This window comes from Fonsecaea monophora (genome assembly GCF_001642475.1).
Source record: "Fonsecaea monophora strain CBS 269.37 chromosome Unknown Scaff162, whole genome shotgun sequence".
NCBI lineage: Eukaryota > Fungi > Ascomycota > Eurotiomycetes > Chaetothyriales > Herpotrichiellaceae > Fonsecaea > Fonsecaea monophora.
In genome coordinates, this window is record NW_019174093.1 from 1 (window position 1) to 50,699 (window position 50,699).

General features: G+C 50.1%; 17 protein-coding genes and 1 non-coding gene across 18 annotated transcripts; 10 read left to right on the forward strand and 8 right to left on the reverse strand.

Moving 5' to 3' along the window:
• Positions 1–187: 187 nt before the first annotated feature.
• AYO21_11474 (hypothetical protein) lies at positions 188–1,363 on the reverse strand (the record flags this gene model as incomplete). The annotated part of the gene is made up of 1 exon (XM_022661366.1): positions 188–1,363. The coding sequence occupies one exon, from the start codon at positions 1,361–1,363 to the stop codon at positions 188–190; it is 1,176 nt and encodes a 391-aa protein (XP_022506308.1).
• A 1,062-nt stretch (positions 1,364–2,425) lies between these two features.
• AYO21_11475 (hypothetical protein) lies at positions 2,426–3,991 on the reverse strand (the record flags this gene model as incomplete). The annotated part of the gene is made up of 4 exons (XM_022661367.1): positions 2,426–2,515; positions 2,571–2,792; positions 2,844–3,013; positions 3,070–3,991. 4 exons carry the CDS (start codon positions 3,989–3,991, stop codon positions 2,426–2,428), a joined length of 1,404 nt encoding a protein of 467 aa, XP_022506309.1.
• A 393-nt stretch (positions 3,992–4,384) lies between these two features.
• Positions 4,385–5,523, forward strand: AYO21_11476 (hypothetical protein; the record flags this gene model as incomplete). The annotated part of the gene is made up of 3 exons (XM_022661368.1): positions 4,385–4,606; positions 4,682–5,183; positions 5,231–5,523. The coding sequence occupies 3 exons, from the start codon at positions 4,385–4,387 to the stop codon at positions 5,521–5,523; spliced, it is 1,017 nt and encodes a 338-aa protein (XP_022506310.1).
• A 268-nt stretch (positions 5,524–5,791) lies between these two features.
• On the forward strand, positions 5,792–6,268 carry AYO21_11477 (hypothetical protein; the record flags this gene model as incomplete). The annotated part of the gene is made up of 1 exon (XM_022661369.1): positions 5,792–6,268. The coding sequence occupies one exon, from the start codon at positions 5,792–5,794 to the stop codon at positions 6,266–6,268; it is 477 nt and encodes a 158-aa protein (XP_022506311.1).
• A 1,432-nt stretch (positions 6,269–7,700) lies between these two features.
• AYO21_11478 (hypothetical protein) lies at positions 7,701–10,716 on the forward strand (the record flags this gene model as incomplete). Its single annotated transcript, XM_022661370.1, has 4 exons — positions 7,701–7,781; positions 9,065–9,673; positions 9,724–9,870; positions 9,922–10,716. The coding sequence occupies 4 exons, from the start codon at positions 7,701–7,703 to the stop codon at positions 10,714–10,716; spliced, it is 1,632 nt and encodes a 543-aa protein (XP_022506312.1).
• Positions 10,717–10,930: 214 nt separating this feature from the next.
• AYO21_11479 (hypothetical protein) lies at positions 10,931–13,902 on the reverse strand (the record flags this gene model as incomplete). Its single annotated transcript, XM_022661371.1, has 4 exons — positions 10,931–11,871; positions 11,917–12,271; positions 12,322–12,447; positions 12,541–13,902. The coding sequence occupies 4 exons, from the start codon at positions 13,900–13,902 to the stop codon at positions 10,931–10,933; spliced, it is 2,784 nt and encodes a 927-aa protein (XP_022506313.1).
• A 542-nt stretch (positions 13,903–14,444) lies between these two features.
• On the forward strand, positions 14,445–17,141 carry AYO21_11480 (hypothetical protein; the record flags this gene model as incomplete). Its single annotated transcript, XM_022661372.1, has 2 exons — positions 14,445–14,691; positions 14,746–17,141. The coding sequence occupies 2 exons, from the start codon at positions 14,445–14,447 to the stop codon at positions 17,139–17,141; spliced, it is 2,643 nt and encodes an 880-aa protein (XP_022506314.1).
• Positions 17,142–19,239: 2,098 nt separating this feature from the next.
• On the forward strand, positions 19,240–21,491 carry AYO21_11481 (hypothetical protein; the record flags this gene model as incomplete). Its single annotated transcript, XM_022661373.1, has 3 exons — positions 19,240–19,342; positions 19,392–20,015; positions 20,089–21,491. The coding sequence occupies 3 exons, from the start codon at positions 19,240–19,242 to the stop codon at positions 21,489–21,491; spliced, it is 2,130 nt and encodes a 709-aa protein (XP_022506315.1).
• Positions 21,492–23,617: 2,126 nt separating this feature from the next.
• On the forward strand, positions 23,618–27,091 carry AYO21_11482 (hypothetical protein; the record flags this gene model as incomplete). Its single annotated transcript, XM_022661374.1, has 1 exon — positions 23,618–27,091. One exon carries the CDS (start codon positions 23,618–23,620, stop codon positions 27,089–27,091), a length of 3,474 nt encoding a protein of 1,157 aa, XP_022506316.1.
• Positions 27,092–28,163: 1,072 nt separating this feature from the next.
• Positions 28,164–29,135, reverse strand: AYO21_11483 (hypothetical protein; the record flags this gene model as incomplete). The annotated part of the gene is made up of 1 exon (XM_022661375.1): positions 28,164–29,135. The coding sequence occupies one exon, from the start codon at positions 29,133–29,135 to the stop codon at positions 28,164–28,166; it is 972 nt and encodes a 323-aa protein (XP_022506317.1).
• A 383-nt stretch (positions 29,136–29,518) lies between these two features.
• AYO21_11484 (hypothetical protein) lies at positions 29,519–30,995 on the reverse strand (the record flags this gene model as incomplete). The annotated part of the gene is made up of 2 exons (XM_022661376.1): positions 29,519–30,712; positions 30,777–30,995. 2 exons carry the CDS (start codon positions 30,993–30,995, stop codon positions 29,519–29,521), a joined length of 1,413 nt encoding a protein of 470 aa, XP_022506318.1.
• Positions 30,996–32,017: 1,022 nt separating this feature from the next.
• Positions 32,018–32,103, forward strand: AYO21_11485. Its single transcript has one exon. It is a non-coding gene; the product is annotated as a tRNA-Asp (tRNA).
• A 1,417-nt stretch (positions 32,104–33,520) lies between these two features.
• On the forward strand, positions 33,521–35,254 carry AYO21_11486 (hypothetical protein; the record flags this gene model as incomplete). The annotated part of the gene is made up of 3 exons (XM_022661377.1): positions 33,521–34,525; positions 34,583–34,918; positions 34,967–35,254. The coding sequence occupies 3 exons, from the start codon at positions 33,521–33,523 to the stop codon at positions 35,252–35,254; spliced, it is 1,629 nt and encodes a 542-aa protein (XP_022506319.1).
• A 114-nt stretch (positions 35,255–35,368) lies between these two features.
• On the reverse strand, positions 35,369–36,367 carry AYO21_11487 (hypothetical protein; the record flags this gene model as incomplete). The annotated part of the gene is made up of 3 exons (XM_022661378.1): positions 35,369–35,904; positions 35,963–36,144; positions 36,195–36,367. The coding sequence occupies 3 exons, from the start codon at positions 36,365–36,367 to the stop codon at positions 35,369–35,371; spliced, it is 891 nt and encodes a 296-aa protein (XP_022506320.1).
• A 416-nt stretch (positions 36,368–36,783) lies between these two features.
• AYO21_11488 (hypothetical protein) lies at positions 36,784–39,862 on the reverse strand (the record flags this gene model as incomplete). The annotated part of the gene is made up of 2 exons (XM_022661379.1): positions 36,784–39,611; positions 39,667–39,862. The coding sequence occupies 2 exons, from the start codon at positions 39,860–39,862 to the stop codon at positions 36,784–36,786; spliced, it is 3,024 nt and encodes a 1,007-aa protein (XP_022506321.1).
• A 590-nt stretch (positions 39,863–40,452) lies between these two features.
• On the forward strand, positions 40,453–41,208 carry AYO21_11489 (hypothetical protein; the record flags this gene model as incomplete). The annotated part of the gene is made up of 1 exon (XM_022661380.1): positions 40,453–41,208. The coding sequence occupies one exon, from the start codon at positions 40,453–40,455 to the stop codon at positions 41,206–41,208; it is 756 nt and encodes a 251-aa protein (XP_022506322.1).
• Positions 41,209–43,240: 2,032 nt separating this feature from the next.
• Positions 43,241–45,525, reverse strand: AYO21_11490 (hypothetical protein; the record flags this gene model as incomplete). Its single annotated transcript, XM_022661381.1, has 4 exons — positions 43,241–44,724; positions 44,793–44,841; positions 44,943–45,371; positions 45,418–45,525. 4 exons carry the CDS (start codon positions 45,523–45,525, stop codon positions 43,241–43,243), a joined length of 2,070 nt encoding a protein of 689 aa, XP_022506323.1.
• A 1,267-nt stretch (positions 45,526–46,792) lies between these two features.
• On the forward strand, positions 46,793–48,297 carry AYO21_11491 (hypothetical protein; the record flags this gene model as incomplete). Its single annotated transcript, XM_022661382.1, has 2 exons — positions 46,793–46,941; positions 46,989–48,297. The coding sequence occupies 2 exons, from the start codon at positions 46,793–46,795 to the stop codon at positions 48,295–48,297; spliced, it is 1,458 nt and encodes a 485-aa protein (XP_022506324.1).
• Positions 48,298–50,699: the final 2,402 nt, after the last annotated feature.

Genomic DNA, 50,699 nt, shown 5'->3' on the forward strand with positions numbered 1-50,699 from the left:
CCCCCCCCCCCCCCGAAACCGGGGCAAATATACGCTCCAAATAACCTTATCAGCTCGCTTGGGTTTTATGGATGCATGACCACGCCTTGGACAGATATTACCACCCTCCCCAGGCCAGCATATGACCTTAAATCTTGTCTTTTCCATTTGCCTCCCACGTCTATTAAAAAAGAGAACCCTTGTGGACCTAGTTGGTCATTGAATCGCTTGGTCCTGGTTGAACCGCCGGCGGATCATTCGAATCATCATGAGCTGAAACCGCTGACTTCAGAAGTTCATCGCGATACTTCTCTAATCCAGCTTCCTCGGCATAATATTGAATTGGTCGCTGCAAGTTCCACGAGTTCCAAACAGGATCACGGGCGTCTACGATCACCTGGGGTCTAGGGCTGTCCTTCTCGTCTCCGCCGACCTCTGGATTGACCTTACTGATGTATCCACCAGAATAAGAGCGGCTTTGTGCGATGCGTTGTACATCCGAGAATGGCATGCGCCAAACCGCGACCGGTTGGTCGGCTTCAGTCCATTTCCACAAGTAAGTGCCACGGTATGTCCTCCTTATCGGCTGTTGCTCTTCCACAGAGTCGTATCGTTGTAAAAAATCAGGCAAATACCCGAAGCTTTGGAAGACTATCCAAAAACTCTTGTCGGCAGGATGAAGCAAGACGTCCAATGGTACTTCTCGAGCCCTGCGTTCGTCGGTATCGTCGACATCATCGTCCAACGAGGCTGCTATTTTTCCAATCGCCAGGCCATAACGTAAGGTTGAACTGTATTCTGTGTCTTCTGAACTTCGGAGATGGGGCGGGATTATGATTGGAGGGTCATACTCGACCCAGCGTGATTCCATTGAAGCAATCACTTTCTGCTTTCGTATGTTCCTAGGGACGAGAGTGCACCCAGGGGAGATATATGGATGCGCGTTGATATAAAAATACATTCGTCCATACTTGAATAGCAGGAATGGGATCCATGGACGACCGTACAGGCCCAGGCGCCTGTGGTAACACCCCCAGTCGGTTTTCGTTCTCAAGTCACTAACCTGCTTCGGGTCCCAGATATCAAGGGACTTGATTAATTCGCAAAAGTCAGTTGGGGTCAGCCTTGAAGCCTCGAACTGGGCACTGATCTTAATTCTCAGGAATGCCGTGCTGTGTGGCTCGTCAGGATTCCAATTCCAGTCTATGAACAGGTGGTATTTGGATTTTGGCCAAGAATTCTCCGCAATCGTCAATGGGCTTTTCTCTCTGCCGGTGTGCTTCTTGTCCAAGAAAGCCCATTCGTCTTCCATGAGTTTTCGAAACTCGTGTCGTAATTCATCTGTCAACTCCAACTTTGGGTCTTCGCTAGATGGCTCAGTCATGATGTCTGCGCTGGGAACGAGGCTGCTGTCGACAAGGGCAACAATGTGCTTGGGATGAGAGGATAGTAATGGAGAAGTGGTCGGGTGGAACTTGAGAAACCAGGTCAGGACTCGGTCTTAGTAGCTAGCTCGAGAGGGAGTGTGTTTGTCTGCAAACGGACAAGAAAAAGTTCGGAATGCCTCCTCCTTCACCAAAGCGAGGATCCAAGGAATGTGGGGTGATGGAGTCGAGTAAACAACCAAGGTCCCTCTTTCTTTTTGGTTGCGTGTCACTCCGCTTGCTTGAGCCTGTCGTGAGTTCTTTAGGTGTGGACTCGGTCCAAGCGCCAAAGTGACGGTTTTGTCACTTTTCACCTTCCCTAGTGCGAGAAGAGTGAGACCGCAAACGTTCGAGCTGAAATAGAGGAATGATGTATCGAATGCCACGATGGATTTGTGGGTTTCGAGTATCGAGCTCCGGGTCGCCCAGAGATACCCGGAATGCAATTTATCCAACAAGTACTTCCTCACTCTCGGTCCGTCTCAAACTCAGAGACATGATTGCGCTAGGGTCAGGCAACCGAGTCGAGTCTGGCGAATAATCTGTCGAGAACCTCTGCCCTGGCCCGGACTGGGTACGGATTCATGGCTACCTACGTCAGGAAATCTTGAAAAGACGAACACAAAAGGGTTCAACAAGAGCTTGAGACGAGAGCTGACTGCAAACGGGACATACAAAGGAAAATAGAGCCCTCTTGCACTGTTGTCTGGCTTCCGCGAACGACCTGATCGCTGGCACTCCGCTGACCCGTGCTGCTCAATAGCAACCGGAATCGAATCGCTATTTGACTCGAGAACAGATGTAGACAAAACATTGACGCAACGAGGTGGGATGGGGGATGTGTGCGTTGTCAGGGCCCCGGGAAAGGCCTCACTGCGGCATGGTCTTATACTTTTGAACAAGATCTTCCATCAATCCAGTGATGGATGAGGGTTGATCTAGGCTACTCTCTATGCAGTAAAACACCTGGGCACAGCGTCAAAATTACAAGTCAAGAGTTGCATAATATCGTCAGAGGAGGATTACTCCTCGATAAATGGTCCGCCCAGCTTGTTATTTGGATCATACTTCTTCTTGATTTCCACCAGTTTACTCCAGTTGGCTCCAAAGACCTAGTGGTGGTGGGCGTCAGTACGTGTTGACGGCTTCAACGATAAATCTCCATACCTTCGTCGGGTCAACAAAATCTTCTAGGAAGTTAGGGAAATAGTCGGCCTCCGTATGACCTGGACGTATCTCAAATGGTGCTTCTGCTAACGCTTTGTGTGCCAAAGCGTCGCTTTCGGGTGAGCCTGGAATGACACCCGTGCCTAATTGAAGATTGTGTTGGTTTGCTGTATGAGGCCAGGCGGAGACGAGGCTGGGGAAGCCAACGGATTGATAGACAGCCTTGGGAGTTAACGAACGCATCTTGGAAGAAACCCTTGGAGTAATTCTTACCTTTTGCATGACTTCCGTGAGTACATAAGTGCCCATAACCAGTCTTGGATCAGCCTCCAAGAGTGACAAATACCAATTCCAAGCTCGGAGTATCAAACCCTCATCGACAGAGGGAACAGTGACGCCGGCCGCCCAGGTATTAATCTTCCCGAATGGGGCTTTCGACGCATCTACCCCAGGTTAGCTAGGAGACTTGTCGACTCTCACGAGTTTCGGTTGTCCCTACCAAATTGTTGGTTCACTCCTCGGAAGTTGAGGGTCTTGGTGAGGTCGACGGCTCCCGGGATGTCCAAGGCCCATTTGAAACCCGCTCCACTTCTACCATGCTCGGGTCCGTTGGCGTCGTATGCAAAAATTGCCAGTCCAGGGTTTGCCTCCCGCCCCGCATACGTGCCTGCTGTTATGTCAAGGCAATACAAATGTAGAGCCATCTTTACATCATCACATCGTGAAGCAAAAGCAGCAGTTTCGCGCGCCACATCCTTCAGAGCCGCCGGTGGATAGATGATCTGTCCACAGAAGATTGAAGATGGATACTTGTAAACTCGCATCTTGAAGGCGATGGCGACTCCAAATCCTCCGCCGCCGCCGCGAAGAGCCCAAAGAAGGTCTGGTTCCCCACTTGCCCAGAGGATGCTGCCATCCACTTTGATGACCTGAACGTCAAGCAGATTTTGAGGATCGCAAGCGAGGCCGTACTCTGAACTCAGCCAGCTCTGTCCGCCGTGGAGAATTGATCCACCAACGCCAACATAGGTACACCGAGCACTGACGGCTGCGTATCCCGGAGCAGTTTCTTCGAGCTTCGCGTCAATCTCGCCCCAGCAGTGACCTGCACCAAAAGTAATGGTTTCTTTGTCAGAGTCGAATGAGAACGCCTTGAAGGCTGATAGTGAAATTAACACGTCTTTGCTCGTCGCGTTCCCGATTCCAGTGCAGCGGATGCCAATGTCGAGGTCCGTGGTATTTGCATATGCAATCATCCTGCTCAATGCTTCCACCGTCCTAGGAGAGACAACAGCTAGAGGGTGCTTGTTGGCCTGCACAGCCCATGTTTTTGACTGCTCTTCATAAAGAGACGATTCGGGCGTCACGATATCAGAAGGGGACACGAAGGCCAGTAGACTGGCAAGCTTTGGATCGGCCATGTCTATCTTTCTTTAGCCCTGACAGAAGAGACTCATTGAGGTGGGCAGGCCTGGGTATAAAGAAGGGACATTGATTATCGATCATAGCAACTGTCCATGTCATATTGTCAATCCTCAGGCATCACTGGGCTGGTCGCCTGAAAACCGCAGCTTGCGAATACATCCAAGTGTGTCTCACCACTTGGCGGGACGCCTCTCAGATCCGTCTTGTCTACCAATCGTAGCAGTCTATCTTTGATCGGCGAGACTGTGGTCGGCCCATGCCAAGCAGCTTCGCCAGATTCGTGTAGTTCGTGTTGTTGCCACTTGGCGTAACAGTCTCTCGGAAGCTGCATCGTTATTTCTGATGGTTCCTTGCTTTGTCGCAGCTGTCTCTCAAGTCGATTGGTGATCATGGCTTCACTCGTCGAAATCGACTCGCTTGAAATCTTAGTCATCGTCGACAACGAAGTCGATCCAATATCCTCATACAAGCACCCAGAATTGAAGGTCTCGGGACAACTGTCAGATGTTGCTTTGAGAGCCCCGATTCAGGATGGAACTAGGGGAGGTTCAAATTTCGAGATCCGCATGGACAATATCTGCTGCGGGGCCCATGGCTTGTCATTAATGATTGTAAGCAGACTGGGTGTGACTACCAGAGGTTCCTACTAGCTGCTGATCAAAATTCGGTACTGACGCGTGGTCTAGACTGCCGTCAAAGGGCACAAGCGGCATACGGTCCTGTTTGATACAGCCCCAGAAGAGCACATCTGGGAACTCAATGCGAAGAGGTTGAGAGCAAATCTCCGTTCGGTCGATAGGATACATTTGTCTCACTGGCACCGTGACCACTCCGGAGGCATTTTGAAAGCAATTTCCATGATAAATGATGCAAAAGGCAGCCGCGGCATTCCGGTGGACCTCCATCCAGATCGACCAACATATCGAGGCTTCTTGGGCCCGGCTGGTCCAGTCTCGCTGGAGAGGGATCCCACGTTCGAAGAAATCGAGTCTGCTGGAGCTACGATCGAACAGAATAATCAATCGCACACGATCCTCGAAGATATGTTTCTTGTCTCCGGGGAGATTCCTCGAGTGACCTCGTATGAAAAAGGCTTTCAGCGTGGCATGAGGTTCAATTCAGAGAGCTCTCGTTGGGAAAGCGACGAGCTGATTTTGGATGAAAGGTTCCTGATGTGTAATGTGAAAGGTAACGAGTCCTCCTGCTCTTCCGGGTCGACGCTGACACAACCCTAGGAAAGGGAATTGTGGTTTTCACTGGATGTAGCCACGCAGGAGTGGTGAATGTTGCCAAAAATGCTGTGCAGCTGGCTGGCGGTGCCCTTCCACTATTTGCCGTCGTTGGTGGATATCATCTTGTCGGACCAAACGAAGCATACATCAAGGACACAGTTGCAGACTTGAAGGCTTTGAACCCTAGCGTCCTGATGCCGGGACACTGCTCCGGGTGGAGAGTCAAGTATGAAATAGAAAGGGTAATGCCTGGGAGGCTAGCCCCGTCGACCGTCGGCACGCAGTTCGTGTTGTAGCAGCACAATTCTTTGCTTGTTCCATTATCCCATACAGCAGTTAGAGGCATGCTGAATCGTAAAGTCCCAAACACTATATATCTTCCCTCCTCTGCCGCAGGATTTTGTTCTCTCCATATCGCAGTAGCAACACGTGCAAAGTGAAAGGCCGGAGTTAGGTCGGAAGCGGAGTTAGGGAACTCCTCATATATACACCCAGCACTTCCTTGTAAACCCGATGTCCAGAGGATCTGTGCCGTAGACTTTGACAGTCATCATCTGAGTCAATATGACTTCCATTCAACGCAGCATTGCCATTGCATTCTTGGACACGTTCAAGGACCTCGACCTCGAGGCAAATCTTGCTCTCAGAACGGCAGATTGCGTCCATACCATCGCTCCTGCAACATTAGGGGTCCGTCCGAACATGTCAAACCATGACTTCGGAGCACACCTCTTGTCTCTGAAGGAATTCATTTTAGCAATTCCTGTCACCCCCAAGAAGATTTATGAAGGAGGTAACCTCGTCACCGTTTGGGCAACAAGTGAAACAACGTTCCGCGAGCAAGCAAAGGATAAAGACTCGACGGTTGACTGGAGCTATGAGGGAGAATATATTTTTGTCTTCACCTTCAATCAGACGGGCGACAGAATCCAGCACATACTCGAATTTGTCGACAGCAAAAAGGTTGAGAACGCCCGAGTACTGTTCCAGAGAGCTGCCCGGAACAGAGCGGGGGAAAACAGCACGAATACGGCTCGCTAGGATTAGCTTTAAAGCACAATATCCAGAAAGAAATCCCGCATGGTTGAAGAAGCAGAGGGGCAAATACCCAGTACAAATCTGTCCATGTTGAATCAGATTGCTGCCTGGATAGAGGATCTCCAATACGGAAGCTGACGATGGCCAAACATGCTTCAGAAGAGAGGTCGTTAGATGCCAATGAAGATATCAATGCCGTGACGACCCGGAGGAGCCCTGTCTATCGAGGGTGAAGTGCCGTGCTCGCGGTATGGGTTTTTATACGTTGTCAGAGACACAAGCAGCTGGTCAAATATTTGTGCGTCTTTCTACCTCTCATTTCATTTCATAACGGCAGAAAATGTGGGGAATCCAGCTCTGAGGCGACCCAGGGCTCAAAAGTCACTTACTTGGACGTTACATTCTTTGTTTTCCACTCGCTGTGAATAGACACCGGTCGCCGCTCGAATAGACTTTTCCTATGAGCATTTCATCTTGGTCCTTCTTCAAACACAACATGTCTTTGGACGTGAGAAATAGTGCTCGATTTTGAGCGTAGGCAAGGCCGTAGCGTGGCGGGGTAAGATTAACCCATACATAGATGTAATAGGTTTTGCGTCCGTTCGGCTGCTGTCTTTTGACCCGGTGGCCATCGAAAGTAATAGCATCTGTAAGGTTCAAATTCAAAGTGGCGAGGACGAAGAGACTCCAACAGAGCCACAAACCTAAGTTCTTGTGATTCGAATGCCGTTGACACGGATTGACGTAGAAGCGGTCACTCGATCGAGTCCAGCTGTGGCAATGCTTTCCACCGTTTTTTTGAGTGGAATGACGAAAATGAGACATCAAGAACCAAGGGTGACTCCAGGTCGAATTGATCTGTGGGATTGGCGCTGGACCTAAATTCGGCGCTGGTAGCGGCCATTCAAAGTGACAACTGATGTCTTGACTGAGTGAGCCTCTCTCCTCTCTAATAGCCTCTTTCGCAATTGAGCCTGGACTATCCTAATTAGTCGGTCTCACATTCTCAGCAGCATCACGGCGGACAATGGTTCGTCAATGACTCAGTCAATGCAAAAGTTCTTCGTGTTGAGGCTGACGAGTTGTGGCGCAGATTCTTTAGACGGCGTGGAGGAAGCATACGGTAGGTAGGGCATTCCACCGAATATGCGTTGCTTCAACTCCGGTAATCTGTCATTCTCAAGCACCTTCAATTTAACCGGTCGGGTCGATAAGAGAAGATGCCACTCTGATGCATGAATCTCTGTAGTAACATCAAGGCTGTGTCAGGACGCATGGGAAAGCTTCCTCGGGAAAGTTGAAACCACAGGTCGTTATTCGACCAACGCTTTAGCTGGGCTGAAACAGAAATTTTTTCTTTCTCTTCCTCCTCCATACACATCATAGAAATTGCAACATCAGGTCTGTGATGGAGAGGAAACACCATCATGCCACCATGTCCGAGAAGAGAAAATTTTGGAGAGTCGGCTGCGGTTCAGCTGAGCCGAAACCCATGGGGATCCATGTGACAAAGCTGGTAAGGATACGCGGGACCAGAGGGCCAAAAACAGAAACAACAAGGTGGCGATCCAGTAGAAGAGCGACACCAGGCGGTGCGTCATGAGTAACCAACTTGACCAAGCTTCTCCGGATATTTGGGCTAAATTGCGGGGCGATCGCAAGACGGGACAGAGAGGAGAGAGGAGGGAGAGGGAGAGGTGTGCGAGAGCACTGACTCGATCTGCATGGGACACGCGAGAGGGGGAGAGAGAGAGAGACTCGGTAACCAGAGAGAGACCCCCAAATGAGCTACTGTGGTGGTACCCTCAACAGAAAGAGGCAGTTCGAGGGAGACGAAAGGGGCTAAGCACTGACCATGCCGGTGCCAATTCTGGGCAAACAATTGAAGCGAGAAAATCCAGCAGAGACTGTGACAGGTTCGCTTGCCGTTACCCTTGTTGTTGCATCATTTCATCAGCTGGTGCTGCTACCATCCTTCGACCATGGCATCCATGGACAGAGTAAGCTTTTTCTCTCACCATCACAACCACTGGCATGCCCTCGCTTCAAGCAGGGTCCAAAATAACATCCCTCGCCCACACGTGGCAGTCGAGCGCCAGTCGAGCGCTTCTCAGGGACCTCACCACAGGTATTGGCCGTTCTCCAGTTTTTGCTAATCCAGCTCCGGCTAGCCATGCGACGTGCATACGGCCGTTATCACTGCTGAAGCGGCATGCGACGAGGCTCTCCAATATCCTAGAGAAAACTCTCCATCCTCATGTTCGAAGCGCCCAAGGCTCAGGCACTGCATTGTGGTTACAACAGCCCTGACAAAGTCGCCTGCTTGCGCCCCCATCTCACAGCCTGGCCCACGGAGAAAGATGCGACGCAACATTCCAGACAGCTGTTCCCCTGACTGAGAACAAGTTTGGCACGGTCAAGACTTATCTAAGTGCACGGGATTTCGAGTCAATGACCCAACCCACCCAAGCGCGATCAAGTTAAATATCCAAAGGACACCGCTGAACAAGCAGTCAATTCGAAACAATCAGAACAATCAGTGGCCTCCTCGACTCTGTGATAGCAAGCACCAACCTGGTAGTGGAACATGCATCTCGCATCGTAAAACCAACCTCGCAGCCCACATTCCCCAAATCATCCTCTCATTCACGGGTTCTCCCTCCCGCCATTCCGGATGGGCAACATTGGTCGTCCAAGCACAGGGTGTTTTCTGTGTCGCAAACGGAGGGTCAAGGTCGGCCACGCCGCGTCCCGGGTTTCTGGAAAAACATTCCTTGTGCTGACTGATGATCGTTCTAGTGCGACGAAGGACGCCCCGGATGCCGCAACTGTGCCCGGCTTAAGAAACCCTGTCCCGGATATCGAGAACCAGGCTATGGCTTTATTCGAACCGCTGTCTTTGTATCCTCCAAACCAGGAGACAGCCCAAGCCCGAAATCGTCGTCATCCGAGAACCTCACACAAATAGCGCTTTATCGTGCCAGCTCCACTTCGACCGAGGGCGACGACAGCGATTCTGCGAACAGCGACTCGATCATCCACTCATTTTCTCGCGCAACTCAGAGACTACGCCCCGTGAACAGTCTGTCCGGCGATGTGACTGAACAGGCAGTTTGTTACTCCCTCACACAACTTGATGCCAACTCTCGGGTGCTATATGGGAACCATGCATTCACGTTCCTGCCCAAAATACTCTCCAGCTCAGGGCGAGATTCTTATCTATATGCGGCCATGCGATCAGTTGCTGCAACCAATCTGGCTAACCGATCACCGACTGTCGACATGCACTCTATCATCGAAGCCGAGTATGCGCGGGCAGTATCTAGCGTGACTGCTGCCCTAGCAGATCCTGAACAATGTTTAAAGGACGAGACTCTGGTCGCAGTTTGGTTGCTCGGCATCAGAGAGGTAGGGTTGCTCAGCCCATCCCCCTTGTCGATCTTTCTAACATTGAGCAGCTTCTGGCTAGTGTCAATGGACCACACGGAGGCTCGGCCCATCAAACGCACGTCGACGGGACTCTAATGCTTCTGCGTTTACGCGGTGATGAACAGTTTAGCCGCCCCGAGGGTCGTCACCTATATCACACTCTTCTTTCGGCCATGGTATGGGCGCCTGGAAAGAGCTTGGGGATGCTGAGCGCTGACTTGTTTCAGCATTGGAAGCCTCTGTTCGCCAGCGAGGAGCCGTCACCAGAATATCTGATGCTGGAATCACAATTACCCAAGGCCACTTCCACGATTCCAACGGCATCCTTGAGACTGAGGAGCTTTTTCCACGGTGTCTCCAAACTGCGAGCCCGTATCAAGAATTTCCTGCTGATGCCACAGAATGCGTCTGTCAATAAATTCCAGACTGTGAGCTCCTACTTGAGAGCTGCAGCCAGACTCGAGGACAAGGTCAGCGGATGGTGCGACATTTTCGACTGGCTTCCTCGAAAGGTGTTGATCGACACACCGCATCGATACCTTCCTCGCACACCGTGGACAACGGGAACTCTCTTCAGGCTGCACTGCTTCGGGTCATGGGAGGCTTTCTTCCATTGGAACCGGTATTTTGTCGCAAAGATCTGTCTGCACGCAGCTCTACTCAACGCCATCGGTAGTCTTGGGAGCAACCATCCACGTTACGACGATGGAAATTTGGCGGAAGACATCTCTGAATTGGTCACCACCCACACCAAGGTGATACAGGAGACAGTCGGCGACTTTCTTGGCACCCTGGCTTTTGCCTTTGGAGACGTGGACAGAAACGGCCTGGCCCGTAATACCCCGACTGCAGTGGTCAGTGACGGGGCGTCTACTGAGCAGCGCGGCATTGACATCCCCAGCGCGTTACAAGTGCAAGCACCTTTGTCTTATCTGATCACTTTGAGATGCCTTGGGCCAGGGCAGAGAGAGGCCATGTTTTTAGCTCTGCAGCGCGTTCGGGCGGAGTTTAGTGTATACTGAAAAATGGATCTTCTCAGCCTTGAACTGGGAATAAAAGTCGATGCTCAAACATGCTGGACTGTGTAGAACGGTTCAATACAAATTTTCTTCCCACATTTGCTCCTTGCGCCAAGCCCGTGGCCAATTGCATCTTGAAGAGATCAGATGTCTCCACATTTCAGCCGTAACAGCAAGATAGAAACTCAAGTTTCACATGTCTGCAGCTGAGGGTCATTCAGAACATGTCCAAATCCAAGTCATTGAGATCCATATCATTTCCCTGAAGGTCATAGAGAGCATCAAAGCTCATGTCTGCATCGTTGGAGTCTAGGTTTCCCATCGCGGCGACTTCATCCAGCACCTGATCAATTCCGTCAGCTTGGCCCTGATCTGTCTGCAGGTCCATTCCGCCCGACACCGCAGTAGCAGCGTCGAGATTGGGGTCGGCCGTATCCATATTTGTAAGTTGCTGGGAAAAGTTGAACGAGTCTAAGCCCATGTCCGGCACAGCAAGAAGATTCGTGTATGTTTCAACTTGCCGATATAGACGGACCACCCCTTCAGCAGCGAGAGTTTCCCCGCTCTTCAAGAGACTCCCCAGGTCGTGGTATTGTAAGCGCAAGGCGTCGTGAAGCCCGTTTCCAGCCATACAAACTGCGGTTGTGAGTGCATCAAGAGCATAAAGGAATACGTGACTGTCGCTCAGTTGTAGAAGCACCCCAACGATTGCCCGCAGGGTCGTCTGGGGTCCATGAACTTCCACGGCTCGGCTCACGAGGGCAGAAATGTCCTCAAAAGGAGGCGCCTCCCCAATGTCCAGAGCAGTTGTGGAAGTAATTAGATTTGCCAGGCAATGTTGTATAATGTTGAGGGTCCCTGGATTCGGTGTCTCTCGTTCTCGCTCCGAGACGAACGAAAAGTCCGGACACTGGTCCAGGGTCTTGAGAATGGAGTCGACGTCGCTGTCTTGTGCTCCAATAGTCTTCAGGCGCAACTTCAGCCTCGGCGCACACAATGTCAATATAGTGTTGTGGATATCCCGAGACTCCAACGACCCTGGTGGTTTTATTAGAGCTTCCAACACCTTTCCAGCAACCATGCGCTCATGCTGGAAAACCTCTGCGACCCAATCCATCGCCGATATCAGGGAAGGGAGCAAGAAAGGCTCAAGGAGATCTGGATTTTGTGAGCTGGGTCGCCCTGACACTGGTAGGTACTTACAATCCAAGCCGGCTTGTAAAGAGTCATGAGTTAGCTTTCCCTGCTGGTGAGCCGTCATCGATTGTCGGAGGAGAGTGGGAATCAAGAGGTAGAAGTCGTGGGGACTGCAGTTTGTGAACAGTTCATCGCTGAGGCCTTCAGCCAAGTAAAGAGCGTTGATCCAGTTTCCCAAATGCAGTTTCCTTTCTTCAGAGAGGTTCTCTAGGCTCTCTTCGTTATGCTCATGCTCTAGATATCGAGCTAGGAATCCATCCTTCTTTCGTATACCCAAGCTTGAGTTTGACAACCCTAGTCGCTCTCTGCTTACCAAAATCAGCAGAAAGATGGCCCCAAAATCATCGTACACCGGTTGTGCCTCTCCTTTCTTCAGTTAGCGGGCAACTATCTCGGGGGTTTGTTACTTACCATGTATTTCATCCCATCGCCACTCGTCCAAGAGCCCACAAAGTGGTCCGAGAAAATAGTCAGGACGAACGAATAGAGCAATGCAATTGATCGTAGTAGGTCTCCGAAGTATAGCATTGGCGAGATCTTTGAGACATTGTGTTTCCTTGTTTTGACAGTAATTATGCACGATCTAGGAGTTGTTAGGGGAGCTTCTCCTCAATAAGACGGCTTACAGACCTCAACAACCGCTTGACTAATGAAGCCTGCACTTCCATCGCTGCGGGTCAATTCCTCAACAAGTTTGGGTCCTCTCGTAGGATTTGCGTGGACTTGTGCCACGAGGTCATCCTTAGCATACAAGCCCTTGCTCAGTCCTTTCAAAGTATCCTCGTTTCCAACGAGCTGTACTGCGATTTGTGCCGGGAGCAAGTGATGCAAAGTACAGACGTGCAGCAGCCTAGCGCCCGTCAAAAGAAGGTCTTGTGACGAAAGTAAAGACACCACCTGATGCCATGAGTCGGTCATGGCTCGTTCGGTATTGAAACTGTTGAATGAAGAGGCCGATATCATTGACAGAAGTGCTGGAAGTTTGTTCTGAATGAAAATCTGACACTGCTGCATGCATAAAGTTCTGCCAGGAGTAATGGTCTGGGTTTTGAGAATGGAAAAGGAGGACGTAAAGACGTCGATGAACATTGACTGGTAATCATTCTGATGGCGCGCTGAAAGCCAATGCACTGTCCCTCCATCGTCGATAGTTGAGCCTGCAAAGAGAAGACTTTCTAGGTAAAGTATTGTGCCAGCTTTGGAAGCCACCAACTGGCTATCTGCGATAGAGACTTGAAATTGAAGCGCTTGAATCTCGGAAGCAGGGGCAGGGGCATTGCCAGGCTGCGCCGAGCCATCATCCAGGAGGTTAATATGTTTCAAGACTGTGTTTATCCGCTCCATGAGCTGAGAAGAGAGCGTAGAATATAATGGCAAGCAGAGCTCAAAGGCCTGTTTCACTAGAGTGCGTAAGTTGTCGACAGCCACGTATTTCTCCTTTTGCTCCAGGCTCTTGGCAATGGATAAAGATTCGAGTCCAGCGTCAGTTGCGGTCATAGATGCCATGAGGAAGGCGAGCAATTCGATGGTGCTGCTAAGCTCCATTCCTGGTGGCTCAGAATCTCCTCGTGATGCTTGTCGTGCCAAAGTAGAAAGCCATCTTGACGAGATCTGTAGAGCTAGGCGTGCTTCAGCTGCCCCGGTCTTGAACTTTGGGGAGACAATCACCATGGTCAAATCTTGCAGGGTGTCATTGTAGCATGCAAGTGCACCTTGTGTGGCTGGGGACCTTGTTCCATTCCAACGTTTTGTGAGGATAACCAGTGCGTCGGATATGACGATAACTCCAGCGGTTGCAATGTAGTCGATATAAAGTGAGATGAGAGGATCTCCTGGCTGGCAGAAAGATTCCCGACATTCAACCAGGGCCCCAAATAATCGCTTGCCATCGATTTCACCGTCATGGTTCCGCAGCAAGTTGCCGAAGTCTTGCACAGAGATTCGACGAAGCAGGCATTGACGAGTCAGAGTGAGCCACTTCGAGACCGTCATGTTATTGTGGGAGCCTTGTGTTCTAGAATCTTGGGCTGGGATTTTTGCTCTGGGCCACTTTTCTTCCTTTGGTAAGGGTGAATATTCTCGTTGATATCCTGGTTTTAGGGTTACACATAGCCCTAAAACCCTGGTAGACTCAGCTACTATACTCTGTGGCCCTGTAGTTGAGAACACGTAAAAGGAATATGGGGTGAATGCTACTGGCTTGTGGTGGTTAGATCCATTTTGGTGCACTAATTGCTGAATTCTGCAAATTCGGCATACAGTGCAAACATTGCAAACATTCCGAAGCCTGCGCAGTCTCACATCGTGGACCGGCAATGTGATGACGACCACCACCATTGACCTTTCTCAACCGATGGAGTCTGCACTGTTTGTGACGCTCCTCAGCTAGAAGTGCAGGCGCTCTGGAGGAGATGTTGCTCCCAGTGACCCATTTTTTCCGCTTGTACCTCGCGCAGTGGCAACCTCCATGAAGTCCAGCTTTTCATGTGTCGCACCACCAGGCACTCCGATCTTTCCACCACCAGCTACCAGTAATGGCTGAAGGTTGCCCACGAATCAATCTTCTCCCTGCTGATATTTCTACAAAGGTCTCATCATCTTCCGATATCACATCCTCCGAGCATGTCATCGAGGGGCTGTTCAGAAATGCTTTGGACGCCGATGCCTCGTCGGTGGTGATTGAAGTGGAATTCTCGAAAGGCTACATTTGGATATATGATAACGGGATCGGGATTCAAGAGGTGGAATTTTCAGAGCAAGGCCAGTTGGCCAGACTTCACTGTATGTGATAGCTCAATATCCATCCCGATCAAGAATCTGACTGTGGTGCTTTAGGTTCTTCAAAACTGGATTATTCGCCTCCGACATACGGTTGTTATGGCCGCTTCTTGTCAAACCTGTCGCACCTGTCTCTGTTATCGATAGCCTCCGAGCATCGATCGGAAGTCTTTGCGAATCGGTTGATCTTGTATCGTGGGAATGCTGTATGTCGCCAGTTACGGCTCGACAAACAAGATGTTGGTATGATGCGGAAAGGCACGGCCATTACTGTCCACGATCTTTTCAGCGATATGCCTGCCCGCGCCAAACACCTGTCACAGCTCTATGCTTCCTCGACCGAGACAGAAAAAGCATTCAACCGGGTGAAGGAAATGCTCGCTGGATACCTGCTTGCACAGTCTCGTGCGATCGAAGTGCGATTCTCCGCCAAAGGCACAAGACAACATAGTGTTCATTTCCGTTCACCGGACTTGAGGGAAGGGCAATTCTCACTAGAGTCGACAGTATCAATACTATTTCAGGCCAGGCTGGTGAATTCTGTCGACATCACAAAATGGCGCTCAGCATCCGCTCGCACGAAGCATTTCCGTATTCGTGCTGCCATCTCCGTCGAACGATCGCCAAATAAGTCAGCTCAGTACATTTCCATTGGAAAGTCCCCAATTCAAAGAGAGGGCGGAATCAAATGTGTATTTGATGGTATTGATCGGCTTTATCAGGAGTCGACCTTCGGCTCCCAGGACTTTCACCACAATGCGAAGGGCATGGCAATCGAAGACCAAGATTCCGTTGACAGATCTGGTGAAACCAACAAGCTGCCAAAGCCCGTGGATAAATGGCCTATGTTCTACATTCAAATTGAGCCGAGAACTCGGGAATTGTCGACCAACCTCGCTTTGGGCCAGCCTATGTCGAATACGCTCCCCGTCCTTGATCATTTGACAAGAGCGATTGAATCGTTAATCTCTAATTTTCTAAACATGCATGGATTTTCAGCCTGTGCCGAACGCAATGCATCGAAAAGGGTGCGTCGTCGACATAACCGTGGAATTGGCCCTTGCCAACAACTGGTTGGAGAACCCTCGAAACTTGCAACTGAGGCTAGGTATCTAAGTCACTGGCGTCGCGTCAAGAGTGCTCGTCCCTCACCAGAGGATTTCCGCTATGGCTTGGGCTTGAGAAATTTATATGATCACTCTTGTTCATCTCTGGAGGTCACCAAAGAAGGTCGCTTATCTATCGACCCTAGTCGCAAAGAGTCGCACCCCGAGGACGCAACCCGCGAGACCCAAAGTGATTTCAAAGGTTTTGACGAAACTTTCGATGGTGTTCCTTGGATCAGCTGGCGCGGTGGTCAGGTCACTTATGTCCACCCTCGGACAGGTGCTGCAATACCTCCGGCAGATGGAGACACAGCACTTTCATATCGAAACCGTGGGGGTTTAACGCGAATACAAGGCCCAGAACTCCCTCGTACCAATGACAGCGCGAAGCCTCTCGTCAATTTACGGCACTATCTGCCGGCAGGCTATCGTCACCAATCTGACGCTCCGATTGCCTGCATCATATCCGAACAGGGTCCGGGGTTGTCTAGAAAAGTGATCGTTACCAGAGGACAGGACAATACTGTTCTAGACTCACGGATCGTCACGAAAGGTTCTTTGTCAAGCGCCAGTATTGTTCAGCAGGTTGATCGAAAGTTTATCCTTGCCATTCTCGCTGTTCGAGATACCGGCGACCCATATTTTGCCGGGAGGAAACAGCGGAGACTCCTCGTTCTTATTGACCAGCATGCGGCTGACGAAAGAATTAAATTTGAAAAGCTTTGTGAAGACTTGTCCAAGCGCATCTCCACAAGTCTTGCTAAGCCATTGGTCTTCGAGGTTGACGAAACGGAAGCGCGACTTTTGGAAGATCACAAGGGATATTTTCGGCGATGGAGTGTGATATATCACATTGCTGAAAGCACGAGGTCTCATACGGCACGACATCCGCCCAGCCATCGTTCCTGGACAGTGGAGGTGACTGTTCTGCCGACCCTCATTATTGAGCGTTGTCGCGCCGACCCGAAGCTTTTGGCTGACATCATGAGAAGCGAGATCTGGTTAGGCCGTGCGCGGCGTTGTAGTCCGCTGCCCCGTCCTCCACAATCCGACGAGCCTTGTTGGTGGTCCAACCTTGCGGACTGCCCGAAAGGCATGATCGAGATACTCAAGTCTCGATCCTGCCGCACTGCGGTCATGTTCAACGATCATTTGGACAAGAGGCAATGCCACGAACTTGTGCAGAGACTATCTCAGTGCACCTTACCTTTCCAATGTGCTCACGGCCGGCCCACGTTAACAATCCTGGCAGAACTTGGTGGAGATTTTTGTGGCTTCGGCATGGATGCAGATCCTAGCACCGTCGCGCTTGGATTTGGCGATGCCTGGAGAGGTTGGGTCAAGTAGGCGTCTTGGACGGTAGAAATCATTACGTACAGAATATGAGCATGTTCGCATCTGTAATTGGCCGTCTGCAGCCAGCTGTCTTACCTACCCACTTGTCTTTTGTGTCAGAGGCAGTATTTTTCTCCACTCCGTCGCAACTGGCGGCCCAAGTGACGAGCGGCTGAGTCGGCTAGGCCAAACGCAAGCGCGGAGTGACTTTGGAAACAATCCCGCCAGAAACGCAAATGCAAGGAGGTCAAGACGCATGCACGATCCGTCGTCACACTGCCGTGGCCAATAGGAGAACAATGCAGGCGGGATCCAAGGTGACTGTGTACATGTAGGGGGGGCCCCGGAGGATGTTGGTTGAGGCGGCATTTTTGACGAGCGGCTTTGCTGGCGGGCGTCACTCGAGCTCAGATTTGAGATCAAGCGTCCAATCGTTGCCCTCGACGGACCTCCATCACATGCATCCAAGTTCAAAGCTCCAGGCCCGTTTTGGCCCTTGATGATTCAAGGTCAGCCCTTGCTTCGCATTTGGAACCATGCAGCTGTGACGAGCGGGCAGCCTTCGGACCAGGGAGGCAAAATGTCGTGCTAGCCCCGTTCTTGAAACGGCACAAAGGACTGTCAATCACGAGGACTGCGCTGGGGTCGATACGAGAAAGAGCGGGGGACGGAGACAGAGGGTGAGGAAAAGGGCACCGGAGAGGACGGCCAATAATGCACTCGAAGCACACGGCTGCATACTTGGTCAGCCAGGTGACTCGTGTCCACACTCACTTGAAGGAGGGTGGAGGGGAAGGGGAAATAAAGCTCACCAGAGTGCTTTGCTTCAGAGGGCGGTCATTTGGGGGTGGTGATTCATGATGAAGATTGGACACGATTGTTTGCTGACGGGGAATAAAAATGAACTCTGCTCAGTGCTCACCCTGTCTCAACACACCGCACGAAGATCCTTTCTCAGACAACTGCCGCCTGCTTTTCCGGTGGCCCGCGGCCCCTTGGAAACGCTAAAGGCGACAGCAATTCTCTGGGTGGCCAGTCAGCGTGCAGAAGGGCAGCTGCAAGAACGGTGCGGTAGCTAGGTGAGCTGGGTGGCAGCCGGCAAGCGCCTTTTCCAAGCGCCCGGTGGATTTCGAAGCCCCTTGTCTAGCGTTGTGGAAGTCTCCCCGACCAAACACGCTGCTGCCTCGCCCACCTTCGTCCTCCTGCGTCCTGTGTCTCTCGTTCCTCACGCAGCTGTCAAGCATCAGTTGCAAAAAGTGGGAAGGATGTGCTTAGGCCTCTTCGCCCTCTTCCCCTTCTTCTCCTCCTTGCAGACAGCTTTAAGTTGGGGCTTTGGGGACACTTTTCAGTGCTTTTTGCACGATTGACTGCCTCCGTCCTCTTCTGCTCTGCCGCAGGACCTCCAAATCTTGCTACTACGACGAAGGGCGGCTCCCTCCGCTTACTACGCACAGCCAAAGCTATCCCGCAGCCAAATCATCGTGTTTTGTCACTGTTCCCGGCTCCACGTGCGCTTCTCGCGGCTGCCGCTTACCTGCAAATCGACAAACTCCCAAGCAAACATTTCAATACCAACATTATTCTATACAGGGAGCTTCCTCAGAGCTGGCTGTTCTCACTCGACCTTCCTCCTTTTCGACCCGAGGATCTCTCATGTCGCTTCTCTTTTCACAATTCTCGCCTTTGCAATATTCAGAACTACGATTAAGCGCGTGATTCTCCTGGTGTCCGGTTTGTGAGCGTCCTGGGCGCTTACCTTCCCTCAGGTTGTGACAGATCATAAGCGCCCACACTCCGTTCAGGTCTCTTCTCGCCGCGCGTCTCGCTGCTATCTCGCTCATTTCAGGAGTGTCAAAATTCCTGCTGGCGAATCCGCGCTTTCGAAAAGTCATTCTCCTTATCATACCAGAAAGGGGGTCCTCCCAGGGCAAGCGCCCACGTTCCCTGGATTCATACATCCCTTTTTGAGGCTCTTGTCTCGACTGTGTTCAGGAGTCGGCACGCAAAAGGAGACTAAAGTCCTTCCAGGAAAACTTATAGACCACGGTAACGCTGGGACCGGTCGACTCGCCTTTCTGAAGACATCAAGCCCAGTGTTTGACTCGTGACGATGGCTCCTCCTGCGAGCCAGAATGCTTCCGAGAATGACGTGGCGTCAAGCCCAGATGCCAGTTCACGGGGGTTTGTGGCAGTCAATCGCGCCTCGAGCAACGGTCTGTCATCATGCCCTTTAAGCATCTGTCCATATTGACCGTAACCCAGAAAGCGATGCCTCGCTAGATAGTCGACACTCATCTCCACCAGACCACCTTCTCAGGGACGAGCCTGTACCCAGAAGTTCGAGCGGCACGTATCCACCCCCGCATAGCCAGGAACGCGCGGGCCATAGGCGAAAGCGGTCCGGGTCTGGTGACGACGAGCCTTATCTTGAACGGCGGCGGTATGAGTATAGCCCCCGGGAGGGCCCTGAACCACAACACATGGCCAACCGGGCATTGCGTGTCCTAGGAAGTGCTGATCACAATACCACATCTGCGTACTTTCAGAATGATGCAAACCAGAATGGTCATACGTGGCATGCAGAGAAGCGTGCACAACCTGCCAGCTCCATCAATGGCCGTCGGCCCAGCACCTCCGAGTCGCATCACGGGGAAACGTTACAGCAAGAAGCCAATGGAACGGAGGCACAGCCCTCACATTGGGGCTCGGACTATCAACCTCGACCCAACGGCCAGCTTAATCACGACCAGTATGGTCATCCCGAGTCAGCAACGGGCGCATCAACGGTCGCGCCAAAAAGGAAACGTAATTTCTCCAACAGAACAAAGACCGGATGCATGACGTGCCGACAACGGAAGAAGAAATGTGATGAAGGCCAGCCATATTGTGAGCCTAGTCATTTCTTGAACGTGAAATTTCATTTTTCTCTCCGCCCGCTAACACTTTGTCCTTTTTCCAGGTAACAACTGTCTTCGAGGTGGTTTCAGCTGTAAAGGCTACAACCTGAACAGGCGGGCGAATCCGCCCAAGCCCACACTCAATAGAGGCCCGATTCCATTACAGTCCAGGGATGGTCCTGGTGACGTGTCTGAAGCATCGCCTTATCAGGGACCTCACATGGAAACTCCCGGCACGAGCAATCCTCTCAAACGTCAGGACAGTGTTCAGTCGCGACCAAGTACGGTCGGTGGTAGTGAAGGACAACACCCCGCGACGTATGAGCTGAGTCCACAACGCAATGAGCCAGCGACCCGACCACTTCGTCCCAACCAGCATAACCCCTGGCCGCCCGCGCAAGGTCAAAGTTCTTATACCTCAGAGCATCTCCCTCCACTGTCGGACTTGAGTCGATCAGAATTACATCCAAATGCAAACCCGCGAGAAATGTCGCGCGTGCCACCTCAAAGTGCCGGATACCCTCCATCACATGCCCCTCCCGCACCGCCGCCACCGCCGCCGCCCGCGCCTTCGAACCAAGCTCCGCTGGGACCACACCATCAACAGCACTTTCCTCCTCAACATGCAGCGCCCCAGCCTGTAGGTCCTAGCGTCGCTCATCAACCGCCAGCGGGCCCGCCTCAACAGCAGTTACAGTGGCACCAGCCACAACAGCCAGCGTCCTATGGGCATACATATGGCCCTCCTCCACCGGGCCCTCCACCAGCTCATGCTAGCGTTCCGAGTCATACTCGAATGACATCCTCCAGCACCAGCTTCAAGGTATCCGGTCAAGAAGACGTGGAGAAATCCAAGATGTTGAGGTCGGTCAACTATATCCACATGGACCCGACATTGGTCTATGAGCGTCAACGTTGTGAGCGGGCCCTGCAGCGCTATAACGCGGCGTGCCAACTAGATAGCGGGATAGGGGAGCAGGAGGTCCGCAATCTGTTGATGAAGGTGCTCGATCCTAGCCAGGATACGACGCATCGATTTCCTTCACAGTTTCACGGCAAAGGCTATCTTGGGATAGGGGTTAAGATCGAGACGCCATTCACTTGCACCTATGGCTATAACCTGCGAATCCACGACGATGTCTACGTTGGCAAGGGTTGTAACTTTGACGATGCTGGTGCGATTGAGATCGGGCCTCGCACCATCATCGGGCCCGGCGTCACCATCTTGACCAGCGACCACAACAAGGATCTCGTCAATCGCAAGGGCACCAAGGGTCTCTGGATCGCAAACGATGTGCTCATTGCAGCCGGGGTCATTATCGGCGCCAAAGCCATCATCTATCCAGGCGTCAAGATCGATGAAGGTGCCACGGTCGAACCGGGAGTGCTGGTTCGCGAGTCATTGAGAACAAATCAGATACTTCGGGCGCCGCCGGCTCAGGTCATCGATCCACTTCCACACTAGATGATGGTTTGGTAGGTTGCAGTTGGTGCGGAAGTGGCGCGCTCCTTTTTCCCACAGCGCGAGATGGGGGTTTTCGTTTGGGAAGGGGTTTACTGGCAGTATGGGGATGAGGTATGAGGTACGAGTACCGAGTACATGAACCCAGGACTCGAGGCAGCGGATCGGAAGGCGTTATGTAATACCATTCGCAGGCACAAATATCGGCCTTCGGTTGGGTTTACCCGCAGCTTTTAGTAGCCAGTCACTGCCACTCTGTTATGCAGTCAGGGATCCCAAGTACACATACACAAGCGGACTGCGCAAACAAGCACGTTTGGGGTTTATCTTCTGGTGCTGATGTCTTGAGAGCGACTGCGATCCGATCTCTCGAGAAAAAGCCTTTTGTCGACTTTGAGCTGCGGCAGACCAAATTGGATGACCCATAAGACTCCCCGTGTTGAGTCGCTTGACAAGCACCATGGCCAGCAAGATTTTGGCTTTATTGAACGATTAAGGCGTGCGGGCGTGTCACAAGCGTCTGGCGTCCCGCCCAAACAGAACCTTGACGAGTGCCAAAACAAACCGGTTAGGGGATCCGTCGCTTGGGTAGTACCCCTCAACGGACCGTAAAACAACGAGAATTGTTTGCTCATGCTGAGAAGGCGGGGCACGGCTCACCAGGCCGATAGGTGAAGCGCTACAGTGAGAGGATGCAACGAACCCCCATTTTCACCGTCCTTATTCCATGTTAGCGCTGCTTGCATTTCCCCAACCTAGGATTTATCCCATCACAGACGCAATCAGTCGAGTCGAAGTTCTACGATAGACAGAAAAGGACTATGGTGAAGAGATCACTCGAGCCTTCAAACCCTCTACCCGGCTTACGGAGCAACCGTCGTTTGGCAACTACCTCGTAATTTCTAACTTCCTGTTATTCAGAATGCCGCTGGCAAGTCTGTAACCCAGCGAGTTTGATGTTATTCTGGGTTCTGAAAGTCTTTTTCCGAGCGTCTATCCCAGCCGTCGTGGCAGCGTACTCGGTATAGCTCTGACACATTTCCCAGGTAGAGAGCCAGCCAGAGAAGATCGTCGACCCGCCAGCTTTCACGAATTTTGGTAGGATAAAAACCTCTAGCCCCTTCGGCCCACGGCGCAATCGCTCAAAGGTTCTGCTCGATTGGCGCTGCTGGTGGCTGGAGGGCTTGGGGGGAATTGAGGGGGCCCAAGTCACTCAGATTGGCTTCTGAGATTGGTTATGGAAGCGCACAGGCAAGATTACGTGGGGCCGAAGATCTGAGTATTTTGCGTTTTTGTGACCTTGAAAAGATACGAGGACGAGTAGGTAAGGCCTCGGTTTTGATAGCAGAGTCATGCTGATGCCATGCAACGAGTTATAAATTATACGTAAACAAGGGTCGAAGCACTCCAGAGGCCTAGAATGCAGTTGGCCTGAATGATAAAGGTGGGACCCTAGAATAAAAAGTCTGGGAGGTTTTTCACAGTGGTTTGGTGGCGTGCCGGCGTACTTGGAGTGGTTTTTTTTTTCCTGCGTCTTTTAGCGGCCCGTTAGGTGGATGTCGACTCGGTACAAGTACGATTACCTAGGCTTGAAGGGAAGGGGAAGCACGGAGTACGGGGCACCTATCAGGCATGTGCAGATACCCAGTTCGTCTGCCTTGCTCCAGTGACTTCCTTCCAGCATCAACAAACCCTTTCAGCGTCGGTCAGTCCTCCACAGAGTTTATCGATTTGGTGCTCCATAACGAGTACATCCAGTTCATTCTTTACCCAATCTCTCTTTGTTGTTGTCCACCACGAAGCTGATCCATTGCCTCGTCGTTTGATTTCTAGCACCCCTGCTGTGTACAAGTACTTGTTGTGACGCACAGCTGCCACCTCCTGGCCCTTGCAGACGAATTGGAACCCCCCCTCGTCTCGTCTTGACGCCTTCTACTCGTTCACCCCTTTGCCTCCCCTTGGACACATCATTCGAACCTGTTATCTCTTTGCCTCCTCGGCCGTCTCCTCATCCTGTTGGTTCCCTGGTCCGCCTACTGCTGATTGTGAGAGAAATGGCCTTTTGTGAGGCGCAGGTGCTTCGATACCGGACCATGTGATCCGCGACCTTTGACAGACCTTGCAACAAAATGCGCGAGCCTCAACCTTCTGCTATCTATGTCGCGCCGCTACGGATTCGCAAGAATAGTGACGACGATGACGATGACGACGACGAAGAAGGAAACCGTGGCCCCTCCCGAAAAATGGAAGACACGGGGCTGGTCACCACGAATCCCCGACCGAGCTCTATAGAATCCCTCGACGATATGACGTCCCGTGCGAGATTCCACAACTACTTACGAGCTCTTTATCCTTTCCAGCCGTCCTCTCCCCACTCCTCCACCACTGTTACACTACCGCTCAGTGCTGGGGATATCATTCTAGTACACTCGGTGCATATCAATGGCTGGGCGGATGGTACACTGCTGGAGACAGGAGCCCGCGGGTGGCTACCGACAAACTATTGTGAGGGGTACGACTATGCGGCGATGCGACCTCTTCTCAAGGCTTTGACCGAATTCTGGGATCTTGTGCGCTGCGCGAGCGATTCAAACCTAAGTCTTTTCCGCAACCAAGACTATATGAGAGGTCTTGTCGCGGGCGTTCGCGCCTTGCTGGAACGCTCCAGTTGTCTAACCCGAGACTGTTCCCTGGTCAAAAAGCACGATGCCATCCGCCGGACGCGTAAAAACCTTCTCTCTGATCTCGCTCTGCTTGTGCGTGCCGCAAAGGAACTGCAGCAAGTAGTCGTGGGCCACGCTGCCAGCAAGGATACCCTCGATATCCGGCTGGATGACATGCTCTTAAAAGCGTTCCGAATTGTCACTCGTGCGGTCTTGTTTTACGACGTCTGGACCGAGCAAGCCGATGCGTCACCAGGGGCTGCCACAAGCCCACCCGACTCTTCCTCGGAATCTGTCGCAGTTATGCAATCCCAGCACTCGACCAAATCACAAGTTCCTGTCCGACGTCAAGCCTCATCATCTGCCAAAACGAAACCTTCAGGCACACCTGTATTGTCAAAGCATAGCAGCCGCAGTTCCACAGGTAATCATCCCACCCATATGCGCCGACACTCATCCATCACACATCGCATGTCTTACACTCGTGGCACGAGCCAAAAGAATTCCAACCTCATATCCGAATTTCTCAATCGCTCCTATGACGAATTCTTGACTGTTCTGGCCTCGTTTCTGGGCTCTCACATGCAATCCCGGTCATCCTCTGAGCTGTTGCTAACCACTCAAAACGCTGTTCGAGCCTGTCGACAGTTGTTTGCGGTTGTCGAGACGGTCATTGACCGCGACTACAGTACCTCTCGACCTCTAGTTCAAGCTAAAGATTCCATGTACGACGCGATCACGGAACTGGTCCATGCTGCTCGTCAAGTTTTCAAGCCCATTCGTTCAATGGACGACGATCTGATTTATTCGCCTGACGAGGCACACAGTCTGGTACAGGCGGCCACAGCCTGCGTCAGTGCGGCCGGCCGATGTGTCACCAGAACCAAAGCGACGCTGGAAGAAATAGGAGATTTTGAGATCGAGAATTTGAGTTACCTCTTGGGACGAAATTCGGGTGGCTCCAGCACACCAGAGCCAGCAACCTTCGAACCCCAACCCTCGAACCGTCTAACAACTTCTTCTGCGGTGACATCGGCCACAGCCAAAGCCGCAGATAGATTAGAGGAGCGCCCTCGCATCGTCATCAATCAAGGCCTCTTAACTCCTCCTCTCTCCCAGGCTACGGCTGAATCTCCTTCCTCCGCCTCCGGTAGCGTTCCTCCTACACCGAAAGACGATGTGGTGGCAGAGATCATTCGTTCCTCACCACTGCCGTCCTCCTCTTTGACTCATCAGAAGACCTCTGCAAGCTCCCCAGTCTCCAACCGGTCCACAGATGTCAGACACCATCGCAAATCCGGCCTCGGCGCAGTTGGAGGAAGTACAAGCAGTGACAGTAGCTTCGAACGCATTGAACGACGGTCAAATCCCAGCAACCTATCCTCAGCGTCGACTCGGGTCACCTCGGTCCAGGAAGATCCTGGTCAGCCGCTAAAGGTGCCTGTTTCGAGGCCATCACATGACGCGGGCGGCCGCGAGTCTCTTGACGATGAAGAAGATGCTGAAGCTGAAATTCTCGTTCACACCTATTCCCAGGAGCTTGTCTTTAATCGAGAAGGCATAATTGTCGGCGGCACGCTGAATGCCTTGGTGGAGAGGCTAACCGCCCCCGACTCGGCTCCAGATGTGTCTTTTGTAACCACCATCTATCTCACTTTCCGCTTGTTTGCGACTCCAGTCGCCTTTGCTCGTGCCCTAATCTATCGCTTCGAATACGTGGGTGACAACTTGCGCATCGCAAGCCCTGTCCGACTCCGCGTATATAATGTCTTCAAAGGGTGGATGGAGTCTCACTGGCGACATGATTGTGATGACACTGCCCTCCCGGTCATTGTCGGCTTTGCAAGGGAATCACTTGTTGGTGTGTTGCCAATGGCCGGCAAGAGAATCCTCGAACTGGCAGAAAAAGTTGCCACCAGTCATGCGCCGATCGTCCCGAGAGTACTGTCCGCCATAGGAAAGACCAGCACATCTACAGCAGCCTATGTTGACCCGAGCACCCCTTTGCCGAATCCCGTCATCTCCAAGAGCCAACTCACTGCGCTGAGAGCTTGGAAAATGGGCGGCCCATCAGTTTCCATCCTCGATTTTGACCCCCTTGAACTTGCACGTCAGATCACGTTAAAGACTTCCAAAATCTTTTGCTCAATTCTTCCTGAAGAGCTTCTTGGGACGGAATGGACCAAACGCAGCAGTTCTCTCGCCGTCAATGTGCGCGCCATGTCGACTCTGTCCACCGACATCTCAAATCTCGTCTCCGATTCCGTTCTCCAACTCGAAGAACCCAAAAAGCGTGCCGCCATTGTCAAACAGTGGGTGAAGATTGCGAACAAATGCTTGGACCTGCGCAACTTTGACACTGTCATGGCGATCGTCTGCGCCTTGGATTCGACCAACATCAAAAGAATGAAGAAGACGTGGGAATGCGTACCTCAAAAGACGAAGACAATTTTCGACGAGATGTGCAAGATTGTCGATGTCGCACGAAACTATGCTGTTCTACGTCAGCGTATACAATCCCAACTCCCACCCTGTCTCCCTTTCATCGGTGTTTACTTGACAGACCTTACCATGGTTGACTCGGCCAACCCCTCTACAAGGCCACTGTCGACAGATAGTGGTGAAGCCTCAGTCATTAATCTGGACAAGCATATGAAGACGGCGAAAATCATATCTGAGTTGCAAAAGTTCCAAATCCCTTATCGCTTGGCTGAAGTTTCCGAGCTCCAGACATGGATGCAAGACCAACTTATTCGAGTCAGGTCCGCAGGGGACAAAAGTTTTCAGCTTCACTACCGACGTTCATTAATCCTGGAGCCTAGAGAATCCAGCAGAAGTCCGAATCCCGAGACCGGGACGGGAAAAGACAGGGAAAGGTTCGACTTCTTTACATGGGCACACCTAGGCACCAAAGAAAAGTCGGTGTCGGTGTCTAGTTGATCAAAGACCTCCCTGAAGCTCGACACAGAGCCCGAGCTCCAGAAACGACGTTATTATGATTTGTGTTTCATACCTCCCAGGATTGTCATGAACTTATGATACCCCACCGGTTGTCGGTCTTTTGTTCTTGTTTTTACTATGTTGCTTGCTAGCGTGGAATGTTGGTTTCGCATGCGAGGTGTTGGATTTGGGGCCGTGAGGGTGATGATACTTCCTTGCCTTTTGCTCCACTGGATATTTGTCAGTGTTTGGGCTCGGTGGTGGTCGCTGAATCCTGGTATTTGTTCGCTTAATGAGGGCGTATCATATCACATGCGTCGTTCTTTCTTGAAGCCAAGCCTTATAATTCGTCAGCTCGGGCGCGAAATGTACGTATTATGGAAAGCTGGTTATGTTTCTTCTACACAATAATGTATCCTTTGACTGGTGGTCCTTTTCCACGGTCAGAGAGGACAGACAGCAAATACCCCCTTATGCATGTATCACCACAACACCACCTTATTTTGACTATTACCTTCTATGTACAGCAGTATCACCTTTAGTGTAGTGGTTCGCGTAGTGTGGGATCATAGCCCCCCTCTACCATTGTCCTCGTGCTTACAAGGGCAATAGCACTCTCAGTATGAAATGGTCGTACAAGGGTATATAAGCGGTAAGTGATGAATGTATATGAGCAGTGATCGAATCCCAGATGGGGAAGGACGCCATCCCCGTGACCCCTCCACCGGACAACAGTGGCTTGATGGTCGTTCTTCAGCCATCTGAGAGGTCCAAGACCCCGGGGATGGATGCAATCGCAAAAAGTTTTACTCGGTGAGACATATTTTTACCCCTGGTTATGGACTGTACATCACTCCAAGGTCAGGGGTTCCGCGGATATCTGTTCCCTGTGTAAGTTAGTGGAGAGAAGACCGAAAAACATATCACAACAATTTGTATCCTTCGCGAACACTCGGTTGGGTTGAGTTTGGGCCTTGGGGCCAGATTAGTATTTTTGGAAGTAACTCTATCCGCGTCACGGTAGTCAAGCAACTAGGCTGGCAGCTTGACAGTGTATCGCAGGAGGAACCGATCACCGCCATTTCCCAAATCTGCTTCGCACCCAAGGCTGGTAATAGCTCGAGTATTCTCTGGCGGTGGATATGCCAAAGTGGGTAGCAACATTGACGTAGCCGTCTTCGGTATATTCGCCAGTCCTTTTGATGGCATTAACGTCCGAGATGTCCACCTCCCAGGGTGTCCGACAGTAGACGCAACGGACACCCTTTCCCGCTTGACATTTGGCCCACTGATCAAAACATGATTTGTGTATGTTGTGCCCACATTGCGCCTTACACCAGACCAGCTCGTTGTGCCCCTCGTCGAGTTCCATGTAGCAGATCGGACACTCTCCATTAGTAGGCTTACGGTTGCCCTTCGCGTTCCGACAAAGATCGGTAGGAATTGGAGGCGCATGGGCAAAGATTTCTTCCAGCTCTGATGTCAGCAAGGCGAGTTGGTACTGGAGATGCAGAGGCGCCTTGAGGACGGTGTTTAGAGCATAGACCTTGTGTTTGCATTCGTTGCCTTTTAGCGAGTCAGGACAGGTGCAGGCGGGCAGGTGGCTGACGGTGACGGTGTAGATGTTGCCGGTCGAACCGACTATGTCGATATCTTCCGACGGAACCCCTGCTCTCCCCTTTCGATTGCGACCGAGCACAATCATGCGTTGGTTCTGGGCTCGCTCGAGCTTCACGAGGAAGGAAGCCGGGGGCTTGCTTCTATATCTGCGCAATCGCTTCTCGTCGACCTGTTCGCCTTTCGTTTTCTTAGATGCGGTGGAGGTGCTCTTCTTTCCGGGGGTACAGTCTAATCGGTCCATCGCAGAGGCGTACATTCCATAATCATAGCTGCGGCGTGTTTCCTCTTTCTCACAATATTGTGATCTCGATGCTTCACTCTTCCGGGCTCGGCTTGGGATGGGCGCTTTCGGCTTGGATTTCACAGGAGTGGTTTTCTTGACGCCTCCGTCGCTGGAGACACGGGACACCTTCGCGGGAGGCATTTTCGGCACTGGAGATTGTGATTTGTAAGGGAGTTTGTCGACGAGCCGATTGAGGACACTAGTGAAATACCTAAATTACCTCGTGCAACTCAGAGGTTATTATGAGGGGAAGAATTGGGGTGGGGGTGTCAAGTCAGGTGTTAATTCCCCCACAGTTCTGGTTTCTCGCATCAATATCAAACACAACCCCTGGTTTCAATTCGGGGTTTGCCTTCAAAGTCTGAACGCAACATATTCACCCCAAGGTTCAAAGATTGATATGCTTCTTCGAAAGGTCCTATTCTCACCAGCGCGAGCAACCACTATGAAACGCCCGTCACTTATCTAGCAACAAGTCTTGCGGCGGATAAATACCCTTTTTAGTACAATACCCACGTCTTGCTCTATTCGTCCGAGTTATACCAAATCCTGAGAATGTCCACCAGGGTTTTGCGCAGAATCTGGTCGCTATCAGCCATGGGTAGACCTAGTCTCATGGAACACTTACAGTCTGTGGTCACAAAAGCTCTATCAACCTCAGTCAGTGCCTCACAACAGTACTGCAAAGTCTCGGCAATGTCGTGCGTGCGCCTCAATGGTGTGCTCTCGTCCAGCAAAATATCGAACTCTGCCCACACGCCATCTCCAGCGTGGTACGCAATTACCGACTTGAATCCGGACACCACGTTCCTGAAGCGGTACGCCAGATAGATCAACTTCTTCTGCAGCGTCTCGTCCACTGCAAGGCCACAAAGTCTGCTGACATTTTCGACGCAAGTGTCTGCCCAGTCGTAAATGATGTACAAGGAAAGCAGTGCTGCACCGAGCGGATCCAACCACCAGATGCCCGCCTGTTTGCCGATCAAAGGGAAGAGCAATGAGAGCGTATTAAAATACACATCTGTCTTACAATCCTGTGCCAGCGCCTGCACCTGGGTGGTCTTGATCCTCATACATCCAAGACCAATCAGGCCTTTGATCCCAATGGTCCCCGCCATAGAAGCGATCGCCAGTGCGGGTAATGTGGCAATGTCGTGGTTACCATGTGGGAGCAATTTCTCAACAGACTCTTGCAGAATCTGAAGAAACGAGATAACCATGATGATAGAAAATACCAGGATGCCAATGGGCTCCAGCCTCCGCCGACCGACCGGGAACTTCCTCGTAAGTGCTGACAACCTCCAAGACACCAGTTTGTTTGTCGTCCATACAATGGCTGTGCACAGCAGATCCAGCGCCGAGTCAACGAGGGAGGCAATCAACGACAGAGATGAGGACTTGAGCGCAGCTATGCCCTTGGCAACGAGGAGAATAATGTTGGCGATGACATTAATGTTGATAGCCCACCGGGCGTTTCGATCGGCCTTTTGCCTTCTCTTCCGCACGTCATCCGGCAAAAGGTAGTCGATATGCTCCTCGACATGCTGCAGTCTGCCTTCCCTTTCTCGGATCCCGTCGTGATCGGCGTCGGTGTTCATGCTCTCCATCACCTCGTCAGCCATCGCCAGCACTATCGTGTCCACCTCGGCCCAGTCATTCAAGGTAGCATTTTGTTTTTCGTAGAATTTGCGGACCTTTTTGTTTTTGATTTTTTTCAACTAGACGGCCGATCTATGTTAACCTCGCAAAACCTTGTGATGGGCACGTAGCCTGCTTACTCACCTCTTCGTCACTTTTTCTGGCCTTCTCAAACGCCCCTCTGTCTACGCCTTCCCGCAACTGCTCCTTCAAGACAGCTGTGGTTCGGCGATCCAAAACATAATCGACAGCATCTTTGAAACCAGAGAAACGTCTATTATTGTGGCCACATTCCAGGTCCGCCTTTCTCCGATGGTCATCTGGTTTGTTCTTAGTTATATTAAGAGTTCGTTTGCCGACCATCGCGGTGCTGTTCGAGAGGATTCAAAGGATGAGCCAACGGAATTCAGGGACACAGCTGGTCCGTTGGACTTGCAGCTCTACACCGTTAGAGAAGTGATATGATGCCTATCGAAGGAGAACTGGCCAGATGATGCTTGTTGATATATGGAGCAAATCTGATGGGATCAAAGGCGTTAGTGGCGCCCCTGCTTCAATGACGACATTGAACCAACCGATTCCCTGTTTCGCCCTCTAGAGCCGCTGGTCGAACTACAAGCTTTTCCGGTCAAGGATGCCGTGGAAGCTTGGTTGACAGCCAACACTTGACTACTCCGTACCAAGCCGTGCCGGGCATTGATAGGTACGCAAGGGTACGATACCTCAGAATACTCGGAGCGAAGCTCTATGACTAACGCGTGCTGCCGGCATACGAATTTATCTCCGTCGCAATGCACCGCAAACAACAATAGCCTGTAGTTCAGGATCTACAATCATCTATCTTGTGAAATATAGGCAATTGCCATGGTATATTGAAACCTCTTCGGCCCTCGGTCAGCCCAGCTCTCTTCAGTCCTCTCGTACAGCGTACCCCTTGAGAACATCCCAACTATATTCCGTGGATTGTTCCTGACCTCTAATGTCTCGGACATGCTGTTTTATTCATCATCCCACTTGTCGATGCTGCCGTTTTCGACATGCTATCATCGCGAGTCTCTCCGCCTTTTTTTATTTGTTGCGGAAGCCACTATTATTTGACGACGGAATAGTAAATCAATGATATTGTCCTCACCGAATTCGAACATTTCAGATCTTCAACACAGACAACTCATGCAACAACTAGCCCAGGGTTGAAGGGTTCTGGCCTCGCATCTTGATGAGGAAGCGCTCCGTTCTCGCCCTCAAGGCTGCCACCCGCAACTTGATTTGAGTCAAATCTGGTGCTGATTCATTCGTGGTTGAACTTGAAGCTCGACTTCTCACGGTCGACGTATCTGACATAGCAGTAGTACCTGTGGTTGGAATGCTGCCGTTATCCTTGCAAACAATGTCTTGGTTGGTTTGCGATCTGTCGGCCTCATCGTGGCCGGCGGATACTTCAGTGTCCTGCTCGAGCGTCGAGTGATTTCGCTTGCGTTGAACCCAAGCCCTCACAACTTCAAGCTTGACACCTGGATGCTCCATAAAGTCCCCAATGACCCCGGTCGATTTGCACTTTTCGCAAATGTCAGGGAACATATGCAAGTTGTCGTTGATATGGTTATCACAAATTTGATGGATGTTAGTAGTCACATTGCTGGCCAAAATTTTGTCCACCATGTCTGCGCATTGCACGATGGTTTTTATTTTGGCATGTCCGCAAAGGTGGTAGATGGTGTGTATTTCGCACATGCTGTCGTGGCATCGACCAACAAGAAAGCAATATCCGGACTACAGGTGGGAAGATAGTCTTGATGGGCATCATATGTAATCGTCACTCGACCAAGATGGATTTCTTGTACTTTCGGGAGACTGGGTACAACATAACTTGGACAATGAATTCCCATCTTGGGTCCCTTTGTTGGCACGAGTCAATTTTGGAATCGCTCCTTTACTTCATGATGAAACAATCTGCATCTTTGTTCAGGTTTCTTTATGACCATGAGATTACAGTCAAAGGACAACGAGACGCAGATATGCGAGACACACGGTCCTACACCTATCCTGTCTTCATGTTCTTCCCAAGTGGTGGGCGGAGATCAGGGGGCAGTAGCGAATAACGAGGCTGACGTTGACTGGCTGGTGATAAGGCTGAGTGAATAATCCGATAACGTCGACCCGTGTCTGACTGCGCATTGGGGGCTCTTGGGCCTTTGACCGCCGAGACTGCCTATCAGCTTCTAGTCCTTCTTCCAAGGGAATTGATTAAGCTATTCCTTCTTGTCGCAGGTGAAGGTCAGGGTTGGCTTGTTGGATAAGTGAAGGCGCGGACGGGCTTATTGTTTTAGGCAGTGGCAATCCCTACGGAGTACAGGCCGTGACATCAGTGGCGCTTGGAGGCGAATCTGGGGTTGAACTTGGCTTGGTCTGCTAAGGGCTTGGTGGAGTCAAGCTTTTTGCCCTCCTGGCGCTACCGGTCCTCGTCGGTTCCTTTTACTTCATATCTACTACTAGCCTCCCACCACTGCTGCTCAGAGCTATGATGCCACGATGCTACTCTTACGATCCACTATCTCCTGGTTTGTGCGGACCATCTATCCTCCACTCAATGCTTCGAGTTTCTCTTTCTAGTCAAAGGTCGATCATGTCCGTTCCCCAGCCTTTTTAGCTTGTCTGCGTGGTGGATGGGCGAAGACCCTGATCGTTTTCCTGGTGCGTCGAGAACGGGAACTCGCTGATTAGGTCGCCGGCGCTGACGTACATGCTTATGAGTTAGATTGAAATCATGCACGCCCTTCGACCTCCTCTCCTGCTCTACTCAAAATCCCCTCGCGCCGTCCGCTCCTCCATCTTTCGGGTCTCTTCAAGACCACCAACCTCCACCTCGAAACATTTGCACCACAATCACCATGGCTGATGTACGTCGACAATCAAGGACTCCGCGGAGGAGGACCAGTATCCAAGAAGATGCTGCCATGCTGGCGGGAATGGGTGTGAAGCAGGAATTGCAACGCAATTTCTCCTTTCTGTCCATGCTGGGACTGGCTTTTGCCATCCTCAACTCATGGACAGCCTTGGGTGCAAGTATGTCGCTGGCTCTGCCTAGTGGAGGCCCTGACTCTGTCATCTGGGGCCTTGTTGTTGCCGGCATTTGTAATTTATGCCTCGCCGCCTCTCTGGCTGAATTTCTATCAGCGTACCCAACTGCGGGAGGTCAGTACCATTGGGTCGCTGTCATCAGCTGGAAGCGCTGGGTTCCGCTGCTCTCCTGGATCACCGGTTGGATCAATACGGCAGGTTGGGTGGCTCTAACAGCCACTGCCGGACTGTTGGGGAGTCAGCTCATCCTTGGCATCATTTCGCTCACGACGCCGTCTTATGAGCCGCACCGTTGGCACCAGTTCTTGATCTACATTGGATATAATGTTTTCGCCTTCATGGTGAATGCGTTCATAACGCGACTACTTCCCCTCGTCAATAAGGCTGCCTTGATCTGGTCCATTACAGGCTGGGTGGTGATTTCCATCACGATCCTTGCATGCTCATCTCCAAATTATCAGGGTGGAGACTTCGTGTACCGAACATTCATCAATGAAACGGGTTGGCCGAATGGCCTCGCTTGGCTGTTAGGTCTCTTACAAGGTGGTCTGGGATTGACAGGATTTGACGCAGTCGCTCACTGCATAGAAGAGGTGGGAAATCCTACTGTGCTGGGTCCTCGGATCATGATTGGCTGTGTATTGATTGGCGTTTTGACCGGCTTCATTTACCTGAGCGTTCTTTTATTCGTCTCCAAGAACGTGGACGACGTTATCAGCTCTTCGGCGGGGCCGATGTTGCAAATATTCTACGATGCAACTTCGAATAAAGCCGGATCGGTCTGTCTATTGATGTTTCCCCTCGTATGCTTGCTGGTAAGCGCATCAGAATCAATCCGTCAACGTCATTGAAATGGCTAACATTCGGACAAGTTTGCCGCGGTGAGCATCATGACGACCAGCAGCCGAATGGTGTACGCCTTCGCTAGAGATGGGGGATTGCCGGCCTCGCGCTTCTTCGCCAGAGTGCATGGAAGACTTCAAGTCCCCCTGAATGCGCTATGGTTGACTCTCATTTTGGTCATTATATTCGGCTGCATATTTCTTGGATCAAGCAGTGCTTTTAACGCCATTGTATCCGCTTCAGTGGTGGCTTTGGGAGTCACTTATGCTATCCCACCTGCAATCAATTGTCTCCAGGGTCGAAAAATGCTGCCGGCATCTCGTCCGTTTGTACTGCCAACTTGGCTCGGCTGGACGTGCAACTTGGTAAGCTTGTCGAGAATTCAACGGTTCTAATCTCTAACGACATGACAGGTTGGAATTGCCTATGTGATACTCACGACCGTCCTTTTCATGTTTCCACCAGAGTTGCCTGTGACCGGAAGCAACATGAATTACTGCATAGCAGCTTTTGCCATTGTCCTGATTGTTTCCACCATCCAATGGTTCGTTGATGGCAGAAAGAACTACTCGGGTCCACAGATTGACCTTGATGCTCTGAAGGCTGGGGAGATTGTGGGTATGGCTCCAGAAGAGACTAACCAAGCCAGAGCCAGTGACGATACGTTGTCCGGAGAGCAGGATAAGAAGGTGGTGCCGTAACCTTGATTTTGTTTTTTTCTTTCAGCACAGTCTAGACAATTTCATTGGTTCGTGGTCACAAAGTAACCGTCAAGACCTTGTAGCATTCTCCGAGACTGATTCTGATGTCGAGAATCACTCTGGCCATTCCGGGTCTTCCTTCCTTTGGAACACAGCGACGAACTTCCTTCCACCATTCCTCGTGACTTTCTTCGATTCTTCCGTTTCTTCGCTCATGATCTTGACGCAAGGGTCTGCGTCCAGATCATCCTGCGATACTCTCTTCCACAAGTCCCTTGCATCACCGGCCTCCTCACCATCAAAGTGCTTGACCATCCAGTGATGAAGCTCTTCAACATCCGTAATGGTATACACTAGACCACCGGGCTTTGTGACGAACGCGTACTCGGCGTTGAGCTGAGCAGAAACAATCCGAGCCTTGTGCTTCCGCTGTTTGAAGTGCGGATCTGGGAAGCAGAGGAATATCTTGGACAGCTGGGCGCTGTGGAAGTAGTTTGGAAGAAACTTCATGGTGTTTGTGCGAAGAGCCGAAATATTCTGGTACAGTCCAACTCTGCTGTCACTTGTGCCGGACAGAGGCTGGTTCTGAGCGCGTAGAGCAGCTATTCGGTCGACTACGTAGTCGGTGACTTGACTCCGCAACTCCATGCCTAGTGAGTTTTCTCAATCAGCAAAATAGACGGAATTTAGGACATGGAGAGTGCGGACCAAGCATCAAGGTCTCTTGTAACAAAGGTGCCAAAGCTACCAGAAGCCCACCGAATCCGCAGCCGATATCCGCAACCTCCACTTCCCTGCTCATCGCACTGCTGTGCTTGCCATCTTGCGTCTGGCCGATTGCGAAAGCAGGGTAATGGCGAGTCCAGTCCATATCGGCAGGACTGGTAGGACTTGAAGACAATCAGTCTTGCCACCCAGTCAAGCGAGACTAGGCACTTACTATGTCAAGGCATGGTCCGAAAAGGGATTTGCGTGCGCGCGCTGTCGATAGAACTTTTTCTTGGGCAGTTCGATCTTGCCGCTCCCTGTAGCGCCATCGTTTCCAGCCCGCAAGCTTTCTTGGGCTCTCTTGTAATCTTCGCGTTTCTGCCGTTTGTTCGCGGGACCTGTCATGATTTGTCAATGGCAATGAGACACAATCTCCGTGTTAGCGATGACAGAACAACAGTCTCATGGTCGAGTGTTGAAGATCTGCTGCAAATACACGGGGAGGTCAATTAGTCAAAGGCTTGGCAATGCCCCATCCATTTTTCATTTTTGATACTCGTAGAAGTGATTCACACACAAGGGATGTGATACTGGATGCTAAAAGGTAGAGTAATAGTATTCTTATTTTTCTTATCGTCTGGTCTGTCAATGGCTCAGGCATAGCAGATCACGTTGGCCAAGAAAGGCACAACGTGAACCAGTTTCCCGCGACCAGTGGTGATATGGTTATTCTGCTACTGAATAGTTAAGTTATCGAGATGAGGAGCAACATGCACCCTGCCACCGCTCAAAGGTGGGTGCGGAGGTACCTGTCTTACTTCTCATTTCGCCGGTAGAACTACCATTCGGACTCTTCTCTTTCCCTTGTCTCTTGCACCACTCTTCTCTTCCGAGCTCACTCGAACCTTTAGTTGCTGAAACAGCTCAACTGTGACCCCATCTTGTTCGTGACCCTTCTCGAAGACCGTGAGCCGGTACGAGTCTCCGTCAAACTTGCTTTCATGTTTGGATGCCTCGGCGGAATTCAAGTGGAAATCCTCAAGTCGAACTAGTCCTTCGATGCCGAATTGCGGCACGAAGACCACCATACCGTTTTCGAACACTCGCATCACATACCCGTCGACATCGATGGCAGCTTTTGGTGATTTCTCAGCTCGTGCTTTGAGTGCCTGCCCGACGTAGTACTCGATACTGGCGCGGCCTGCTAGTTGAGCATTTCGATGGCGGAAATTGAGATTCTGACAGACTCGCTCCAACTTGCCCTTGTTTCGAAGGTCAAAGTCGACGACTTCGCTCCCTTGGCCATCATATCCGATTGCATACGCCAACTGCCGGTGGACAAGCAGATCAGCATACCGGCGAATGGGGCTTGTAAAATGGGTGTAGATCTCACTAGCGAGACCATAATGTCGGTATTCGGGTTCTGCGTGTGATCCGCTGCAGAAGTATTCAGCCGACGTCATACATCGTGTGGCCATAATTCGAATTAAGGTGTTGAAGAATGGATGCTTAGGATCTACACAAAGATCCAATGAATCTGCAAGTGCCCTTGAACTTGACACGTCCAGTTCAAACCCACGCATCTTCTTCAACTGCTCACTGAGGTCTGAAAAATTCGAGGCTGGGGGTGTCGCATGTCGTCGCAGCAAAGCAGTTTGAGGGAAGACCGACTGGATCTTCCTTGCAACCGTGATGTTGGCAAGAAGCATGAATTCTTCGACCAGAGAGTTAGTGGCCAAACTCGCCTTGGTCTTCACATCGGCAAGAGAATCCGAAGATTCGCTGTCTGCTTCAATTCTGACTTCAGGGCTGGACAGGTTCAACGCTCCAGCGTCCATCCTCTTCTGACGAAGCTTTTGGGAGAGCGACAACAAGACCCGCATGCCTTGGGTCAGCTCATCCGTTGCACTTGGGTCGTCAATGCGTTTCTGAGCTTGTTCATAGGAGAAGCCCTCCTTGGACAAAATCACAGATTTGGTGAATGAAGATGTCACCACCTCGGCATCTGGTGTGATCTCCCATATGGTGGAGAATGCGTATCTTTCCACACGGGGTTTCAGGGAGCACAGATCCGTCCCGAGCAACATGGGCAACATATCAATCCTCTTATCGACCAGGTAGACGGTTGTACCCCGAGCGGAAGCCTCGGCGTCCATCGCATTATTAGGTTTGACAAAATGGGAAACATCTGCAATATGAACGCCCACTTCAAAGTTTCCATTCGAAAGCTTTCTTGCATGGAGGGCGTCATCGATGTCCTGACATCCAGGAGGGTCGATCGAGCACACAAATAGATGTCGGAGATCTTGACGACCCTGCCAGCCAGGATCTGACAAAGCAGACGGGACCATCCAGGAGTGGCCCTCTGTAGGCAGACAGTCCAAAACCGTCTTTGGAAATGGTCGGTACTGGACGTCATACTCGAGAAGCAACGCCTCAGTCTCGGCATCCTTGGTCTCTAGTTCTCCGAGGGAGCGAATATAGTGCCCAATTGGATACCTGCTGTCTCGATCCCATGAATCAATCGTTGCAAGAATCCGCTTGCCTATCAACTCATCGACCTGACGTGTTCGAATTCGAATTTTAGGAATGCGCTTGTCCATTGGAATCAAAAAGACGGTGGTCTGTCTGTTTCCAGATGTGCCACCAGACGCCGAGTCGATAGTTCCGACCAGCTGTCTCCAATTTCTTTTGACAACTCCGACTACTTTACAGGTTGGTTGAGCCTTTGTCTCTGCACCAGCAATGTGTGCACGGCGAACCTCTTCCTGGAGAGCACGTCTCTCGTTCTCCGTAACCACGGTCTGCTCTTGTTCCTCGTCGTCCGGATTGTCGTTTTCATTGATCGTTTCCTCGTCAAGGATTTGAGTCGAAGGGGCTTTCCATTGGTATTTTGGCAGAATCTCAACCACGACGACATCGCCAGATATAGATCGATTACTGCTCTCCCTTCCAAGAACCAGTAATGGCTTGTCAAATGCGGGGACTTTCACTGTTCCTTCCAAGTAGTTGTATGGAGAAACATTGAAGACCCCTTGATGTAAAGTTCCAGCCTTGATTCCTGTCATCGTCCTTGACATGGAGTAATACTCTGGGTAGAAGAGCTGCCCCTGGGCAGCACGGACTTCTTGAGCATCGGCACCTTGGCTAACCATGTCGAGTAATCGATCGGCATCATCTAATCCCTCGACATATTCCCGGAGTGATAGGGCTGTCACGTTCCCTGCTTGTGCCTTTCTTCTATTCTCCTGATCATTGGTGAGGACGACGATTGTTGGGGCTTTCTTGGTCACTTTCGATAGATGGTCAGTGTACCATTGCGCCGCTCTTCTCACAGCACGATCGTTCCGGTCATTGATAGACTCGTCACTCTCACGTCGTACCGCGGTCTCCAGACGGAACTCGTTGAAGAAAAGATAGAAACGCTTGTCATCACTTTGGACCAACGCCATCAACCTGTTGTAAAGAGGAAGACTCCTATTCTTCAACTCTTCCAGAACCGTCTGCAATACAATGACGTCGTGAAAGTGAGCTGGTTCTTCGAGGAGGTCCATTGCGCTGAGCAAGACATTGGTATCGGGAACCAGGTAGTGGCCGTGGGTAAAGGTTTTGGTGCCGGTAGGTCGCTTCGATAGGACAAACTTGGGGACTGATGTTCCTGTCAGTGCATGAAGGTTGTATCATGTAGGAAGATGAGCACATACCAACTCCATTGGCGTCGGGCGCGGCAGTGGAAGCGCAATCAGTACACAATTGCGACGAACAGGGAATGTCTGTTCTCAGATACTGTTCTCTCACGACTTTCTGTACTCGACCACGCTTGGTCGACCGAATAAAGACTTTGCTGGAAATATTGCCAGCATTTGGATCGGCGGCGAGGCTTCGCTTGAGACTTTTCATCTCGGCTGCCTCGTGTCCGCGAACGCTAGAAATGAAGGGTGAAGAAAGGGTGCGAGCTCGAAATACCGAAGGCTACTTGAAATTGTCAAAAGTTCCCCCCCACATCCTTGTGTGAAGATTGCGCTATTGCACTGAACACTCCACAGAATACAGAATGTCTCCTACGGCGAGTTTTTCAAGCTCCGTTTGCGAATTCAGGCCGAAAAAGCAAATCCACCTTGAAAGGGAGGGGGTCAATTCCATCCCGCCGGCTCCCCGCGCAGTGCTACTGGTCTACGGAGACGGTACTTCGGACCTGATCCCAAATGGCACTGCGTTTGTCCGACATTATGGATCTTCTTTGCTTGCTTGAGTTCTTGGAGTTTCTAGGCCGCATGCTTTGCCATCGTGAGGCCTGTCTTCATCATGGGATACGATCCACTCGATTCCCTCATTGGAGGCCGCTGTAGCTGAAAATCCTACCGCGGAGGAATTGATATCCTTTCCTCCACTCCCTTTCACTACCTTTGAGGCTCTGTCTCGATCCTGATAGCTAGAGGAAGCTTTGTCTACAGCAGGTCATGAAACGATAGTGGGAGACAAACACCATCATGTCTGAGAAACCACCATACATTGTCCCACCTACAGCCGACTCGACTTCTACCGCCCGTCCTGCGACCTTCATCTTTCTCCACGGTTATGGGGACGACGCCGAAGGCCTCCCATTGGGTCTTGCCCAACAGTTTCAGTTCTACAACAAGATGCAGTACTTGAAATGGGTCCTTCCGAATGCGCCGCACAACCACGAAGCCATGGCTCGAGCATGGTACATCCCCAAAGCCCTGCCCAATGCGCTGAAGCCTCGCGTCCCCGGCCATGAAGACGAGGAGGATGCCCTGGACGACGAGGCTGGAATTATGAAGAGCGTGGATATGATTGACCGACTTGTCGAGCAAGAGATCAAGGGTGGCACACCTCCAGAGAGGATTGTCGTCGGTGGATTCAGTCAGGGTTGCGCAGTGAGCCTGGTCTGGGGTTTGACGGGAAGACTCAAGGACAAAGTCGCCGGAATGCTCTGCTTGTCTGGGTATTTGCCCCTACGGGACAGAATAGCGGAGCTGAGAAATGAGCGAAAGAGCAAGGACGAAAAGGACTACAAGGACAGCAAAAAATGGTTTTACGTCCACGGGACAATGGACATGTTGGTCCCTTCAAAATTCTTCATGCAAGGTAAGGAAGAACTGGTCAAATGGGTTGGTAAGGACAATGTCGAGGAGCATTTATACCAGGGCATGGGACATTCCACTAGTTCGGCCGAGTTGAGAGATATGCTGGCATTTTTTGAAAAGGTCATTCCAGCGTGTTAGGCATCGTGATCTGCCGATCGACTGGTCCGGTTGTCACACAAAAAACCGCGTGAGAATATTTCAGCAAGCATGGGTACTAAGCTTTGTGAAGATGTAGCATAAAAGATCGACTTCTGGAAGTAGACGAGTCCAGCTCTTTGCGCGACCCCATAAACCCCTTCAACCGTGGCTGTTATTGATCCTCTGATCGTAAATCTCCTCAGATCTCTCCTAAATATTGATTTGGCTCCGATACTATCGTCCTTGATATAACGTCACGTTGTACCACTGCTTCAACGTGGGCAACTCTACCAAATGCAAGCAGTTTCGTTAGCAAATGTCTTTCCTTCACTGCTGAAATTTCGATGACCATGCGCCCTCTGCTAAAGATGGACGACTGACTTTGATCTATCCATATCAAGCAGATTATGAGGCGATGGCTGCCTTCCTAGCGCCAGTCCTTCTTGCAGCAACGTTCTCCTATTTCCACACCGCCCGAGTGTCTCAACCCCAGGGAAAAGTCAAGGGAAAGAAAAGCTAGCATCCTACACATCCCGCTAGGTGTGGCAAAACTTCCGTAACAGGATGGTGGCACAAAAAGAGAGACAGGAAGAAAGAGCAGAAGGAAGACGTACCGCTCCACAAGATCCACAAGTCTTGCTCCCCGAAGATATTGACGCTCCACATTTGGGACAACCTGAGTGAGACATAGTGTAGCTTCTGAGAAGTGAGGTGTAGTCCTGAGACAAGAAGTAATGGCCTCTGAGATAGATGGGTCAATAATGTGCAGTGGACGTGACCAAGGGTGAAGTGAAGTTTGATGTGAGGGGGGGTTCAGTTCTCGAGTCTGACTGTTTTTATATTAGCTGATAGATGCCCCTCCATTAGTATCATCGCTTACTGTCGGACCGCCTTGTAGCGTACTCAACAATACATGGTAACCGTGACAGCCTACCAGTAGAATTAATCTGTCATGGGCAAAAGCCTAATCTCACCATGTGCTTATATAATTAAGAGTGCATCTATGTGTAGAAGATGTGTGACTCCCCGGTGTATGGCGATGCTAATATTAGTGAACTGCTCTGTCTTTTAATCTTTTAACCTTGTCCTATTGGGCCCAATGGGTTGTATTAATGTGGTGAAAGACGTAACAGCGGGCTTTCTTGTTAAGCAGTACGGAGTACCACTTTCCACCCTTTGCGGGGAAGGTCGTACATAACTTAATTACCTATGCTCGTACTAAGTAGATATCGACCGTTATAGTGAATGATAGGTGAGAAAAGCCGGACCCAGTCTTCTCCCGAGCGGAGTGGCTGCTTTACACAATAACTCACCAGTTGGTAGCGCTGCTATATTACTTCCTACTCAAGTTTCTGGTGATTCTCTAGTACTATGTGCAGGTATTGATCATAACACAATAGTGTTCTCGGTTACCGGGCTCAACCTCTTGGCCGTTTCCGAAGCTGTACAAGTCGTTACTGGAGAGAATAAGTTTCCCGAGATGCGCCGTTTGTTACGCGAATACAATCCTTGTTCGGGTGTTATTCTTCATGGCCTCGGAGGGATTAGAAAAACTTAGCTAGCTGTTAAATACATTATACAGTATAGGGAGAAATACTCACACACACACAATTTATCACGCCCGGTGGCTAAGCTGAAAGGGTAACTAAAGCTATTCTATTAATGAGAGATATACAGTACATGCTCCTTAAACTGTCAAGAGATCAACACAAAATCGGAAAAAAGTCCGAAACGAAGATTCGATTTCAAAGAGAGCGAGGAAGAGAGAAGCATTAGAGTGGTCGAGTGAAGGCGCGGTCAACCATTGAAGAATTTTGCAGAGTAGATCTACCAGCTTCAATTCTTTACATCATGACAATGAGAATTTCAACCTCTATCACCTCCTTGAATTTACATCACCAATTGCGATCCAGCATGGCACCCAAGGGCCTTCAGAATTCCGTCCCCAGTAAGGCAGGAAATCCGGGCAGAATACCCTAATAGTGGGGACAGAATCCTGTTCCCCCCTGGGTGCATGGTTCTGTTCGTTAACTCATGCAGAGTCCTCCGGACTTAGTCCTTTGACGTCCGACATTATCTCCTTTTGTTCCATTGGTCCTTGACCTCCTATGGCATTCTCTGAAGATTGAGAATGCTTTGATTCGCCAGCGACCACGCCATCAACCGTCTTCCTTCGACTGGATATCTCAACGAAGAACTCACGCCAGAATGTTCGAGTCTCCCATATGGGTAGAACTCCACAGATTCCAAGGGCACAAAACACCCAGATGAAGCTGACAGCGACATAGAATGTAAAGAACCCTTTAGTGTAGATGTAATGACTCAAGAACATCGGAATCGGAATGATGAAGTCCATGCTGACTGAAAGAACTGTAGCGAGAATCAGAGCCATATAGTAGGTGCGTTGGAGTGATTTCGGGTTGTCAAGGAATGCAGCATCTTCGGCTTCTTCTTTCTCTTCGTCAACGACAGTCGGAAGTTCGGCGTTGTGATTTGGATTTGACGGCTCGTCCTTTGGTGCTTCACTTGTTTTCGTTTCAGGGATTCCAGTTGCAGCATCATCAGTCATCATGTCTTGGACGTTTTGCGCCGGTACAACATTGCCATACAGAGATGTTTTGGCATTGATATCACGTGTGATTGCCCAGTCAAAATCATCCGGTTTGACCCAGGATACTACACATGTAACAATGAGGCCGGTGAGGACTCCTGCCATGTTGCCTGCAAGGGTCGGATATGAGCCTCCAGTACTAGCAACGCTGAGCTCACCATAATGGACTTTTGCTTCAACCAGCCACGCGGTCAGTCCAGCTGCAAGACCGCAAAGAGCGCCGGCGATGGCTCCAGCGCGAGTTTGGCCTTTCCATGTCACGGCAAATGCAGCAGGGAAGACTGCACCGCCAATGAGCAGTCCCATGACAAGGAAAAGCCATCCAAGGTCGATGCCAATAGCGTTCCAGATACAGGCAAATGCTGCCATGACCAGGCCAAAGAAGCAGATCATCACATGCGACACGAAGATGAGATCTTTGGGGGTGGCATTCGGCTTGATATACACCTTGTAGACATCAAACGTCAGAATTGATGATGTGGCAATCAATTCCGAGGATGATGAGGATGTTACGGCCATGAACAGTGTGATAAGCAGACCAACAGCACCGTGCTTCCCGAGTAAAGCTGCAGCGCCGAAGGGAGCGGACAGTCCAGACGATATCTGAGATGAAGTCATCTTGTGTGGATAGGTAGGATAGGCTGGGTTGTCCGTGAGAGCCACTGCAGCAAGACCAAGAGTCGTGGCAAACCCAAACGGAATTGCATACCAAGCGAAACCACCCATGATGTAGCCTCGGACCGCGGTAGTTGGACGGCTGGCGATAGCTCTTTGCCAGTAGCCTTGATCGAGAAAAACTGTACCCATGCCGGAGCAGAGCTGTATAACCCCGAATATCAAGCCATAGTTTGATTTCAGGGTGAGATATGATCCATTCTGGTTTCCTGCAACGGGTCGTACGTTTCCTGCATGAACGAGCAGGTCATACATCTTCCCAGGCGAGCCGATCAGATCATTAGAAGTATATACCTACCAATCCTCGTCAGCTTGATCTCGAGTCTGCTGAAGGGGGCGGACTCACGCTGAACATAAAGTATAAGATGACGACCATAACAATGATTGTATGAGAATAGTCGCAAAGGAATGTTGCTCGAAGTCCACCGAGGACAACATACACACATACTCCAAGAGGAATGAGAAAGACAGCTGCATAGACATTCATTCCTGTCAATGAAGTGACAACTGCACTTCCTCCCAGCAGTAGTTGTGATGCCACAAGGATGTTGGTCATCAATGCAAAACAGATGAAGATTATATGGGTAAGCTTTCCGTATCGATAGTATATAATCTCCAGGAATGTGTGACAACGTGGCGCGTTTTGTTTCAACTTGCATGCGAGGACCGAAAACATGAAGATTTGCACTGTTGCCCCTGCTGCATACCAGAAAGGGCCAGAGACTCCATATTCGTAGGTGACAGTACTGGACTGAAGTAATGTGGCCGCCCAGGTCCAAGCGGAAACGACTCCACTGGCAATGAGTCCAGGTTTGACACTTCGACTGGCTGTGTTGAATTCTTCGCTCATCTTGGTGGAATATTTGGTGTACCGGTTCTGTAGTTACTTAGTATAAGATCAGCGTCAAAACTGTTTCACGTACCTGAAGGTATGAGACACCTGCCATAACGAAGGCAAAGAAGAATCCAATTCCGATGACGACTCCATATCCGGCACCTTGCGGAAGGATGGGTTGGATAGCGCTGGACATAGTGATAGATACTGAGTACTCAGTTTGGACGAGGTTTGATTTCAAAATGCAATGAATCAAGTCGAAGAAGACTTATATGGAGCATTCTGATACATAATCACATGACGACAATAGTTCCTGGAATAACAATAGTATGGAGCCTCGACAATGATAAGTACCTCCCTGATAATTCGCTGGCTTGAAAGAGGATATCAGTCTCAGGGGCTACTCCATGATGCTATCAGGCCGCGGGTGGCACAAGGGTGAAAGCCTTTGACACTTATCTCCGCATGGAGGACGTAAAATCAGATATGATGGTGTCTTATCATGTCTGTTGGAAACATCTTTGAAGAGAATGAGAACGTCTTCTTCATGTGCCCTACTGAATACCTTGCTGATCCCTTGAGAGCCAAGTAGATTGTAGCACGGCTGACTCAGTTGTTCGTCAATATGGTAGTTGACACCGAGCAGGCGTTATCTCTTCGATAGCGAGACTGATTATGGTGCAAACGTTCTCATAGTAAAATTGTAAAGATATTGAGGCCGCTGATCATTCCGGATTGCTGAACAGGTAGGGCACCACGAGCTCCCAGAATGAATAGCCAATGGCCGTTACTAGATCCAGATTCTAGGATGATGCAGGCTATGAGATCCACTCGGAGAGAAGTCATATCGCGCTATGTTGTTTCGTTGCCTGAGATGTTTCTTACATGGGGAACAAGGTGTAATCAAGTGGAGGTAAATGACCTTAACCCTAAGTGGCTAAACTTGAACCTAAATCCCCCGATTGAGATTAGGTCAGGCCTATGGCGCGCAGATCATCAGCCATCATTGGATACAACGCCCACATATTTTGCAGATCTTCCGAAAGCCTATTATATAGCCTAGAAAGGTAACGGATATACGCGAGCCCCCTGCTCCATCAGACCCTCTTATGAAAACGGATAAGGCATGTCTATTGGCTTCTCACTTTCCACCTCTAGGAAATCTAGCTCACCGTAGTAGCGCCCAGCTCCGAGTGATTCCTTCTTTGAGCAGGAGGGCCTGAAACACCTAAGCTGGGGCTTTTGTGGAGCTCTATCGTGGGGATTGAACGATAAGAGAGATAAGGCCAACAGATTGAAGTAAGTTATACGCGACTGAATAGGTCTGAAGGCATCCAGGAATGTAAGGTCGGCTATAGAGCTGCCTGTTCTCTGAAATAAAGGACAGTGAACTTGTCTAGTTGCAAGGACACTTTGGCCGATTGTCACTCTCAGCTCGCCTTCGCAGCCCTACTTCATCCAAGATGTTCAGCCATACAATCACCTACTCACTCCGTAGACCTTATACTATCAAGAAGCTTTCTTCATTGACCCTGACTGGCTCTCGCCTATATGCGACCGTCAAACCTGCCCCTCTGGCAGACAAGCTCTCCGTCAACAGCGATCGATTATGGTAAGATAGAAGGGATGCAAAAGGAACCTGACTGACACAGCCACCAGGCGCGACATTCACTACACCGCTCAGTGGAGTGCACCCTCTCCGGGCGGTGTTACTCGACTTTGTGCGGATGAGAATGACAAGAAGGTCCGCGACTGGTTCAAAGAGCAACTTATTGAACTTGGAGCCGATTACAAAGTTAGTGTTCATCATTTCGAAATGGGTTTGGCTTACAGAAATCAGGTCAATGCTACCGGTACTCAATTCGGGGTATTCGAGGGAGAGGACAATAGCATCCCCCCTATCGCTATGGGAAGTCATTTGGACACAGTCGCAACGGGTGGAAGATTTGATGGTCCTCTTGGAGTAAGACATTCCGGTCATCTACTCCGAGTCTCTAACATCTATCAGGTTCTCGGAGCCTTGGAAGTTATTCGAAGCTTCAAGGAGCAGGGTATTAAGACCAGAGCTCCGATAGTTCTCATCAACTGGACGAACGAAGAAGGAGCACGATTCTTTCCTTTGCTTGGATCATCTATCGTCTATGCCGGTCGCTCCACTGTGGAGCAAGCCCATGCAGCAGCCTCGAACGACGCATCGGAATTGACCATGGGCAGCGAATTGAAGAAGATTGGTTACATCGGTGATGGACCAAATACATTCGAAGAGTTCCCCATCTCAGCGCACTTTGAAATCCACTGCGAACAGTCCACAGACCTGGAGAAGGCGGGTAAGCCTGTTGGATGGGTTGAAGGTTGGCAGGGAATGACTTGGTACGATGTCGTCTTCCATGGAGAAAACGGCCATGCCAATACCTACCCCATGTATGGCAGGCGAGATGCTCTGACCGGTGCAGCCAAACTCATTTGTGAGCTGGAAAAGCTCGCATATGAAAAGAATGGTGCCAGTACCGTGACTGGTATTCATAGCCGTCCATGGGGAGCTTGTAACATCCAGTCGAAGACAAAGATCACATTTTGCTTGATGCATAAAGAAGCTGAGGGATTGGAAGCCATGGGAACGTCCATCATGGAACGGGTGAAAAGTATTGCTTCTCTGCACGGGCTCGAAGTTGAAACTGATCGAACCGTGCATCTCTTGCCCGGCAACTTCTGGCCTGAAGCAATTGATTGCGTCAGACTTGCGTGCGGTGACAAGGGCATTGCTTCTCGAACTGGAACAGGCCATGACTCAACGATGACAACATTACTGTGTCCAACTGCCATGGTATTTGCCCGGGCTAAAGATGGTATCAGCCACTCTCCAAAGGAATGGACGTCTCAAGAGGACTGTGCGGAAAGTGCGCTGGTTCTCGGGAAGTCGGTACTGAATTTCGATAGTTACCTTAAGGAAAAGGCTCTGGAGAAGTAAGGAACAAATGAAGACTGCGGATATTATGCCAATATAGTGTTAGAGCTACTATCACAGACAATCACCTAAGGAGCTATACACTCCCTACCTAATTCAGGAGGGAAGTGTAGGTAAGACTACGTAAGTGTACAAACGATAATTGGACATGATATTTAAGGCTATTAATACATCGGTAATTTTTCCCGCGGCCTAGAGCATTTAATAAGGCTACGTTAGCCTAGGGAGCCTATAGCGACCTATAAGATACTGTAAGGGTTTAGAGAAAGTTCTATAACTAGCTAGCTAACCTAGTAATAGGGAGGATAAATCTAAGGAGAGAAGTGTTACGAGGTGCTTCACACGTGAGGTGCCTTAGTAAACCCGAGGTAGTTTACTTAGTGATATAGTAGTGGGCGATATAGTAGAGACGAAACTAAGAGTATAGTGTACGGGACTATACGTAAAGTACTTAACCGAGAGAAACTCGATTATTTATGAACGAGGTTGACTACGCTTCCTAAAGAAGTAGGCCTAGCTAACTATATACTCTAGGTAGGTTTCCTATTAAGGTAAGTCTAAGCATTACATTATTATAAGTATTACGACTATATTACTATAATAGGTATAATAGGGTATTTCCTATTCTAGTTATTACGTATCCTAGGCTAGCCTTACTAACGAGGCTACCTCTTTATCTCGCTTAACCTTCCTTACCCCGCGTTCCTAGGTAGCCGTATAAAGGTCGGTTCGTAATACTTCCCCCTCCTTAACCTATTCGTTATCCGTAACGTACTTAAGGTAAGTCATCGCCCGTCTATAGGCTAGTTTCCTCTTTCTTCTTTCTCGTTATAACTAACTATATAGGCCTTTAGAGTCTATAAGTCGAATCCGAAACCCTTAAGATCTTCTAAACCTCCTATTCCGTAGTAATAGCGTTAAAACGAAATCGCTGATTATATCGAATCGATTAAAGAAAATAAAGTAATAGTTACTTATTCTAAGTATATCGCCTATAGCGATGTATACTTCTACTCTCGGGAGTAGAGTGTAAAGTACGCGGTATACCTACGGTACCGAAGAGAATATAACGGAACATTTTCCGTTAAGTAACTTCGTCGGATCGGGGAGTAAAAAAGATAGCTCGCTTCTAAGTCCCGCCTAAAGCGTCGCGAGATCGTACGGCTTCGAAAAACCTTAATTAAGGCCTAAAAGGCCTTAACTGAGGCGGAGGAGTCCGACGTAGAGTTATAGGAGTCGATTATAAAACTAGATAAACTCTCTAATAATATATTAAAGCGAGAGATATAGGCGTTAGGCGCTTTTAATAAGGTTCCTTCTAGTAAAGAGGTAGCCCTAGCCGAACCTAAATTTATCTAGTAGGACGTACTATAGTCGAAGTCGATAGACTAGAACGTAGTATTAAACTTTAGTAATACTAGGCTTACCCCTACTTAGGGGAACCTATAACCTACTAGCGGCCGCTCTCTCCTTTCGAGTTTTCTAATGGTATTTTTTCTTTAATTTAGGAGGTAAGTCTCCGCTGTCCTCCTAGATATTTTCTTTACTTCCGTATCCTAACTATTTAACTAAGTATATATCTTATCCATCGGTAGTTTAATCTACCGGATAGAAGTCTACGAGTTCTTCTATCTTATACAGCGGTTCGCCGGTTTCTTAGTTAATATCTACGGGTCCTAGTTTAGCGTTTAGATTATTATATAATTCTAATAGAGACTTATAGAAGGTAGGGTATATCCTTAGCGTTTTCAGTAGATCTAGTTTAAAAGTTACTAGTTTTAGTTTCCGTTTAATACGATATAGTCCGATCTTAGTATAATCTAGTTTATCGCTTAGTCTTTTTATTTTAATGTTTTTTCGTCGTATATAGACTATCCCCTCCTCTTCGAGGTCTAGGCCCTTAAATCTCTTTCTATTTTCTCTTTTTATTATTTTTTCTACGATTTTCTATAGTTCCTTTTTCATTATTTTATATAGTTATTTCATTTTCTCTAGCTATATTCTAGCTTCTTCTAATATCTTTTTCTTTTCTTCTAGTTTTCTAAATATATCGGGGTAGTATCCGTAATTTACGAAATATAGTAAGATCCCTATAATAGTCTTACTATTATTAAAAGTCATTTATACTATCGATAGTAACTATTGTGAGGGTTTGGAAAGAGTTCTGCAACTAGCTAGCCAACCTAGTAACAAGGAGGATAAATCTGAGGAGAGAGAAGGAGGAATAATGTCCCCTCCTTCTCTCCTTATATCGTACGCTCTTCCGCAAGGGATACTCATTGTCTTCCCCTTTCTCCCTTGTCCTTCCTCTTTCGTACACGCCTTGCGTTTCCCTTGCCTTTTGTCTCTCTTCCTTACCTTCCCTTGCGTACGGTGTCTCAGTTTGCCAGGATTCGGTATCCCTT